General features: G+C 31.1%; 2 protein-coding genes and 1 pseudogene across 5 annotated transcripts in view; 1 reads left to right on the forward strand and 2 right to left on the reverse strand.

Moving 5' to 3' along the window:
• LOC145189858 (solute carrier family 12 member 2-like) overlaps positions 1–11,437 on the forward strand; it is a 15,010-nt gene extending 3,573 nt beyond the window's left edge. Inside the window, exons 1-8 of one of the 4 annotated variants that reach the window (XM_090090952.1) lie at positions 1–673; positions 2,333–2,600; positions 3,354–4,078; positions 4,238–4,542; positions 5,993–6,179; positions 6,401–6,695; positions 9,088–9,351; positions 9,451–11,437. The exon at positions 1–673 is cut by the window's left edge and continues 42 nt beyond it. In XM_090090952.1, the coding sequence (XP_089947078.1) occupies positions 2,438–2,600; positions 3,354–4,078; positions 4,238–4,542; positions 5,993–6,179; positions 6,401–6,695; positions 9,088–9,351; positions 9,451–10,016 (2,505 nt within the window). In that variant the 5' untranslated portion in view covers positions 1–673; positions 2,333–2,437 and the 3' untranslated portion in view covers positions 10,017–11,437. The remainder of the gene's footprint in view (positions 674–2,332; positions 2,601–3,353; positions 4,079–4,237; positions 4,543–5,992; positions 6,180–6,400; positions 6,696–9,087; positions 9,352–9,450) is intronic. The other 3 variants (XM_090090953.1, XM_090090950.1, XM_090090951.1) reach the window with 3 other exon arrangements.
• An 8,189-nt stretch (positions 11,438–19,626) lies between these two features.
• Positions 19,627–21,021, reverse strand: LOC149887119 (uncharacterized; annotated as a pseudogene).
• Positions 21,022–30,638: 9,617 nt separating this feature from the next.
• LOC145190582 (endoplasmic reticulum disulfide reductase DNAJC10-like) lies at positions 30,639–57,800 on the reverse strand. The gene is made up of 31 exons (XM_090091477.1): positions 57,712–57,800; positions 57,426–57,546; positions 55,725–55,812; positions 55,386–55,460; positions 54,885–54,930; positions 54,453–54,545; positions 54,138–54,198; positions 53,956–54,023; positions 53,143–53,234; positions 52,787–52,855; positions 52,556–52,692; positions 52,190–52,257; positions 50,869–51,151; positions 50,515–50,683; positions 48,299–48,522; positions 47,943–48,165; positions 37,673–37,809; positions 37,506–37,576; positions 35,960–36,041; positions 35,527–35,539; positions 35,364–35,432; positions 34,718–34,848; positions 34,266–34,336; positions 34,048–34,178; positions 33,913–33,963; positions 33,719–33,787; positions 33,343–33,629; positions 32,456–32,468; positions 31,721–31,938; positions 31,529–31,636; positions 30,639–31,302 (listed from the first exon to the last, which is right to left on the reverse strand). The coding sequence occupies exons 1-31, from the start codon at positions 57,742–57,744 to the stop codon at positions 31,160–31,162; spliced, it is 3,444 nt and encodes a 1,147-aa protein (XP_089947603.1). The 5' UTR covers positions 57,745–57,800; the 3' UTR covers positions 30,639–31,159.
• Between the last annotated feature and the right edge of the window lie 14,289 nt (positions 57,801–72,089).

The raw sequence follows: 72,089 nt of genomic DNA on the forward strand, positions 1-72,089 counted from the left end.
TTAGTGGGATTTTTTAAAACTTTGATTTCGAATTAGAGCACTTTCTGTTGATTTTCAAGACTATGTTTTTATATTTTTCTGAATCAGCATGAAATTTTCTGTCATGATCAATTATATAAAAAAAAGGGGGTGGGGGTGCGAAAGTGCAGTAGCGCCCCAAAGTATCAAAGGCAGGTGGTTTGAAATTTATTAAAACACACACCCACCCACTGCGTTTGTACATTTTGCCAACTTAACCATAACTTGACAAGTTTAGAAAAGTAGATAAAATTTATAATTATATAGCAAAAAAAAAAAAAAAAGATCTAATTCTCGTTTGGAATTCTTCTACAAATCTAGTTTTTGTTTTAGGTTACTTAAGAACCTGATTCGAACTTTGACTAATTTTATTTCCATCTAAACCCAAATAGATTCGACTGGATTTAAATCTTGTGATCGAGCTGGCCAGGGCAATAAACTTATTTTGTTTACATTCAAGCTTTGACTGTGCTAGGTGTGTGGGCAAGAACTATATCTTGTTAAAAGATCAAATGGCACTATTCGGTTCGATCAATCAGTGTGTCAAAGCTATCTTGCCAACACAAGTAGTTTAGAATACAAAGGAAAAAAAAAAAGATATATTTAGTCGCAAAGATGAAAAGATATAGAAATTTCAAAATTAAAGAAATAGAAGGTCAGTCGAAACTTTTTTTTCGTTAAGTTTTCTCAGGTTTAGATGAAAGCTATAATCCGGTAAGCAATATAACTCTAGCTGTAGAGGAATGTTAAGTGTAATTATAAGACACCAATGCAAGTGAAAAGATAAATTTGTATTTTGAAGAAGGCGCTAGCACTAGAAAATGTAAATTGATATTTTGCTCCAATTCAACAGTGGAGCATCTCAAAAAAAGTTAATTTGAGATGTGTGTTTATTCTGAAAAATGAGAGTGAAACACTGCAATAGATCAAAATTGTTTGTTTTCCATCTTTACTTAAATTGTTTCTGGTTTTGATTTAAATGTAAAGTAAGAAACAACTTCTCTCTAAATCCCTACTGCTGTTACCCTGAAGAGGATTTTCACTCACATAGAACAACTAGGGAGATTCTGATAAACAAAGTCTAAGAAAGAATACCAATAGCAGTATGACTACAATAAATTGTACTCTATAAAATGATGAGGATAAGATTTATTTGATCCAGAAAAAAAAGATGTTTACATAAAAATGATGGGTAGGTGCTAGAGTTTTTTCTTTTGGTGTGAACACCTTGAGGTATAAATACTTATAAAAATATAGAGGCGCTTGAAACCCTGGAGCAAATTTTTAACCACTTTAGTTTCAGCTTTAAAGCGCTAATATATACAGGTCATCAAGAGGCTGCATGTGCTCGATAAATAAATTTGTTTTTCTGTGGCTATTTTAACTAAGGGATGAATAGATGTACATTGTGAAGCAACTGCTAAAGTGCACAAGGTTATTTAGAATGTAATTTAACTTGGGAGCTTTATAAAAATTTTCCGGAAAATGGTAGACGCAGGTTGGAGTTTTGTAGTAAAGTTTTAACTTTTGATATTGTAAACATTTTTATTTATAAAATATTTTACAATTATCAATGTTAAAAAAAGTACATCTATTATAAATCTAGTACTCTTTTGCCACTATCATTTGCTATTTATTATAACAACTAAATGGCTACTTTTAGATTTAACAATAAGTTTTGTTTTTATCATAGCTTGCTTTTTTAGAGAACAGTATGTTGCTCATCCCATTTTTATTTGTCAAGAAACGAAAACATGAATTTAATCCATATTACATTTAGCTTTTTTAGAAAACTACAAACAGCAGCTTTAGTAGCTGGTTTTGCAACTCTTTTAAAAAATTTAGTGTGAAAAAGGCAACTATGAAATCCTTTGATGGGCTTGCAAATAGAGACAATAATTGAATTAGAGTTAGTTAATAATCACTTTTTTGAAAACTACTTTGATATTAAACCCGAACCATAAACTTAGGAACTTAAATATTGAGTGAGAAGTCATTTTTTAATTTCTCCAGTAAAGCAATCTTTACTGGTGTAAAACCATAAGATTGACTGTATAAAGTATTTATAAAAAACTTCAGTTTCAGTTAAATCTTTTTTAGGTCTTTTTAAATGCCAGAATAAAAATACTAAAAGCAATCAAAGTCAAGAATCAGTATTTCCCTGTAACTGCTAAAAGTGATTAAAAAAAGAGGTGGTCTTTTGACTGCTAAATTACATATATATAAATGTTATCTAATTGGACATGAAATGGTTTTAGTATTTTGTTGATCAAGTGATGTGTGGGTTTTTTTAAACATTAAAATTGTTTTGCAGGATCCATCAAAGGAAGAGGAAAGACAGGCTACAATTATTATTGCTGATAAAAGTACAAAGCAAGAATTCAAATTTGGATGGGTAAATGGAGTTCTTGTACCAACTATGCTTAATATATGGGGAGTTGTTCTTTTTTTACGAATTCCATGGATTGTTGGTCAATCAGGTGTCTTAGAAGCAAGTGCAATAGTTATACTATCAACATTAGTGACAGTGTTAACATCCATGTCTATGTCAGCAATATGTACAAATGGTGAAGTGAAAGGAGGTTTAACTTTATTTAGAAACAAAAAAAAAAAATCATAATTTCACATAAATTCAAAGTAAAAATCCACTTTAGTGCTTTTTTTTTTAAATTAAAAAAAAAACAAAAAACATTAAGATTTTTTGTATAATTTGAGCATCAAAACTATTTCATGAATTACAGTATCTAATTAAAATTCTTAAATAAAGTAAAAATAAGTAAAAACTTTTACTAACTTTTATGAATATAGTAAAGAAATTTAAATTTATGATAACTAAATAAGCTCAATAGAAGAAAAAAAGGCAATTTTAGCAAAGTATGTAAAATAATCCTTATGTTTCTTTGTAACTAAAGCATCTCTAATGGAAGATGTAGTTCTCCATGTAGGGATTTTACCTGATTTAACCTGTATTAATGGAAAAAAAAAAAATTTTATAGAAAAAGAAAAAACAAAACAATTACTACATGATAAAATAATTGGTTTAGGAAGAGTGTGGCACAGAAAACAACTTTTTGAAATACCTTTTCTAGCATATTTTAATCTAAGAAACTACATTATAAAACAATAATAAAGCTGTAAACTTCAAAGTCACATATGTATTAAAGAATTAATTTTTTTTATAAACAAAAAAATTCACACATAAGCTTCCATATTGTGCCTAGTTACTTTTTATGATTCTTAGAAAGAAAAAAATTAAAGAAGTCCTAATACATTTATTTTTTTTTTTTGAAATGCTGCATATTGCATTTTATTTTATAGGACTTATATTTTTTTAGGTGGAGCATATTATATGATCTCTCGAGTACTTGGTCCTAAATTTGGTGGTAGTATTGGTGTAATCTTTGCACTTGCTAATGCTATTGCTGTAGGCTTTTATTTTGTTGGACTAGGAGAAGCAGTGCAGTCTATTTTAAATAGATTTGATGTCAAAATGGTTGATGAAAGAAACGATGTTCGTATTATTGCATTTATTTGTCTGGTTTTAACATTTATTGTAACACAAGTAGGTTTAGACTGGGTAATACACACACAAAATGCTCTGCTACTGCTAATTGTTTTAGGTGTTACAAATGCCACCATAGGTGCATTCTACCCTTCACCTGGAACTGATAGAAAAAATTTAGAGTTGCATGGTGTGACTGGGATTCGGCTTGATACATTAAAACTAAATTTACACTCAGATTATAGGGATGGAAATAAGTTTTTTGATATATTTGCATTATTTTTTAATGGTGTTACTGGCATGACTGCAGGTGCTAATCTATCAGGAGATTTAAGAGATCCATCAGCAGCTATTCCAATTGGCACATTTACAGCTATTTTTTTGACATCATTTTCTTATCTTCTATTGTGTTGGGTTGTAGCAATTGCAGCAATACGAGATGCTACAGGACCAATTGACACAGTACCTTGCTCTAGTTTAAACAACACTTTTAGCAACATTAGTTGTACAAATAATACAGACATTTCTTTTAAATTTGGCACTATCCATGACTATAATGTAAGAAATGGTTATTACAAAGCATTTAAATTATGATTAGTTTTAAACCTATATCTATTTAAGGCTATTTATAGATTATTAACTTTTTTGATTTAAAGTAATAAATTAAAATTTCTTTTGTGTAATTAGCAATAAATAAAAAAATGGTTCTTTTTTTAGATAATGGAAAGAATATCTCTTTGGGGACCTTTAATCTTAACTGGAATTATAGCAGCCACACTTTCTTCTGCACTTTCATCTCTAGTTAGTGCTCCAAAGGTGTTTCAAGCAGTGTGCGTAGATAAAATTTTTCCTTACATTGATATCTTTGGAAAAGAATATGGTAGAAACAAAGAACCGAGAAATGGCTACATACTAGCTGCATTAATTGGAGCAGCTTTTATTGCTATTGGAGATATAAATTCTATAGCACCAATAAACTCCAACTTCTTTTTAATGTCATTTGCTTTGATAAATTATTCTGTGTAAGTTTTTAATTCACTTTAATTGTTTTTTATTAGTCAGATTCGTGTGAAATTTTTGTTGTTTTATATTTCTTCATATTATTTTATACTAATTTTTACTTTAATGTACAATTATTTGGTCTAGGGATTAATTCGTGCGGTTTGACAAGGGATTATGAAACTAGCTTATTGTCCCAGCGTTTCGTTTAGCCACGCATGCGTGCATCATTTTCATTATAAATCATTTGATTTAAGCGTAAACAACACTATTTTTAATTTAACTGATAATGTCGATTTTTGTTCCTGATAAAGTGTTTTTGCAGGGGATTCTTCTTCATTACTTTAGCATGAAGAAAAGTGCTACCAAAAGTCATCGTATTTTGGTTGACCATGCTCTAGCTGAGCGAATGTGTCAGAAGTGGTTTGCACGCTTTAAAAGTGGTGATTTTTGTTTGGAAGACCAAGAGCAACCAGGACAGCCAAAAAAATTTGAAGATGCAGAATTGGCGGCATTGCTTGATCAGGATTCTTATCAAATGCAAGAGGACCTTGCAAAATTGTTAGGAGTTGAACAATCAACAGTTTCCAGACGCCTCAAAGCCATGGGTATGATTCAAAAAATGTCTCATTGGGTTCCACATGAATTGAAAGACAGAGACGTGGAAAGAAGAAAGACCATTTGTGAATTGCTGCTTGAAAGACAGAAAAGAAAGGGATTTTTGCATCGAATCGTTACTGGTGATGAGAAATGGATTTATTACAAGAATCCTAAACGAAAAAAGGCCTGGGTAAAGCCAGGTGAACCAGGTCCATCACAACCCAAACGGAATATTCACTGTGCAAAGGTTATGCTGTGTATATGATGGGATATGAAAGGTGTGGTGTACCATGAGCTTCTGACACCTGGTGAAACTATTAATGGAGAACGTTATCGACGACAATTAATGCATTTGAAGCAAGCTCTGGTCATAAAACGACCAGATTGGGGTAACAGACATGATAAACTCATTTTTCAGCATGATAACGCTCGACCACATGCTGCAAAACCTGTCAAAAACTATTTGGAAAATGTTGGATGGGAAGTGTTACCCCACCCGCCGTATTTTCCGGACATTGCTCCTTCTGACTGCTACTTGTTTGATTGCATAAATAACGATTTGATTGGAGAGCACTTCACTTCTTCAGAAAATATCGAAAAATGGGTCTCTGATTGGATCACTTCTAAGGATGAAGCATTTTTTCAACATGGAATTCATAAATTGCCGGAAAGATGGGCAAAAGTAGTGACTAGCAATGGACACTATTTTCATTAATGTATTTATCCATTTAGTTTTTGAAATAAACCTTCAATTTTCAATTAAAAACCGCACAAATTAATTCCTAGACCAAATACAATCATATAACAATTGTTATGGCAGACTATATCTACGATAATTTTAACATGTATAAAAATGTTCATTTTTTAATGTAGGTTTATGGCAGAAATATCAAAATCTCCATCATGGAGACCTTCTTACAAGTATTACAACTCATGGTTATCATTTTTTTCATTTGTGTTGTGTGTTGTCCTTATGTTTTTAATCAATTGGTGGTCTGCAGTGGTAGCTATTGTATTTGTAGGAATTTTGTATGTTTTTGTCGAGTATAGAAAACCAAAGGTAAATGTTATAATTCAAATTTTTGTTATTCAACCTTTTTCATTTTTAAATATAGTTATCTATAAAAACAGAGGAACTTTTAATGAAATACATAATAGGTTTATAAAATGTAAATAATGATCTCAGAAAAAATTTAATTATTGGTTTTATTCTTAGTAATTGATTTGGTCAACTAATTTATGTTGGTTGATAAGTTGGTTGATTGGTTCTTTATTCTTTAGGTCAACTGGGGAGAGTCAGGAATATCATTCTCCTACATAAATGCTATTAGGGTAGTAAGACATTTGGAACCTATAGAAGATCATGTTAAAATTTTCCGTATAAATTTAATGTGTCTAAGTGGAAAACCTTCAGAACATCCTAGTTTGGTTCGTATTGCATCAAACATCACAAGACATTTTGGGCTTATGATATGTGGTGAAGTAAAACTGGTTTCAGATCTGTACATGCCTGAAGGTTATGAGGGACCTTGGTTAAAGTCACAAAAGTTTAAAGCATTTCATTCTATCGTTCATAGTAAGTAGTAACATTCTGCCTTTGATTGGTTAACTCTTTTCAAAGATTTGATTGACAAATTTACACATACACACAAAAAGCAGGGTGGCTCTTATTTACACAAGACAATTTTTCAAATGTTATTCAAGCTCATTATTTGTATTTCTGAAAAAAGCAATTTTTCTGATTTGTAATACTGAGAAAGTTGGAAAAATCACTAAGGGAATTGTATGTTTTATTGTAATTCATTCTTTTTAACAAAAATGAAAAGTAAGAATGTTTTGAATAAATTTCCTTTCAAATTTATCTAAAAGTTCTTAAGTTTTTATTTTTAAACAGGCCTAAAATTTTTTGAGATGCTTAATACCCCCTGCAAAAACATTTTACTAGAGATTGATGAACACATGAGAAATCTAAAACGTTCAAAAAAATCTAAAACGTTCAAAAAAATCTAAAAGGTTCAAAAAGGTGACATTGAATAAACATTTAGAGGATCAAAAAAATTTAAAACGTTCAAAAAGGTGACATTGAATAAACATTTAGAGGATCAAAACATTTAGAGGAAAAAATCATTAATGTAATAAGTTAATAATTGGCTCTAAAATAAGATGGAACACAAATTATTTCATGTAATTGATTCTTTCTTTTTCTACAACTTGCCTTTTTCTTGAAATACAAAACACTTTATTATTGTAATCAAATATTGCTAAAGATTTTGTTTTCAAAAGTTGATATAAAATTACATTTTTTTGTTTAATAGATATTTTTACACAAAAGAAGGTAAATAAATTATTACCTATCAGATACCACAGCTGCAGGTTAAAAAAAATGGAGAATATACTATTCTTCAAAAAAGAAAAATTTTTCCAACAACTTTATGAAGCAATTATTTCTTTCAAAATTAGTCAAGTTTCAGAAAAAACTCTGGCAATATATCATAATGATATTTTAGGCTTTTTTCTAATGATGAGTTAAATGCCAGATGAAGCACAAGCAATAAAAAAGCCTAGATGTTCCATAAGTTTTCAATATGAATTAAGTATAGTTAAGAAAAATGGCATTTAAACCACATGAATAACTGACTTAAATGAAATTGCACTGTGTTTCAAGCAACTCCATAGCAAACTGCTTCTGAACTTTATCAGAAAATGCATTAATTTACAAACTGCAACTGTTGTTGTTTATGACATTTTAGGATTTTCATAATTTTTACCCATCAAAATATTTTCTAAACTATTCCATATACATGATCCATGTGGATGCTCAAGAAATTTGATTTTTTAGGATTAAAATAGTTCAATAATTTTTATACTATATTATGTTTCTAAACTGGTAATGATAATCATCACATAGAAAAACATGGGCTTTCTTCCTGAAATTTACACATAAAAAATCTTGAGCATACCATCAAAAGTTGGCAAGGAAAGTGGAACTTTCCATAAACCTGGCTTTCATTTCTTAATTTGATTGATCAGTGTCCAATTCAAAGAAGAATTAAACATCAGTTCTTTAATGCAATCTAAAAAAAACAAATGGTGACCAATGTGATGATTTCTTTAACAGAAATATAAGAGTTATCTTCTGTGACTGACTAAGCTATGGTATTTACTCTGATGCAACAAAGGACTGTGGGATAACAGATTCTGTGAAGATATAGAATTAAATACAGTATTACATAGTTCTGATCAGATATAACACTAGTGTATCTCTCAAAGATTAATTATGAATCAGCTTTTTTTTTTTTTCATTAATGATGAGTCCTGAAATTCTTTTTTTTTTATAAGGCTATAAGCACATTGTTAAATGTTGATAAACCCAACTTTACACCAGGGTGGCAATAAAAATATCTTATATGTATGTTGTCAAATAATAAATCTATTTTTGCAATGGGTATCTTGAATTCCTGAAACCTTGTTTTTTTTCCTTGATGCCATTACACTATGAAGTTTAACTTATGCTCTAAGTATCCAACTTTTACAAGGAATAAAGTTTGTTTTCTTGTACAAAGAACTTATCTTTAAACAAAAATGTTTAGTATAGTTTTTTACCTTTTTCTTGCCAGACTACCAGCTGTTCTACTTTGAGTTTTTAAAATGCTCGTTCTATTCCAAGTGCATAGTTATGATGTTTAATGATGTAATGATGTTTAAGCAAAGATCTTGTTACACTGCTCACTTTTGTATGTTTATTTTTTCCAAATATGGAAAAGAAACTGAACTAAGAAAGTAGAAGCAAAAAGCTTGTATTAAAAATCAAATATTTTGAGCTTTAAAAATTGGCTACTTTTAAGTTGAATAATTTTTTACCGTATAAGATTCAAAAATAAGGTTTAGGAAAATTTAAAAAGAGCCATTAGTATGCACCTCGTATTTTTTTTTTTTTAAAAAAAATACTTTTTTTTTAATGAGGGTAGACGAGACCTTACGTGGAGGTGTGAGAAACTTGCTTCAAAATGTTGGTCTGGGGAAGCTGAGGCCGAATACAATGCTCGTAGGTTTTATGAATAAATGGCAGGAACGCAGCATTGATGACGTTGAAGAATACTTTGGTATTATCGATGATGCATTTACTTTAAACTATGGAGTAATTGTTTTTCGTAAACAAAACGACGATTCTACAATTAATGGAAACGAAATTGCAGTTGACTGTGCTCCAGAAGTCGAGGCAACTCAGGATAGTATGTGATTATTTTTTTAATTTTTAAAGTTAAAGCAAATAAATCTTGGCTTACATGTTCGTTTATGTTTTTATAAAATTTTGTTTGTTTGATAAAAAGCAGGTGACGTGAAGAAAGGTAAAAAACACAAGTTAAAGATTTTGACAAAATCACCAAAAGGTTTTATAGATATCTGGTGGTTAAACGATGATGGAGGTCTAACAATACTGGTACCGCATATATTGTCACTAACTCACCAGTGGAAAGATTATAAGATTCGTGTTTTTACACCCGCTTCAACTGAAAAAATTGAGGCCAATCAAATTAAAATGGCAAATTTGTTGAAGAGATTTCGAATTGAGTTCTCAAGTGTTATTGAATTTGTTGGGATTAACAAATTCCCAAAAGAGGAAAGCATTAAATGGTTTAAAAATTATCGAGGCGGGGAACACTTACCTTCGGACGGGATACTAGATAAGAAAACATTGCGTCAAATTCGACTTGGAGAATTACTGCGCAAGCACTCAAAAAATGCCAGCTTAGTTGTTATTTCCTTGCCAATCCCCAAACGCTCTATTGTGTCACCGTTGCTGTATATGAGTTGGATAGAAACGTTAACAGCTGGTCTCAAAACGGTGTTACTTATTCGAGGAAACCAAGAAAGTGTATTAACCGTTTATTCGTAAATTATACATATGAGCTGGTCACATTTTACACTTCTTGTTATCGAGAACTCAAAGTAAAAAATTTTAAAAATCTATTTTTTTTATTTTATAACTTTTTATTTTATTTAAACAAAACTGGTAATTTTATTTGCACACTTAACTTTTTGTGACTGTAAATTTTTTTTTTTTTTAAAGAGTAAGCTATGAAATGTTCTTTCGAACTTTTTTTAAATACTGTTTTTTTTTATTTCATCAAAATATTTGTGCATTAGGGGGTTTGCAGACATTTTAACTTTTTTTTTTTTATAAATGTTAAAATATTTTTTTTTATTTTTATTGAGCCTAGTTGTTGCCACCATGTAACACCATTCAAAAAAGATGATGATTAATAGGTAATTAACGCTCCATTTTTTAAAAGAACTACAGGCCTGTTTTCTTTAAGCGGATTTTCTAGTCCGATATTTGGTGCTATTTATTCAGCTGCTTCAATATGGTGCTATTTGTTCAGCTGCTTCAATATGGTACTATTTATTCAGCTGCTTCAATATTTTGTGTGGAAAGTAGTTTAAAATTTACTCTTAGGTCAGATTATTTTTTAAAATCTATTTGTGTTTTAACAAACTTTAAAATTCTCACCCTTGTAAAAAAAAATTTTTTTTTCAAAATTAATCGATTTCAAACTCGTGAAAATAAAATTTAATTTTACTGAACTAAAAAGTTTCATAGAAAATATCATGATGATTAATATCCTCTTTTCAAAATTGAATTTGCTTGTTCCGAAAAAAGTTATGAACGAAAAAACGAGAAACGTTTGTCGGGGGAAGAGTAAACATACTATTTGGTCACACATTAAGATGAGAGCTAAATGAATTAAAGCATAATATATATAACATTTACTATCTAACTAAAAAGTTTTAAGCAAAAATGAGTTGTACTTTCATTTGTAAAATCAATCAACTTACACTGAAGAACAATTACTACACTTCTTAGAAGACTCGAAGGCAATTTCGGCGCTACCATGTTGACACACACGCACGAATCAAGCTAACATTCCGATAGGTGAAGGCGAACCGTCACCCTAGAATTTGTTTGTTCAACAGACCAATTTACAAATTGTTGGTAAAACGCGGTTAAAGTTTAGGAGGTTATTACTTCTCTCGTATTTTATTTATAGCTAGTATAGATGTTTTAGTGTACTATCTTTACTTTAAAATTATTCATAAGTTGAAATATAAAGTTTGTTTACCTAAAATTAAGACGATATTAGCATATCCTTACTTGGACATTGAACAAAACTGCACTGAGTACAAAATCTTTGATAAATTTGTAGGATATTGAACAAAATTTCAGGATAATGAACAAAGCAACACTAATCACAAATAATATATAATCTTGTTTTCTTTAACAATTTTACAAAATGAAATACCATAGAAAAAAATAAACTCAAAAATAATTCTTTTAAGCAAACATAGGTTATCACCAGTTAGAAAAACTATATTATAGTTATAATGTTATGTAGTATTATAATTATAATACTATGGTTTCATAGAGTCTTATAAGCAGTCTTCTTTCTTTTTTGGTTTTGTTTTATGGGTTTTTTAGTTTTTAAAATAAATTCATAATATTGTTTGTCAATTTCATGGGGAATATACTTCAGCATTTTGGCTAAATCTCTCCTTATTTTCCGATAGTGAAAATTGCTCAGTTTTTAGGGCCATAACTTTTGGCAATTGCAGTAATTCAGTAGATTTTTGTTTTCTTTTACTTCGTTTATATCTAATCTAACACATTTAAAGTCTATATATAGGGAAAAGCCGGTTCTGGCTCATTTTCATTTTTTCTCATTTTTTTCATGAAAAATGAGCTAGAATAATTTTTTGGTAATAATATAAAATTTTCTGTATTTTCCGGTTCTGGCTCATTTTCATTTTTTCTCATTTTTTGGTAAGTAAATATAGAATTCCGGTTCAGGAGCATTTTTTATAATGTGTTGTTCACATTATGAAAAAAAAGGTGTTTCTATTATTCTTTGTGCATGTAGTTGTTCTTTAAGTATGGAAAAAGGTGTTTATATTTTTCTCTGCGCGCATCTCTTATTCTTTGATTATGTTCTTTTTGTCGTTCTTCTTCAAATGCATGATTTTAAGCAGCAGAAGCGCATGCTCTACGTCTATCCTTACGATAACCTTTAATCAACGCTTTAATCTTCAATTGTCGCTTTTGCTCTTCTTCTAATTCTTCTTCTGATTCTGATTCTGATTCTTCTGAACTATCATCTTCTGAACTAGACGACCAACTAAATATAATAGCTTCGTCTAAACCATAAATATCTTCTTCTTCTTCTGAACTATCATCTTCCTCTTCCTCATCGCTTTCATATCCATTCCACAAATACCTTATACTCTCATACGTTTCATCATCGCTTTCTTCTTCCTCTTCCTCTTCGCTTGGGCTTAGGTTAGGATAAGATCTTTCTTTAACTCTTAAGGTCGCAAAATATCTTGCTTCAACTCTTATATAAATTTTAACTATATCAGCAGTTATTTCATCTCTTTTTTGCAATTCAAACTCGTCATCTAAAAGAATACTCATTTCTTCCTGCGTTGGAGGCTCTGTCCTTTCATCTATTGCAGTCAGTCGTTCTATTATCATACGATGTCTGTAGTCATCTTCGCTTTCACACATTATTTCAGTCTGTTCCATATTCATTTTATAACAAGAAAAAAAATTTATTTAAGTCATTTTCAAAATTTTTTTTAATCTGTGCATTAGGCGTAATAATAGGCTTGTCCGAGAAGAAGGTAATAGCTTCCGGATTGTCCTGTTTGCGCATCGCCAGAGTTGTGCGTGACAACAAGCCTTCTGCCAGCGGAAACGTTAGGCATGGAATCTGCAACTCCAAAATTTCTGTAAAAAGAAATGGTGGTGGTCGAGCCGATGGAGGTGTTAGATTGATACATTAGCGCACTCGAGGGGTTGTTGAAAGAATTGACGCTTGATCCATTCCATGAGGACAAGTAAAAATCTTCTAATCCCGACGAAGAGAAAATGCATTTACTGTTCCCATCATATCCTGGAAAATGGGTGTAATTGTTGGTGTTGTAAGGTGTCCATGGAGAAATGACATATCCATCTCCAGGAGGAACTGTACTTCCATCATACATTCTCACTCTAGGCTCCCACCAGTTTCCAGAAGCGCCAATGATGTGCATCCTGATGTATTTTAAAAACACACCATTTCCTTTTCCTTGAGTGTGCAGCAAAGTATATTCGTTTCCGTAAGTGGTATTCATTTATCTGAACGTCTCCGAGTACAGTTTGTAAAACGGCAAGTACGCAGGAATAGATGGAAATGTGGTGATAAAAGGTTGAATCCAATACGTCACTGGCGAAGCTGTTTTGTTTCGTAACATAATGGTAATGCTTGTTTTAAAAGGCATGTCTAGAGTAAAATAGCCTCCTAACGAAGTACTGTTAGCAACATTACATCCTTGCAAAGAATTGGCAAAACCTGGTCCACCGAGAGGAGCAAAGAGCAAATCACAAGCGAGAGCAGCTTGGTCAAGTCCAATTCCATCTGTAGTGTCTGCATAATTTCCTACGTTAATTTCTCCATCTGTATGTATTCGAAAAAAAAAACCTTTCCAGGAACGCTTAATCCTCCTGTGACAGTTCCATTCAGAGCCAACCACAATCTTCTCAATACTCCAGGTCCGTCAGAGTAAGTAAAAACAGTAACAGCATCTGCTAATCCAGCAGCAATGGTTTGTTGTTTTAAACCTAAAGACGTAAAGTTTGAATTAGGAACCATTCCTAAAAAGTTGGGCTTTATCGATAAGGCGTCTACATAATTCTTTGTCGCTCCATCTTGCGCGTTGGTTGGATCAGTCACGTTGATTAATTTGTGCGAATTCAAATCCAAATCTGCAGTTCCCACAGTCGTTCCACCTGACGCATGTGTGTCTACGTAATTTTTAGTGGCTGAATCAGAAGCTGATGTGGGTTCAGCTAAATTAGTCAATTTGTGAGACGTCATGTTAATGTCTGTGTATGAAATATTGTTGTAAGTGACTTTGGTGTCTACATAGCTTTTTGTCGCTGCGTCTTTTAAATTGGTAGGATCTGAAACGTTGATCAACTTGTGAGAGTTCATGTCGATGATTCCCGTGATTGTGCTTGATCCGTCTATTTTAACACACTGGCTAGAGCTGACGTCCACGTAATTTTTAGTGGCAGCATCATGCAAATTGGTGGGTTCGTTCAAATTGATGGCTTTGTGAAAATTTAAATCCAAATCTGCGACTCCAATCACCGTTCCAGTTCCACCTGTTGAATGTGTGTCTACATAGTTTTTAGTAGCTGCATCGTGTGCGTTGGTGGGTTCACCCAAGTTGATGATTTTATGAGAGTTGTAATCCAAATCTGCAGTGATGGTGCTCGATCCGTCCGTTTTAATATAAACGTTGCTGGTTGAGTCTGATGCAAGATTATCAAAATAAACACTGAATTCGCTTCTGTTGAATTTGTCAATCATTTTTTAATGGGGTGAAATTTTTAAATCACCAAAGGGTGTTGACAACGTCTTGAAAGCTGTTTCCCTCTTCGCATTTTTTCAAGACGTAAAGACACAAGTGACCGCAATAAGACGTGTTTCCAAATTGAACCCTTTCGCTGTTGTAAAAAACAGGGCTTTTCAAATAGTCAACGAGCTCGACGAGAGGGGGTTGAGCGTAAGAGTCAAAGCTGAATTTTTTGTCACCGTCTTTGAACCAACACACCCAATGAAACCCATCCGTGCTCGAATCCCCCGTGTTGACAATTCCACATTCTTTTTTTCTAGGCTTTTTAGGCAATGCGTCTCTGACAAAAACTCCTCGAAAGTTTTTTATTTTCAGTTTTTTTGCTGCTTCCATCAACTGAAAAGTGGATAAAGCCTCGTTTGGTAAAACAATTCCCTCCACATTTATTTTTTTGTTTCTCATTTTTTTTATTTTGTTATTTTTTTAAATTTGTTTCTCCTTCATTTTTGTTACTTACCTTTAGCACTTACCTTTTAATTTGTAGTGACCATAAGCCAACGTGTGTATTCCATCTTCCAAAATGACTCTTTTGTCGTCGTTAGCGCTGAGTGCGACTTTGTTGATTTCTTCAGTGAAAATTTCATGCTTGTGAGATCGGATGACGTTCATGGTTGTAAGTTGTTCTTTCTTAGTCATTAAGCAGTTTTTATAATCTTGATGAGTGATGTGTTTTTCAACAACTATCTTTTTAACCCATTTGCATTTTTTGTGTTCTTTATCTTCTTCTTCTTTTTCTTCAGGTATGTAGTAAGAGTAGAGTTTAGGTCTTAGTCCAACAAATTCGACAATTTGTTTACCTCCAGCCTCGTCTTTGAACTTTCCGATAATCTTTTTATTCTCGCCAACTAAAAACCCAACGTTTTCAATAGCGGGATGGTCTTTAGGAAAGTCGCTCGTGTCAAATTTAGTCTTTACGTCTGCGGCAATGTCTTGATAAAAATCTTCCGTTTCGATTTCGTAAATCAGTGAGTCAGTGTCAGTCATGAGCAATTTCGCTTTATCATCGTATTTAGGTTTGATATAGTTATAATGGAAGTCAAACATGAGGGTTTTGCTGATATCGAGGATGCTCATTCCCAAGTAAACGGGTTTATTGTAAAGGACTTTTGTTTTTTGCAGGTGAACTGCAATTAAGTTTTCATCAAAAATGGTGTTTCGTTTATATCGAGGTAATTTAGACCATTTTAAAGCCTCTTTTTTGGTAGTGGCAAGTCTGATATCAACACGCTTTAGAATATTCTCCATGGTTTTTCCAAAGACGGAGTTGTTCATGAGTTTAAAAAAGTCCTTTTCAAACTCGTTTTTAGCATCTTTTCTTTTATTGGTATTGAGGTCAATGTAAACTTTCATAAAAGGTTCTTCTTCAAAGGTGATCCCTCTGTGAATTTTGGAGATGACTAATCCAAGTCGTTCATAGAGTTTTAGGTTATCATGATGAACGACGTATTTTTCTTTGTTGTCTAAATTAGGGACTAGTTTTTCCACTTTTCCAATGGTTAATCTTTCAGGAGCCAAAGGGTAGTCATTGTGTAAATCGTGAAGACTTTCAGGATAATCTAAATCGACTTCGAGAATGCAAGGTATGGATTTCCAATTTTAAAGTTCATCCTCAGTCATCCATCTAAATCCTCTAACTGGAAGAGGTTTGCACATAGCCCAACCATAAAGATTATTAGCGTCTAAATACTGAATGAATTTCGATGGTTTTGAAGGATCGTAATCATCACCCATGTATTTGTTGTTAGCAGTTCCATGCCGATTGGAGATCATGCTAATCCCACCGCGTATTCCTTTTTGTATCATGTTGAGCATATCAATATCGGTTAACAATTCCAATTTAATTTTAGTTTCCTTTAGCATAGCGTCCCAAGCCAAACCAGGAGAGGTGTAATACCAAAGAGGGTCTAGACCGTAATTTTCTATGCAAGTGTCTCTGAAATTTTCAAAGACATCTGTCAGTAGCAACACATCAGACTTGTTGTACAGCTCGTGGTAATCTTTAAACGTTTTGCACCCGAATTCTTTCCAAACTTTTTGAGCATGTGCATAGTCTTCGTCATCTAATTCAGTGATGTATAGTTTGGAATAAAAGTCTTTTATAGGAGGCAATTGAGTTTCGAAAAACTTATTAATGGAGTCTACCCATTCGTAAGGATAAACTCCTTTTCTTAATAGCAAATCTCGTTTTGTTCCGCTGTAAAATGAATTTAGATTATTACACACTACATCTGCTTTTTTAGATCTTCTACAAGCACAATCTTCACAATTAAAATTTAAAATCGACCATCACACTTGGATTGAATTATTTGATGGATTTGAACGTGGATAACAGCATCGCTTCACTTTTAGGATTTACAAAAAGACAATTGGACCCTAATTCCGAATATGAGTCTGACGATGTTGTTAGAATTTCAAGCATCAACACGATCAGAATCCTCAACAACGTCATCGGATCGGCTTACATCAACGGCTCACAATTAAATTGCATCTACTCTTTTTATCCAGCCGTCGGTCCTGGGTTTAAAATCATTGAAAGACCTACCCATTTGGTTTACCTCCCTGTCAAAGTTCCAGAAATTTCCACAATGATCACTCGCGTTGTTGACCAAAATGGAAATTTGGTTGATTTTCGTGGAGAGGACATCACGATCCGTTATCACATTCGAGAAGTGAAATAAATATTTTTTCCCACATTTAAAAATGAGCAAATATGTTAGTGTTAAATTAAATGTGTCTCAGGGACAGATTGAAAAAATAAAAAAATCAATAATAGAAGGTAAACCCGTGAGCATCCGTATTTCAAAAGATGATTTTAACGGAAACTACATTTTACTTGTAACACAAAATCAACATCGAAAAATTTTGGACGCTCTCCATCGAGGAGTTGGAGTCACCATTAAAATGAGCAAAACCCAATTGGAACATAATGCAAATGTGAAAGGAGGATTTATTGGAGCTCTTTTACCTTTATTAGGTATGTTAGGTAGTACACTTGCAACAAGAGTAGTTCCAGCTCTAGCCACCGGATTGTTAGCAGGTGTAGGATCTTCTGCAGGTTCTGCTATGGTTGATAAAATTGCGGGAAGAGGTGTCGTTTATTTGAAAAAGAATGGAAATGGAATGAAAATGGGAACACACAGAGGAAACGGATTATTTTTAACACCCTGGCCTAAAGGAGGTTCATTCAAAGATGGAGTTTATGTCAAAAGCGTTAGAGGATATGAATCTATCGGTGCTGGATTGCTTCTCGGACCAAACTCTCCATTCTCAAGCATCCCTTTTTTAAATTTAATTTTGTGAAATATACAGTGAAAAAAACTTTTTTAAAATGACTTAAATAAATTTTTTCTTGTTATAAAAAAATGTCAATGAGTATTACAGAACAAGATGAATATGAGGAATTCTGTTACAGTGAACTACAGAAACTATATAAACCAAATGATGAAGATGATACAAAATTAAACAGAATCGTCATAGACAACTATGATCGTTATCGCAAAAGTTGTATTGAAGAAAATTATCTTTCTAAAATTAAAAAATTGAATACCAAATCCATTGATCTCAAAACTAAACTCTTCCTAACACATGCATTTGAAGAAGAACGACAAAAAGAACATAATCAAAGAATAAGAGATGCGCGCAGAGAAAAATATAAACACCTTTTTCCATACTTAAAGAACAACTACATGCACAAAGAATAATAGAAACACCTTTTTTTTCATAATGTGAACAACACATTATAAAAAATGCTCCTGAACCGGAATTCTATATTTACTTACCAAAAAATGAGAAAAAATGAAAATGAGCCAGAACCGGCTTTTCCCTATATATAAGTCTTCATTGAAAGATGTTCTAAAATTGACTTTTAAAATTATATTTTTCTTGTACACAATTTGTTTTATTTTCGTGTAAGGAATTTTAGAAAATAGAGAGGTTGCTGCTTTTTGATAGTCCAGAAAATCTGTGGTAACCATCTGCAGGAATTTTAAATTGATTTTGTAGACATAATTTTTAATACTCTTATCAGGCCGATTAGACTGTATATTTCTAAATTTGTAGTGTAACGCCCTATAACACTGTGTTCTGCATCAATCTCTTGTAAGTTACTGTGTCCTGGCTCTGAAAATTTTTGCTCTATAATTTCAATCTTGCTGCTGCCTTCTGACTTTAAAAAATTAAGTAATGCTAAACTCATTATTGAATTTTTATTTTGTCCGACCACAAAATGATTTTACTTATATAAGGAATGTATCTTACTATACTTTTTAATATTTTCACAATTGCACTAGCAATATCATTGCTAGATCTCCCGATTAAGTATTTGGACGACATCACCGCACGCAGTGACTGGCTTAGCTGTAAGGGTCTGCGTATCGTTATCGGTATATCGGTATGAACCGATATTTTGAACCGATAACGATAAGAAATGATAACGATATCAAACGATATGAATTTGTCTATGAAACGATAACTTATCGGTTGAAACGATATTATCGGCTTTTTTTATCGGTTTATCGGAATACATAAAAATACCGAGAATACCGATATTTATCGGTATAATACCGATATTTTTTACAATATTCCAATTTATTTTTTTTTTTTAAATGCCAAATTTTAGTTCAAATATATCATAAATCTTCAAGTCGAGTCAAGATGTTGTTTTGCCTATCTTTACCGGTTTTAAAAGTTAATCCTTCCCAATTGCATATATTATCTAGATGTCTAACTTCACAAAAATTCTGTAAAGAAAAAGTGAAGCAACACTGTTCTCCAAATTGAACCCCAGGTTGAAACTCTCTCCACTCCTGATTTTTTTAAATTTAATCAATCATATGCATTAGTAAACACAATGTATGTTGTCAAAAAAATCTGAACTAAGTGTTAAATATGTATACTTCCAAAATTAAAACGCATAATTTTTGGCTTTTTTTCTTCCAAAGTTTTAATAAAGTCAGCCATTATTGTAATCAAAATAACCCATTAATATTTATTTATTTCATTTACAAAAAAACCATAATATAAATACATTTGTACCACAAATGATGTTTAAGTTAATGCTTGTTTAAATTAAAATTTACCGCAGCAGATTTAAGCTTTTCTCCATAACTTTTTTGTCCTATGTTTCTTTTATAGTTCATCCAAGTTTTTTTAAATTTGTGATGAACTAATTCACCACATTGTTCTGCATAGCTACCTAAGCTAATATTATTGCAATCTACAAAGGTGAGAATGTGACACACTAAAATATGCATTTTCCATGAAACTCTTAAGTCATTGCTAAATACATCTTTTGTATATAGTTGAAGACTAGAAAATGAACTTTTGAAATCTTCAATTTTAGCAGAAATATCTGTACCCATTTCCAAACCAAACACAGCTGATTTCACTAATGAAAACTTACGCAAGCAACTCATTATTGGTAAAATATTGAGTGCTGCAGTTAAGGTAACATCCCTCTCCAAAATATTTAACAGGGGCATAAATCAATTATCATTGTTTCCATCTAAACCTACACCATGGTACCCTCTCATTAATATGTAATGTGTTTTCAGCCAGCTTTGAAAAGCTGGCCAAACATATTAAAGCAAAGTATAAAGTTTATCCACAACTCCCATCATAATGTGAAGCTCAGGTGGAGGAACAATGTGTTCAAGAAAAGTTTCTTGATCTTCTTTTAAGTAAAGGAAATGAGGATTTATTACATTTTTGTAATCCTGCATTTTCAATCTTTTTTTTCCACCATATACATTTTGATCATGACATAAGTCTATGGAGCCCAACGTTCTTAGTTTCCCTGCTTTAAGGGAGCATTCTCCTTCACAATACAGACAGGCATATTTCCCAGAGTGACTTGAAAGTTCTAAAAACACTATTTACACACTTTAGGTCAAATGGCATACTGAAATTTACTTCTTCAAGTTGAAGAAGTGCCAATAATTTTTGGAGATTGCCATTATCCTCTAAGACCATCTCCACAATGGCAAGAATATAGGATTGCTTGACACCAGAATCTTCATATATTTCAAAGGAAGAATAATGATTTTTCGGATCGAAAACATTAATAATAACTTTTAAGAAGTTTTGACCACCATTTAAAGATATTCAGAGTTTCCTGCAATTCAGTCATTTTAACATTAATAATCAATTCTACAGCACTTGTTAAATTCCTGTGTAAAGTAGGACATGATTTTTTGGTTTTATTTTTAGAGAGTTCTAATGAATTTGATAGCTCCATAATTTTTTGGAACAAGATATGATTTACTTTCTTTCTTCTTGACTTAATTTCATTTACTCCAACTGTAACAGAGAGAAGATTTCCACCTGTAGACATCTTGAACTGCTCTACACTTACAATGCTTTCACTCTCCATTTTATGCTTTAACAATCCAGATGCTACTTGTTCTGCATGTTTATCTCCAAGTGATTCACTAATATCAACGATATCAGTTACAGCTTTACTTTTGCAAAAATCATAAGAAACTCTTCTAAAATTAATAGAAAGAATTTTATAACAGTTTTTGAAATAAGTAAAAATAATAAAAAACATATTGAATCAAACTATAAAATAAAATAAAGAGAAAAAATGTTTTAACTGATCTTATTTTAATCTTATTTTTAAATTATAAAATCATAAATATAAATAATCTATACTAAGATTTAAATAGCAGAGTCCATAGATTTTTTCAGCTACATTTAAAGTATTTGACCCTGGCTAATTATTCGTCTGGATACATATCAGAGGTTTGCCTAATAGTACTCCTATTTACCTGAAATACATTACTTTCTATCAAATACATTATTCTACCTGAAGTATATTATATAATATCGATATGTATGTGTGTTAATATATATATATATATATATATATATATATATATATATATATATATATATATATATATATATATATATATATATTAGGGTGGTGCTCAAAAAACTTTTTCAAAGTAAATTGATGGGACAACCTCTATTTTTGTTCCTTTTAGCATAACAAACTTATGTGCAAAATTTGAGAAGGATATTTCATCATTAAGGGGTGCCACACGGGGTTGAAAGTTTCACTAAGGTTGACGCTAATGGCTGTAAGCACTTTAAAAAATTTTTTCTACATAAACTATTTTAATTCAAAAGTTTTTAAATAACAAAGTATTGAACATTGAAAACCATGAAAAAATAACTATAATTTCAATATTATTTTAGTTTTTCATTTTGTTTTGAATGGAAAAATGACTATTTAGTCCTGTTTAACAACAGTGGATTTCTTGGCATCTGGAAACTGTTTTCGATGCTCAGACACAACATGGAGAAGTGCTTGCTTTTGTCCTTCATCTTTTGTTAGAATTTGGTTAAAGTCTTGGATAAGAGCAACTCCTCTCTCTGCTCTGTCATTCACAACGCTCAAACCGGCTACAAAATGCTTAGCTGCAATAAAAACTTGGTCCTCGTTCCACAAAGATGAATCCAATTCGAGCCAAGAAGTTGAGATGCCCAGTATAACAAAAAACCTCATGGTGTTCGAGTTAATGAAATCAGCAAGCTCTGATGATGAAATGTTGTTTTCACGTAGTTGAACACGTTTTGCAGGAATTCCATTTCCAGTTTTTGTTTTCATTGCATTTACCATCTCGTATTTTGTAGCTGCATCAACACGATCATCAAAAAAACTAAAGGCAATCAGTTCCTCACTGAGGTACCACATATGACGAGACAATGCCTTTATCGCTGGAAATGAACGGTTGAATCCAATACGTGATGGCTGTGGCATTTTTGTTCACCAGTTGAATGGAGACGTCGTTTCTAAAAGGCATGTCCAACGTGAAATATCCTCCCAAGGAAGTGGTGTTAAACATGTTACATCCTTGCAAAGAATTGGCGTAAAAAGCTCCTCCCAATGGTGAAAAAAGCAAATTGGTAGCAAGTCCTGTTTGATCCACACCGATTCCGTCTGTCACCTCAACGTAGTTTCCCACATTGATTTCACCGTCTGTAAAGATTCGAATAAAAACTTGACCTGGAATATTTGTGCCAAAGGTACTGTATAAAGCCAACCATAACCTTCTCAGCACTCCTGATTTTCCTGAAAACGCAAACACTGGCGAAGTGGTTAGCGCTGCTACGGTCTGAGACTTAAACCCCAAACTGGTGAAGCTCGAGCTTGGAACGACACTGGTCAAACTCGATTTTTGCAACAACAAGTCGACATACTTTTTTGTCGCTCCGTCTTGCGCGCTTGACGGGTCGAGCACATTGATCAATTTGTGAGAATTCAAATCCAAGTCCGCGGTTCCCACAGTAGTCCCAGCCGGAGCATGCGTGTTGACGTAATTTTTGGTGGCTGAATCCGAAGCAGAAACGGGTTCCGCCATATTGGTCAACTTGTGTTGCGTCATGTTGACGTCTGTGTATAAAATATTGGAATAGGCCACTTTGGTGTCGACGTACCCTTTTGTTGCCGCGTCGTGAGAAGTGGTTGGATCAAGAACATTGAGTAATTTGTGGTTGTTTAAATCCAAGGCTCCAGTGATGGTGCTCGATCCGTCCACTTTCACATTCATGCTCGAGCTGACGTCAACGTAATTTTTTGTCGCGGCGTCATGAAGAGCTGTCGGCTCGTTCAAATTGATCGCCTTGTGAAAATTTAAATCCAAGTCTGCGGTACCAATCACCGTGCCACCACCTGACGCATGTGTGTCCACGTAATTTTTAGTGGCAGCATCGTGCGAAGTGGTTGGTTCTGCCAGGTTGATGATTTTATGAGAGTTAAAATCCAAATCTGCAGTGATGGTGCTGTTTCCATCTGTCCTGATATACAGATCGCATGAAAGAGAGGTTGAATAAGGGTTGTATAAATAACGACCCAATTCTGATCTACCAAATTTGTCAATCATTTTTTATATGCCTCAGATTTTATTTTTTGCCATAGCGCGGGTCTTGATTCTTCTACCACAAGGTGTTGATAACGTCCTGAAAGTCAAAGCCTTCATTTAATTTTTTCAAGACGTAAAGACACAAGTGACCACAATAAGACGTATTACCAAACTGAACTTGCTCGCTGTTGTAGTAAACAGGGCTTTTCAGATATTGGATCAGTTCAACAAGAGGAGGTTGAGCGTAAGAGTCAAAGCTGAATTTCTTATCACCGTCTTTGAACCAGCACACCCAATGAAACCCTCCTGTGCCTGAATCACCTGTGTTGACGATTCCGAATTCTTTTCTTCTCGGTTTTTTCGGCAATTTATCTCTTTCAAAAACGCCTCGAAAGTTTCTTATTTTTAGCTTCTTTGCATCCTTTATCAATTGAAAGTTGGTCAAAGCCTCGTTAGGTATAACAATTCCTTCGACGTTGATCATTTTTAAATTCGTGCAAAATTTAAAAATCATTTTTTACATCTCTTCGTCAGATTCCGTTTCATCTAAATCCAAATCGCCCATAATGCTTTGAACCAAAACAGGAGCATTTTTAATGATGGCCACCTCTGGAAGCTTGACTTGAATGGACTCTACCTGCGATCCAATAAAAACACCTTCAATTTTTAAAGACGCAATCGCAAAACATCTTTGACGAATATGCTCTATTGGATTTGCAATGACAAGCTTTTTACACTCCTTTTTAGTAAACAAAGAAGTAATGTTCTTTTCTTTTCTATACAGCTTTCCGAAAAAAATGGAAGATGAACTTTCTGGCTTTTTCTTAAAAATGGACAAATCCTCTGCCATGATCTTTTTTGTTCTTCCTCCTTTCTTCAACAAGGGAGCTTTAAGAACGACTTGCTCACGAAGAAATTTTGTTATTTTTTCAATCACCTCCATGAACTTTTCTTCTTCTGATCCCTTTTTATCGTCATGAGCAACAAAAGACATGGAATATCCCGTCAGCTCTTTTGTCTTTGGATCTAAACTCTCAAACACACCCAAAGAATACAAAACAGGGGTTCTTAAAATAAAAGGACCTTTTCCATTGGCATACTCGTAATACAAAGGAATCTTTTGATACTGAATGGGTCTTGTGGCTGCGTAAATCTCCCCAGCCAATAATTTGCTCTCATCAAAATTCTCAATCGTCACGAAGTTCATCTTTTTTAATGGGAAAGAAATTTTTTTAGATCCTTTTTGGATCCGTGGAAATTCTTTGAATTTTTAGATCATTTCATGATCCGACGCTTTTACTTTACTCTGCTCCTTGATTTTATTTATTTTTCTTCGAACATACTCAAACAAATTCTCTTTAGATAATCCACTTTTTGAAAAACGAATACCGTCATACCTTATGATCAACTCAAATTCATCCGCTTGACATATCACAGTAAAATCTAAATCGTTTTCAAAGCTATAGATCTTGTAATGATACTTTTCTTCATAAGGCGAATAATAATAAGACTCCTCATAATCATCTGTCTTAAGGTACTCATTGATAAAGGGCTCAAACAAAACCATCATCTTGCTCATTTTTAATGGATCTGAAAATTTTTTTCGGTAAGGAAATGACCAATGTCGCTCGAAAGCAAACTGATCAATTCTTTATTGTCCACCCACGAATTAAACGAGTCTTGATATCCCAACCATTTCACCAATGATCTAGTCTTGGTTTTGCGAACGATTTTTTCTATTTTGAATATGCTCTGATGCGTCTTTTGCATCTCCTGCTCGTAAAAAGTGCCTTGAATTTCTTCACCGTTAGCATCAGCAATTTTATACGTAGGAGGATCCGTATACTGAACTTTTGACACGGTAAAAACCTCTTCAGTCCATCTCGGTGTATACCCCTTTTCAAAATGAGGCTTCTTTTTGGTAATCCGCACTTGATCACCCATTGAAAATTTCGGTTTTGCTGGTAATGTTTGATCCTTTCCATACAGATTCCACCAGACTCTACCTTTATTCTTTTCATCGCTGGCTTCCACTGGAGTCATTTTGATGGAAGAATGCTTTGTGTTGTTGTAATTTTTCACCATCTCATCTAGTACGTCAATGTATTTATTGGTGTTGTTGGCTGAAAAATATTTAAACATTCTCTCCTTCATCGTTCTGTTCCATCGCTCAACGACACAACTTTTTTCCTCGTTTTCGGTAGAGTACAATTGAACACCCAACGCTCTCACGTGCTTGTTGTAAAACTCTTTTCCTTTATCTACCCATAATTTGACGCATTTTCTTTCACCGAAAATCTTTTTCAACGATTCAGCCACTTCAAGACCCGTTTTGCTTTTTAACGGAACGATCCATCCATACTTTGAAAACACGTCAATCACCATGAGCAAATATTTGACGCCCTTGTTAAATTTTGAAAACGATTGCATGTCCACCAAATCTGCAGCCCATATCTCATCAATGTCGTTCACAATCACCCTTCTTCTTTTAAAATGATGAATGACTGGTTTATGAAGCTCCTCTGGAAGCTGATCCGTCCATTTCAGGGGCATTTTTTTTTTTTACCTTTAGATCCAACACCCAGTCCAAATTTAGCTTTGGCTTTGATGATGGGTGTGATAAGCTTTCTTTCGTTAATTTCCCTTTGAGTAGGGTTCGGAATGGAGTTCATTTCTTCAAGCATCATTTGATCTGCCACATTTCTGCTTTTAACATCGTTTAAATATTTATAAGCCAAATCATGGTGATACGCCGCATTGTACACTCTGTCTACCGGTTTGCTCCACTCCTGATACATGTCTGTGGATGTCAACCTTTTGTCCAAATTGGTTCCCGGTCCTGCAAAGTTCATCCCCGGAATATGCATTTCTCCAGGAAATTTTGCCCATGGGAGCTTGATTTTGCTCGAAAGCTTGTTGATTGATTCCACCAAGTCGCCTCCTTTTGTTTCTTTAGCAATAAACTTGCATTTGGTCGTTCCGCAAGAGTCGCAGGTTCCTTTGAGCATTGGTCTGTTGTTTTTTGTCATCTCCTTTTTCAAGTGAATGGTCTCTGTTTTCCTTTTGCATTTAACGCAGTACATTTTAAATACAAAAAATTTTTTTTTACTCAATACAAAATGGAAGTCATTGATTTGTCATGGAATATCGGAAAAACCAAAAGATACAACAAGCTTTTACCGAGAAGCATTCGAGGAATCATCGTCGGGAAATCCGGTTGCGGAACAACCTTGCTCCTCAATTTACTGCTTAGACCAGGATGGCTCAATTATAACCACTTGCAAGTCTTTGGCAAATCCCTTTTCCAACCCGAATACAAAATACTCAAAGAAGCCTTTGAAAAGAAACTGCCAAAAGAACTCATTCTTCAATTATTCAACATTCAAAGCAAAATTGAACAGCTAAAATCCAGTCCTGAAGACGTCATTGAAGAAATATCCAAAGAATGGAACGGAGAAACAGACATGGAATGCCAATTTTTCGAAAATGAAGAAGACGTGCCTGAACCTGCTGTCTTAGACTCGTCCAAAAACAACTTGATGATCTTTGATGACTTGCAACTCACCAAACAAAACAAATGCGAAAAATATTACATCCGAGGAAGACACTCTAACGTGGACTGCTTTTACCTCGCTCAAATTTATTTCCTGCTCCCCAGACAAACCATCCGAGAAAATGCCAACTTTATTTGCCTCTTTCCTCAAGACGATAAAAACATCAACCACATTTATCAAGATCACGTTTCAAGCGACATGAAAAAAGAAGAATTTAAAAAGTTTTGCAAATACTGCTGGTCTCAACCCCATGGATTTGCCGTCATTGATTTATCCTCTAAAAAAGACCATGGAAAATACAGAAGCGGGTTGGACGATTTTTATTTTCCAAACGTATAAAAAACATGTCTGGATTCTATTTGCTTACCAAATCAAAAAAAGATCTCCCCACCGTATCAAACAGCTCCATCAAAACATACTTTGAAAAACCCATCGAGCTGGATTTAAACAAACAGTATGAAATGGCGCTCGTAGGACTCGAAACCTATCGAAGCTATCCCAACGTCACCTCTAAAAATAACGTTTTTAGATCAAACAGTTACACCATTTACATTCAAGAAGGATCCTACGAAATTAACCAACTCAACGATTACCTTCAAAGTGAAATGCAAAAACAAACAGGAAGCTTGTACAGAGTTGACGGTGTCGTCATTACAGCAAACGAGTCTTCGCTCAAAGCCTTATTGACTTTTGGAAAGCCTACAGCAACGACAAGATACTGGGTTGATTTTAACGTCAATAACAGCATAGGTTCTCTCCTTGGATTCGACAAAAACGAATAAACCTACGTCGAAAAAAAAGAAGACCCTGTTGATCTCAATAAAGTCACTAGCGTCATCAGCACTTACGAGTCTGAAAACATCGTAAGAATTGAAGAAGCTGCAGTCATCCGAGTCACTAACGACATTATCGGCTCGTCTTATTTAGACGGAAAATCAACAAACGACATTTACTCCTTTTATCCACAAGTTGAACCCGGAACCAAAATTGTTGAAAAACCTTTTCGTTTAATCTACCTACCCATCGTTGTCAGCAAAATTTCAAGAATGGAAACACAAATCGTTGATCAAGATGATCACTTGGTCGATTTTAGAGGAGAAGACATCATTGTCAGATACCACATCAGAGAAAAAATCTCATCCACTCTACACGATCTTTTCTCCGGAAGCGCTTTCAGTCAGTGAAAAAAAATTTTCCTTTTCTATTAAAAATGTATCAAAAGATCAAACTCAACATTTGAAAAGGACAAGCTGACAAAATTAAAAAAGCCATTCAAAACAAAACCGAAGTCAGCATAAAACTCACTCATCAAGACTTGAACGGTGAACATGTTCTTGCTGTCACTCAAACCCAACTCAACAAAATTGCAAAAGCATATGAAGCTGGAAAAGGTGCAACCCTCAAACTCAGCAAAAAACAACTCATGCACAACGCAAAAGTAGAAGGCGGATTTATCGGTGCTCTTTTACCTTTACTAGGAATGATCGGAAGCACCATCGCCACAAAAGTCGTCCCTGCTCTTGCCACTGGATTATTAGGAGGAGTTGGAGCCTCTGCCGGTTCTGCCTTAGTAGACAAAATTGCTGGACGCGGAGTCGTTTACTTAAGAAAAGGCGGAAAAGGACTAAAAATTTCCAAACTTGGATCCGGTATATACCTCAACCATTGGGATGGAAACACACAAGGCGATGGGCTTTACATCAAGAACAAAAAAGCATACGATCGTATCGGCTCTGGAGAAGAAGAACAATTCTCCGGTCTTGGCTTACTGCTCGGTCCCAATTCACCCTTTAATAGCATACCCATTTTAGGATCCATTCTATAATGATCCAAAGAAACCAAAATTTTTTATCCAACAAGAATAAAAAATCGTAGATTTTCCATAGTTTAGATCCTTTGGATCCATACGAAGTCAAAGAAAATACACTTTTATCATCCCTATCTCTCCTATAGACGAAATCATTAACGTCTCTCCCACATACACATCCAACGCGCTAGAAAAAGAAACGATTTTTGAAACTCGATACAGCTGATCAGACTTACGCACCAAATCGAATTTCTTATCATCGCTCTCTTCTCCAAACTTAAAGCTCTCCCAAATAACACCGCTTGTCTCCATTGAAAACACCATCACCCCTTTCTCTAAACACACTCTAAATTCCGATGTTGGCTTTATCATCTTACACATTTCGCTAAACCTTGAAGCCGAAACTCTTCTCTTTGACCAAAAACAATAACGCTCATCAAACTCACGTTTTGAACGCTTTCCGTCGCCACCTTAATATTATACGCAAATTGGTCTAAAGTTCTCACGGCGATTTCCAAACTTCCCGCACTCAAAATCGACAAAGTCAACTCGCTACCATTTTTTACCGTTTTAAACACCTTGCTCACATAACTCTCAACACCCACATGCAACGGTTCCTCAAAATCAAACACGTACTCATCAAAACGATCCGATAAAAGATCCACTTCAAACATTAAATTTATCGTTTGTTTTTGTTCTCACACTTATACCTTCTTTACTTATTCGCAAACACACCATCCTCATGTTTTTGAACAAAAGATCAAACAGCGCTTTCACTTCACCTGCATGCTTTGTTCGCGCTAAAACATTTTTTTAAATAAGAAGAAAAATTTTTTAGATCATCTCATGATCCATGGAAATCACTGCGGTTTTTTTTTATTCAAAGGTAAGTCAACAGAAACACATCTTAACAAATATACAAATAACATCATTATTTTTATATTTATTAGAAAACTTATGTTTATCATAACAATTAAAGAAACACGTCATCTTGGAAAATAACATTCAACACGATTCATGATCATCATGACATCCTTAAGTATGGAAAGGGGTCAATGAGCCAGAACCCGCATTTATATACTACTTTTATCAAAGTAATTAAAAAAACGCAAGATTGACTTCAGCGAAACCTTAGATGAAATCAATGCGAAGATTCTAGTTGCAAGTTTTGGGTTTTTCAATTGTGTTTACCCAAAAAGAACAAACATGAAAAGATGCCGCGGACCTGCTTATCATGAAACTACTCAATTTTTTTTTTTATTTAGCAATTTCATGGTAATAGCGTTGATAGTTGATGTCGATAAAATTGCATTTATTATTAAATACTAACTTTTCTTTTTTTTCTTAAGGCTATAAAATGATCGGTTGGCATTTATGTAATTCACAAAATGAATTAACATGTTTTCACACACGTTTGCAATATTTTAAATATAACATAAATTTTTCAGATTTTTTTTGTACTCTCTAATTAGCTTTTCTTCAATAAATACTAAATTATTCTTTTGCGTAGTGTAACCCTAACCCTAACTCCAACATAACGTTTAAGATGTAGTTCCAAATTCTTATAGGTAATTTACTAAGATTACTTTATAGAAAGAATTAAAAAAAAAAAGTTTTTTGACACCTTTGCTTCTTCGCTAAGCAGTGTGTTAACCTGTTCAGCCATGAAAAGATGTCTTTCACTAATAACATAAAAACTTTAGATTTTAATAGCTTTTTAAGCATTAAAAAAAGATTCCCCATGAAAAATTCTAAATACATTTATTCCTTATCTTTTGATGATTAACTAAGGTTTGATGAAATAAAAGAAAATGGCTTTTTAAAATCTGAACATCTTAAGATTTTGACCGACAAATGTATTTCATAAAAAACAAACACTTTTACGATTAAATCATGGAATTTAGGGTACTTTTTCTTTTTAAATTTATTCTTTAAAAAATACGACTATTTATTCCATCCAAAATTATTAACGCAAATCTATGTTAAAGAATCTACCACAATAAGCACCACTGCATTCAAATTAAGAGATAAGTCCCGCATAAAAACTAAAAGTTCATAAAAAAATGTAAAAAGTTCATTAAATATACCTAGTACGAATAACTAACAAAAGAAGAAAAAGAATTTAAGGCGTATGTAACTCTCTTAGTTTTTGCTTTCCGCATTTATGAAAGCTTTCGCGATGGTTGCTACATATCTTGAAAAATATAAAATGATTTTTTTATAAAGAAAAAGACAAGAAACCATATTTGTGATTATAAAAATATGCTCAAAAAACTTTGTAAAGTTTACTGAATGAAAAAATTCTAAAGAATCATTATTTTTCCTACATTTAAAAATTGTACTATTTTCGACATGACTACAACTCGTCCTTAACTTTTGATTTCAAATAGTTCACCAAACTATCGGGTTTCGTGATACCTTGGTAGTTTTCCACAAACTGCCCTTTTAAGTAGTATTTTATTGAAGGAAAATCTGTCACTCCAACGTTGTTGCAAAAAACTAAAGCAAAACAAGTCAAAACTAACAGCCATATTGAAATTTAATAACATTGGTAAAACTGCCGCTTCAAAATATCAGGTAAAATAAGTAGTCAAGCGCCAATCTTGCATCAACACGTAAAGCTACCTTTAGTAGCTAAAAACATTTTCTATAGATGTGATGAATTACCAGCCATCCTTCAGATGAGGATGATAACAATCAAACAGCAACAACAAAACGAACTTACTAGAATTTTCATCGCAGTTAACAGCTGCAAAAGCAAAAAGCGGTTGTGCAGAAAGACGCGATGCTGCTTGCATTATGCTTCCACGCATCTCTAAACAGCCTTTGCACCCTAGGAAAGGTATTTAACTTTTCATATCTTCTTGTGATAAAGTAGTGAAAAAATTAAATAAGATAATAAAGCCTAGAAATTTACATTTTGCATAAAACATGACTACAACGTGGTCCTTTGTAGCCAAATACGATTCAAACTTATTGCCAGATAAATGTGTGACATTGCTTGGTATATCATGCCACTCGAAGTTATCAATCGATGCCTGACGACGATCAGCAGATTCTAATTGTTTTTTCATAAAACTAATGATACTTTTTGCAGAACGTGAACCGGTGAAACTCTCTACAAACTCTCCCTTGCTGTAAATAGACAATAATTAACAATAGTAATAAATAATGATAAATAATAATAATAATAATAATAATAATAATAATAATAATAATAATAATAATAATAATAATAATAATAATAATAATAATAATAATAACAATGATAATAATAATAATAATAATAATAATAACAACAATATTAATAGTAATAATAACAACAACAACAACAACAACAACAACAACAACAACAACAACAACAATAATAATAATAGCAATAATAATATAAATAATAATAATAATAATAATAATAATAATAATAATAATAATAATAATAATAATAATAATAATAATAATAATAATAATAATAACAAAATAACAATAATAACAACAACAACAACAATAGATAATTAATAAAAATAATTTATTTAACTACTAATAACAATAAGTAAAATAAGTAAAATTACAACATAGATTAAAAAATGATATTACAACATGCTGTTGTTGAAATAGCATTGAAAAACCTTAAAACAAAAAAAATCAATAATACCTGTAGAAGCGCACTAAAAAGAAAAAAAAAAAAAATTACAACTCATAAACACAAATAAAAACATGATGTTAACTAAACATTTAAAAAAATAAATGCTACATTATAGAAAACTATAGCAACATTATTCTTGTGTAAGGCTAACAACAGGGTGGCAGTTTGGCAAAATATCTTGCAGATGCCATATTTGATTAAACTGGAAATATTTGGCTAAAATTAAATTTTCCAGCTGGTGTCCCTTAGGGAAGATATTTTGCAAAACTCTTTTTTTTGTAGCCAGTGAAGTGAGAAAGCTGGTATTACTCAACATCATTGAGCTGAGAACAAAAAACTATAAGGACTCCAGATATAAACTTTTAGGCCAATTAAAACTATGATTTCTTGACTAATAGTTATGAGCCACTTTCGGCTTGCTCTTTTTCAAATAAGAAAATCATTGCCATTTTAGAAAAACCTAAGGATGTTCCCTACTTATCCTTTTATGGTCAGAACATTGAACAGTTGTAAAAAAGGTCACCAAAAACATAGTTAATGTTTAAATTTAGGAAAAAAGTCTCAGCTGCCCAGAGAGACTTTGCTTCAATAACTTAAAGCAGTAATTAACAAAAATGAGCATAAAATGTCATTCTATGTAAACCAATATACACAAAAACGTTTTTCAATGTTTGTTTACATTTTTTGAAGAACATTTCTGATAAATTTTAATGCCAAACAGTAAGTTTTTTCAGTGTCTATAGGAAGCAAAATATGAGTATTCTTATTTAAATTCTTAATTGTATCTTTTTATAACATTTCACCTGATTTTATAAAATTATGTTAGAGCTTCAAAAACCCTAACATAATTTCATAAAATACGCATCTATACATAAAAACACACAAAAAAAACTTACATGTTGGGTATCCTTTGACTCCTTCTTTATTAGACAACTCTGTTGCCTTAGTTGCATCTACTGCAGCTAACACACCAGGAAAGTTCTCCTCCTTTAAGGAATTAGCAGCCTGCATATATGCAGGTTTCATTCCATTACAGTGACCACACCAAGGGGCATAAAACATGACAAGAACATCTTTGTCATGAATAAACTCTTCAAAAGAGCTTTGAGTGATATGGTGTACAGCAGATGGCTCATCTTTCCATTCTTTAACAGTTAGTGGTCCTTCTTTTTGTTCTAGGGATCTAAAAAGAGTAAGAGTTAAATTTTCTAATTATCAAACTTTTGTATATATATATATTTAAATTTTTAGCAGAATAAAATTTGCACATACTTTTTCATGTATTCAATAATTGCTTCAGTTGAACGCTCACCTTCATATTTTTCAGACAAATGACCATTTCTAAAAGTGTATACATTTTAAAATACATGAATTCAAATAAATCAGTATACCAACTAACAGAGAATATCCATAAACCTATATAAGTATACAAGAATTCTTAGTTTTTAGGCCTAAACTCAACTTACATGAAATATATCACTGCACATTGCCAATATAAAAGAAAAAAAAAATCAAAAGAAATTCAGTATATGCTAAGTAACTTTTTAGAACAGTCATATCAATTTTATAACTTATGATAAAGGAATACCAATTAAATATACTGAGAAGGAAAAAAAAAAAAAGAATGAATATTTTGAATTTTCTTCCTACATGTAGGGTATCCTTTCACCCCAAATGCTTGTGGAATAACTTTGTTAACAGTACAATCTAGAGCAGCTACTTTACCAGGAGCCTATGGGAACAACAATAAAATAACTATTTGTTTAACAATTTGTTAATAAATTGATAGATGAGAATTTGAAGGAAATTTTATTTCTACTTCTTTTTTGAGATTGATTAACTCTGCTGCTTTTTCCATCACTGGCTTCATGTTTTTACAATGACCACACCCTAAATATGTTTTAAACTTTATTATTATCCTTATTTACTCAACTATTTCTTCTCAACTGAAAATCTTTCCTACAAATTGTCAAACTTTTAATATAAAAAATTATGTCAAAGTGTCACACACACACACACACACACACACACACACACACACACACACACACACACACACACACACACACACACACACACACACACACACACACAGATATATATATATATATATATATATAAATAAAAAGAACATTTATTTAAAAAAGAATTTTACTAAAAATATTTTTTACTTATTCTGAAAATAATATGCAGAAAGACTTTTATTCCATTGATTGAAAATCAAATTATTTCTGCAATTTCTCATTATTAACAATTTCAATTGTAACTTACATGGAGCATAAAACATAACCATGACTGCTTCATGCTCAGTAACAAAGGCATCAAATGTATCATCATTAAGGTGAATAATACCCGAATATTCACTGGACCAGCTTTGGAATGATGGTAAAGAGAGTCGAGAACTAAAAACAAAAATAAAAATTTATAAATTCAATGGTTTTTTTAAAAAAAAACCATAAATCATATTTCTTGTAGTTACTTTCTTCATAGTTAATGCATAGGGAAAGGAATTTAACATAAAAGGGCTCTGCTTATACTATTATTTATCCTTATGATATCATATATCTCCTTATGATATTATTTGAGGTATTAGAAACAGAAAATTGTGTTATCAGTTGAAAATTAAATATTACTGGCTTATGTCTTTTTAAAAAAAAACAATTCAATTTTCTTCTTCCTTTTTGTAATAAATTCAGTTTTCAAAAATCTTTTACAACTTGTAATGTGTTGCCAGTTGAAAATTAAGTATTGCTGAGTTACATCCTTTTAAAAAAAACAAATTCAATTTTCTTACTTTTTTTTTTAAAAGTTCAGTTTTGCAATGGTTCTTGTAGTGAGTTGGATAGAAACTCCTCAAGAATATACTTTAAAATTTCTTGAAAGCCAATTTTTACTGAATAAAGTTTATATAGCTTACTTTTTAATGAAAGCAACTATCTCTGAAGAGGTTCTTTCTCCTTCATAGTCAGCATATTTTTCACCATCTCTAAATGGCAAATACACAGCAATAAAAACTATTTTGCAACCATTAACATTAATAATGCAAAAACATTAAAAAAAAAAAAAAATTTATGACTTACTTGAAAAGTTTCACTAAAGAATAACCAACACATAAAAAGAAAAAAAAGAGAAGTTTAAAATAATAAATGTAAATAAAACATAAAAAAAAAAAAAACCAAAATAAAAATTACTTTCAAAAATTAAAATTTTTAAAAATCTTTTCAAATTTAAGTAGATAATAAACATAACAGCATTTATAAAAAAATAAAATAAAATAAAGTAACATAAATATTAAAAAAAATTAATACAAATATAAAAAAAGTAATATAAATATAAAAAAAGTAATATAAATATAAAATAAAATGATATAAATATAAAATAAAATGATATAAATATAAAATAGCAAACAAGTTAATAAGTAAAATACATAACTGAAACCATATTCAATTTAAATCTGATTTTAATATTCTTAAAAAAATCTAAATACTTTTATTTTGATATAAAGAAACTCACACACAGGGTAACCATGTACATCATATTTTATACAAGTGGCTCGGTTAACAACACAATCTATTGCAGCAACCTTTTCTTGAAGCTACAAGTTAGGAATTAAAGAAAAAAATTATAAAATGAAAAGATTTTATCAAGGAGTTGATAGAACAAGTTTTAGTTGCACTGAAATTACGCAAAAACTTATGCAAAAAAACAACCAAGTTGATTTTTATAAAAATAAACCAAGTTTTTGTAATAAAAAAAACAAAAACAACGATATGAACTATGATTGTAATACATAATAAGACATGTACCTTTTTACTAAAAACTTTTGAAGAAGAACATATATTTAATAATAATATTATGTCTTTAAAAGATGTTATATCATTATGATGCAGTTATTTTTTGTTAATATCTATGATTATTGTTAACCCTTATTATAATATATATATAACTTATATATGTTAAGATCCTTAATAATATATCAATCTGACAATAAAACTACATTTGCATCATAATAGTAATGCCATTCTTATTGTTTAGTGATTTTAAAATTACACCAAAGTCAAGGCAGCTCATAGCAAACATAACTTTTCTTGCATAAATTGACCTGAGTAAGTTTCTAAAAAGTTTGCTGAATACCATTTCAGTTAGGTGAATACTGATAGATTAGAAAAAACTGATGCAGACATTTTGAAGCTATCATTTAAGTTTAGCACTAATAATGTTAATGAACTATGCTCATTGAATGAGGAAGAAAACATTGAAGACATTTATGATATTAAAAACATTTAAAGGTAGTTAAAACTAAAAGTGTTTAAGAATAGCATATCCATTTTTAAGCAAAGACTTAAAAATGATTGCTATATAACAAACCTAAAAATCAGCTTCAAAAAATTCAACATTTCAACTCATTTTTTCTGATGCAAAAGTTTAATACAAAAAAACTGGACTTTTTGAAGGTTCTTGGAGTTTTTAAATGCATCAGGTCTGTAAACAACAGAACAAAAAGGGGGTATTCAATTATTGTGAAAAAAAAAAGAACCTGTTCTGTTACTCTATTTTCTATTTCTAAATACTTTGTTTGTAATAATCAAATTCAATGTTAATAAAAAATAATCCAAAGGTGAAAAAAAGTAAAATTTATATTTTGATTAAAATTAACCAAAAACTTGAGAAAATACTGCAAATAAATTCTCCAGAATGTTAACATTTTTGTCAGCAAGATCAGTTTTTTGGGGAAAAGTCTGGTTTTAGTGTTATAAAATTGAAATCAATCAAAGCTCTGTATAAAAATTTATCAGGTATTGTTTTTCTTACACTTGACGAAAATGTTGTTGTCTGGGATGTCAAAGCTAATTAAAATGTCTGGTATTATAGCAAGGATAATTAGCAGCTCTGTAGAACAATATTTTTCACCATAAGATGATATTTAAAATAATTTGCAACTTATACTTGGTTGTAAAAAGAATATACCTAAGGATTAACTATTTTTTTATCACACTAACATTGTTATTTAAAGACAAAGCAATCAAATCAAAACAAACTAAAAAAAGCATTAACTTACATTCTTTTGTGAATGAATTATATTTGCAACATTTTGATAACTGCTCTTCATTTTATTACAATGGCTGCACCCTGACAATAATTGATACAATTATTTTTATTTAGCTATACAAAAATCTGACTCCTTAAGATAAAATTGTTATAAAAATGGTTATAAAATCTACATACATGGTGCATAGAACATGACTAAAACAGTTTGTGTTTCTTTGATAAAGTCTGGAAAGGTAACATCATCAAGATGAATAACATCCTCAGAATTCCAGAATTCACTTTTTGTTGTTGGTTCCTTCTTCTTAGCTTCAATACTAAAAAATACAGAGCATTTGATTAAACAAAAAGTTTTCAATGTTTTTCATTAAATTTAATGCCAATTTTTTTAAAATCATCTTTTTTTTTTAACTTTTTTTTGGTGATAATAAGTAAAAAGTTACAAGAACTTTTTTTTTTTTTTTTTTTAATTCATGCTTAAGTTCAAGTTAAAAAGAAAGAAAAAAACTACTTGAAATCAAAAAGAATCAAATTTTTCTTTTAAAATTCTGAAATTATTTTCTTATTATTGTATATTTAGTTCATTTGAATGATTCAAATGAACTAAATATACAATATAAGAAAAACTTTCTTTCTTTACAATGATATCAAACTGAGTTCCCTATTAGTACTATTTTATTATCTAACGATGAAAATGATTGTATAAAACATTAACTATGTAAATAAAAAAAAAAAAAAATTGATAATAATAATAATAGTAATAAAAATAATACTATAAACAATAGTAATAATAATAATAATAAAAATAATACTATAAACAATAGTAATAATAATAATAATAAAAATAATACTATAAACAATAGTAATAATAATAATAATAATAATAATAATAATAATAATAATAATAATAATAATAATAATAATAATAATAATAATAATAATAATAATTAATAACAATAATAATAATAATAATAATAATAATAATTAATAATAATAATAATAATAATAATAATAATAATAATAATAATAATAATAATAATAATAATAATAATAATAATAATAATAATAATCATAATATAATTCCTACAGAAATGCTTAATGTTTAATGTTTAACGTCGTTTCGTCATTAGTTACTAGGCTTTGAAATAGCGCGTTATCTAAATGCACGCGGCCATTGGAGAAAGATCTCTTGAGCGAGTTAAAACTTTTTTCCTTTTGGAATTTAGTTATTAGTTTAGATATTATTACATAAAGAATCATATTAAGATAAATAATCGTTGTTAAGATCATATTATAGTTGAAGCATTTATATAAAAAATAGTTATATATACAATTTTTTTAGATAAAGTAGAAAGGATTTAAATTTTTATTAGAAAAAGTAGAAAGGATTTTAATTTTTTAAATCGTTTATATTTTGTTTGTTTTAGTTTTTCTTTTAGCAGTTTTATTTTTACTAGCAAAAAGCAACCCGTAATACGGTTTATGGTCGGTCTGTTACTTAATTTATAGTATTTTATTTTTTAGAAGGAAAATAGAGGGTAAAGCTACAGTTAAGCGGCCTAAAATAAATTTAAATTTTCGCTTTTAAAAATACGGTGGAGAGTTTGAATGCATTTAATTAGAACAATAGTATGCACGCATGAGTGATTTCAAAAAAAAATAAATTTTAGAAGTGGAATTAAAGTTTAGAAGAAGTGGAATAAAAATAGTACAGCGCGCTTGATTTTAAATTACTATATCTTAAATTTCTATAAAACTTAAAAAATTGTCAGGTAAACACTTGCTATTATAATACGGCTATTTTCATAGCCACATGTCTCTTACAAACACATCAGCTTGAACAATTATCATTTAAACTTATATTCTTTAACTATTACAAATAACTTTAGTAAATAAATAATCAAAAATAAATCTACGCATAACATATTAAAGTAACAAAGTAAAAACAATATCATAAAAATCACATAATAACAATAGAAAATGTTATATAAAAATTACACAGTTCCAAATTCAAAAAAAAAAAAAAACTAAAAAAACTACTTTGAAATTTATCTACTTTGGTTTTATCTACTATTCAATGATGCTTTTAGTCTCCGCGAACGAGAGCGCAAAAAGCGAAAATGTAAATTTATTTTAGGTAGTGATCGACCGAAACCGAAAGTTGAGCCGAAACCGAAAGTACCGAAATTTCGGTTCAGTAAAGCCGTAGCCGAAGCCGAAATTGAAATTTCGGCCGAAGCCGAAACCGAAACAGCCGAAATTTGAAAAAAAATGTTAAAAATTCCTGAACCTTTTATGATCACCGAGTTAAAGCAAAAAAAACTATTTTACGTATATCTAAGCAATCACCATGTAACATAATTTGATAAAAACTATAATATGTCAAAAAAAAAAGTAGAATATGTCAAGACATTTTAATAATTAAAGTTAACAATTGAAATATTTTCTCTACAGAATAAAATTTTTTCCATGTTTTCTGGCAAAAGTCTGTTTCTTTCATTTGAAAGAATGTCTCCAGCAGTTGAAAACAACCTTTCAACTTCGGTAGATGTTGGTGGAGGTGTAAGGAATCTCTTTGCCATTTTTGCCAAACCAAACTTTGCTTTTAATGTTGTTTTTTCTTCATACTCTTTCCAAAACTCTAAACAGCATGAAGATGTTGGGCTTTCTAAGTACTCGTTTAAAACTTCCTTTGCTAATTTGGAAGTTGGATTTTTGGACCTTGCATTTTGTGACTGTGCAATTATATTTTGCATCATTGAAGAAAACCCAGTGTTCTCAATAGACTTAGTTTTCATCACAGGAGTAGTTTCATTTTGGCTCAAAATGGAACTGTCTAATTCCAAAAGAACTTGTTTTTTTGCAGCTTGAAAGGCTTCTTGGGATCTAAAGAAGTGGTGCTTGTATCTGGGATCAAGAAGTGTTGCTATTGCAAAATGATCAATGGTCTCTAAATCAAAAAAACGTGCCTCCATTGCTTTCTTTAAAGCATATTTTATGCCAATCACTTCTTTGTCATCAGAGGGAACTTCGAATGATTTCAGGATAGTTGTCACAATTGGAATACATGCACTGATGCAAGCATCCTTTCCAGAGAGCAATTTGGTGGCTTCTTCGAAAATCGCTAAGATGTGTACCAGCTTTTCACACAGGTTCCAATCCTGTACAGTGAACTCAATGCCGCTGGAAGGACGGATTAGCAGCGTGGTAGCAATTGCTGATTTCAAGTACAGAATTCTTTCAAGCATGTAATATGTTGAATTCCAGCGTGTTGGGACATCATTTTTGAGTCCGAGCCTGTCAAAATTAATCATTTGAACCTCTTGTTGTTTGTAAAGCTCAGCAAAGAAGGAATTTGAAAAAGAAGCATGAGTACAAAGCTTTCGACATTTTTCTATCAAGTTTACAGCACTCTGAAGTGAAAAAAGTTCTTTTTTAATCCCTAGTTGAAGTGAATGATTTAGACACCCAGCAGACTTGTAAACACACTGTGGTTCTTTGAAAGCTGCTTTTATATTTGCAGCATTGTCTCTTAAGCAGAATGTGATCTTGTCCTTTAGCTCCCACTCTTTCACAACATTCTCAAGTCTTTGAAAAATGTTTGAAGCAGTATGTTTTTCATCAAACTTGGAACATGACAGGCAGAACTTGATCCGCTCCCATTTGTCTGAAATGAAGTGTGCCATCATGCCCAAGTACTTATGATGAAAGGATGACCAAGCGTCCAGAGAGATGGAGATAGTTTCAGCATTTTTTTCGTTAAGGATAACTTTCGTTGCAAGCTTAATCTTTTCATAGGCTGGATTGAGCATGCTTCGGTAGTATTTCTCACTTCCAATGTCAAAGTGTGGTGTAAAAACTGCATGATGGCGTAAAAATCCCGGATTATTCACAATTGATCAAGGCTGTAAGTCGAGGATAATCATTTCAAATATAGATCTATGAAACTTAAGACCTTCTTCGGAATTTGAATCAATTTTTGAGATATTGTCAACCCAGCCAGGCATTGTAAATTGCAGCATCTCAGTTCTCTGGCGTTTTGATCTGATGTCAAATAAAGGTATTGTTCTTTTTTTAATTGTAAGAGGCTCAAGCTGATCTGAAGTTGGTATATTTTCAGGATTGTCGGTAGTTGTGAGTATTGCTTTTTCAGTTAAGAGATTTTTCAGAGTAAGCTGTGGATGCCGACTTCTTAAATGTGATGAAAGTCCGCTAAGTGATTGAAGTTTTGGATTGTGGGATCCACGAGATATTTTCAAATTGCAGATGTTGCAAGTTGTGTATTTGGAATCACTGGCTGTTACGGTAAAATGATTCCACAAATAGCTTTTCTTTCGATTATTTTCCATTGTAAAATTTAGCACTGAGAAACTTTGATTAAATTATTGATTTTGGTTACTTAACTTAAATGTTAACTTATTTAAAGAATGATTTGAGAATAGTAACTTGAATCAATTATGTAACGTGACTTCAATTAAAATTTCTACAATTGTTATAATTAAAAATTGATTTACTAACAAACGATTAAAATTAGGAAATCGTCATGATCCCACTCTAAATTAAAAAAAAGTTATTTAGACTTTTAAAAAAAATCTTATAAAAGTTTCGGTTCATTTCGGTTGTGGTTTGAACCGAAATTTCGGCCGAAACAGGAAAAGTAAAAAATTGCTTACGCAGAAATTTCGGCTTCGGCTTCGGCCGAAACTTCGGCCGAAGCCGAAAGTTTCCGTTCACTAATTTTAGGCCGCTTAACTGTAGCTTTACCAAATAGAGGTATGGATGTTATTTAAAGTTATACTAATGCTGTTTTCATAAAATGGTTATTACTACTTTGAAATTTCTGTGATGCTATTAACTATTTTTGTTCTTTTTTAGAAAATTTAGAAAAATAAATTAAAATTTTGTGCCAACACTGACAGCGCATGTCACATGTTAATGTATGTAAAGGCTAAATTTTGTTATGAGGATTACAGTTCTTATGAAAAAAAAAAAAAGAAGGTAAAGAGTATTGTTAGTAAATATATATTTTGTTTACTTTGAATCCTTTTAAATTTTCTTGCATCATTTTTAAAATTTTTGTTTGCACACGTTTATTGTTTGCATATTTCCTTTTTGATATGTATGTGTATGTGGTAATAAGTGCTTTATAGTTGTTTTATCAATGTGTTTTTATAATAATGTTTTTATAATAATGTAAAGTGTCTTTTTACTGTTTGTGTATGTGTCAATATGTGTTATATAATTGTTTTAAAAATGTGTTTAAATATGTATATAAGGAATATATTTAACCTTATATACATATTTAAACACATTTATTGTGTTTATAGTTGATACATATCTTTATATTATGTTGTTTCTGTGTTTTCAAAGTGCAGTGACTTGGTAAACATCTACCTGAAAATCAATTATTGTATTTTAGAGAAGGAGCAAATGGCTTTAGATTGTGCAGCTCAACGTGATACGTACCTAACGGCATGGTTTAAGTTAAATACTGAAAATGAAAGAGCACATTGCTATTCTTATGTAGACATTCCTTATCACTTTATATTTGATGATAAACATTATAAATGGAAGGTTAGACAAAGGGGTGGTAATAAGGTGATAGTAAGAATGGATAAAGTTAATCCAGCTGGAGAATTGTTTTTTCTTAAACTGTTACTTTTGCAAGCAAAAGGAGCAACATCTTGGGAGGATGTGCGTACTGTTAATGTTATTGTCCTTGAAACGTTTCGTGAAGCATGTGTTTTGAAAGAATTGTTGACACTGAATGGCAGAATACTCTTTCTGAGGCGGTTTTAACACGAACCCCAAAGCAAATTAGACAGTTGTTTTCAATTATTTTGACCTTTTGTAAATCTGACAATCCTTTACATCTCTGGAATACATGCAAAGCTTTTATGATGGAAGATTTCATTCACAGCTCAATCCCACTTCTAATAACTGAACAAGCTACTCTTCATCAAATTGAAAAGATTATTAATCAAAGTGGTAAAATGCTGACTGATTACAATCTGCCTGTTATTGATGAGTTTATTGGCTTAAATCTAGAAAATTTTGATGAAAATGTTCAATAACTGAAATAGTAGAATTGTGTATAAACACAACCAGCTGAAATAGTAGAATTGTGTGTAAAATGTTCTTTGCATTGGCAATGGGTGCAGAAGTTTGCATTAACTGAAAATATGAGAGTACAAGATGGGGAAGGTGAATTTTCCCAATGGCTACTAAAACTTGGGAATGGAACAATACCTGTCAAAGAGGAGGATCCTTTTAAAGGATGCATTAAAATACCAAATCAGTGCATTATTAGAGAAAATGAATCAGTTGTTGAAAAGATTTTTGGAGATGCTGATCAAAATGATTATTCTAAACGCGTGATTTTAACACCAACTAATGTTGATTCATTATCAATGAAGAAGTGCTTGAATGTCTGCCGGGTGAGGTCAAAATTTATTTAAGTGCTGATCAAATTGATACTGATGACCGTGTTTCTCTCATGGTCAACTATTTGTTGCATGTTCAAGAACTAGGGCATTTAATAGTTTGTTTTTCAAAATTGATAAACATCTCATTCAAGATATGGTAGGTGAAAAGTGTTACACGAATAATGTTATATTTTTTTTATTACTTTAATATTTTTTTCATAGATTTTGATAAATATACCTGTCATTTAATATGTTTATATGTGTTATATGAAACCATATTTGTTTATAGCTAGCTGTATATATGTTTAAATTATGTTGTTTCCATGTTTTCAAAGTGGTTTGAGTTGGCATTATATTGAGCAAGATTGATAACCTTGCCAGCCAAGCGGTGTACTTATAGCAGAGGTGTGACTTGGCAGCATTTAGTGTCAGGCGGTTTTACTGCTTTAGAGCTAGGTTGTGTTGTCTAGCCTTTTTTAATTATTCTGGAAACACAATAATGTCTGTTAATGTTTAGCGTAATGTGTATGGGAGAATTTGCAACCTTGATCTTTAAATCTAGGGTGTTTTCATGTCCTAAATTTGAAGTAGTTGAATAACTAATATTGAATATAAAAACAAATATATTTTTATGTAGTTATATGTTTAGAAAAAAGATAAATACATAGTTAAGTTTAAATTGGTTTTCTACTTTTTCCTTTCATGTTTTAATCTGGTTTGTTATTTTCGCTGGATTTTAGGATCAAGGGTGTAAATATTCTATTGTTATGTGTTATTGTTGTGATGTTTTGTGTTGATAGACTGCTTGGCTTACCTTCACGTTGGTGTCTATTGTTAAAAATGAATAATAGGTAGTTTCATTATTGGAACTTACTGCTTTTATTTATTTACTAAAAGCCAAGACAACATTATGCTAAAAATGCAGTTTATATCTTGATTTTTTTTTTTTTTTTTTTAAATTTATTTTAGTATTGTTAATCCTTTGCACTTCGAAACAGATTTTATAGTTACATTTTTGATAAATGTTTTTATTAACTGCCAGGTCAAAATAGGTTACTGTAAATAGATAAATCGATTTTCAGTTTTTATGTGGTTTTTTTTTTTTCTTTAAGATTTACGATTGACGCATTTATACGATTTATAAAAAGAAAACCTGATTACCTTTTATTGTAAATTTTTGTCAGTTAAAATGATATAAATAGATGCAATTAGTTCAATTTTTTTTTATTTTTCTCTATTTTATGCCTCTATTATATTATATATATTCTCTATTTTATGCCTCTATTATAATTGTTGTACGTAACTTAGGGGATCTTTTTATGGTAGTTTTACGCATTTGTCAAATATCGAGTTACTTAAATCTTATAAGGTGTTTAACTAATTAATTAGCTTAATTTTGAGGAAAGAAAAATTCTTATATATGTTAAATTCTTAAATCATTGTTTCACATTTTATTATTCTGGTAAAAGGTCTTCATCAAAAACTTGATTACTCTTAATAAAAATAGCTCTATTCTCCTGACCACCATTAAGGCAAAAACGGGGAAGGGAGGTCCTTTTTTATTGTCAAAATATTTAAGAGAATTAAATTTCGAGTAACAAAAGGAATTTTTAGTAAATGGTAGCAAATTACCGTTTATTAAAAACAAAGAGGCCATATATAAAAATGGTCAAATTAGTGCCTTAAATATTAATGGTCAAATGTTCAGTTATTTTTAATAAATTTATTTAGTTGTGTGCATTTAACGTTTTAAAGACAATTTCCTCTTTTAAAGAAAAATGTATGAAGGGGATACCAAAAAATTAATAATTCATGTATAATTAACGTTCGCTTTATATTACTCTTATTAATTAAAGTTCATGTTATGAAAAATATAACAAAAATTTAGCTTTTTTCGTCAATTTAAAGCATGATAGAGTGTTATTATTTTCTGTCAGTAACTAAATACGTATTGTTTTGAACTTAGTTATATCGAGGTAAATGGTTCTGCCTTACACTGATATGACATATGTCAGTTTTAAATTTCTCAAATAATGTTAAATAATTGGTAAATTATTTTACCTCCGCATACTTTTTTTTTAATTTTACAGATGGTTTAATTTTTTCAATTTGAAGGCGTTTTTCTAATTGGGTATTAGTTAAGGTTTCGCAACTTTAAATTGTGGAAAACAGCCACTATAAATTAAGTAACAGACCGACGATAACCCGTATTACGGGTTGCTTTTTGCTAGTAATAATAATAATAATAATAATGGTTAATGCTGTTAAGATAAATCGCCAGGCAATATCTATGACAGCCGGTATATATTAATTACTGTTCAGTTTTAAGTAACAAAGCGTTAATAATAAGCTTTCTTGATTTTCGTCTTGTTTGCTATTGTTTTTAAATCGACCGATTGCAAGTTTGATTTGAAGCTGTTAAGTTTAATTGATTGAACTGCTTCTGCTAGTAGACTATTCTATCCATAATGGACTCTATTACTGAAAAAATATTGGCTTTTCATAAAATTTCTAACCAATTCAGGTTTCAATCTATGTTTTGCTCCTCCAAGGTTAGATGCTGGACCTGATGAGCAAATAGAGTTCATTGCTTGACTTTGTTTAACATCAATCTTTTCAATACCTTTAAATATCTTGAATTGCTGGATCAAGTTACCTCTTAGCCGCTGAGTCTCTAATGTTGTCATATCCAAAATTTCTAATCTTTTTTCATACTCAAGATGTCTTAGTTCTGGTATCATTTTGGTTGCTCATCGTTGAACTTTTTCTAGTTCATTAACATCTTTTGTATAATATGGTTTTCATACTTGAATCAAAAACTCTAAATTTGGTCTAACATACGTACAATACAGTGTTTTTATTAGGTCTTTATCCTTGTACTTGAATGTATTATTTATTAGTAATAGCATACTATTTGCTTTACTGGCTACATATTTAACTTGTTTGGCCCATTTCTAATCACTTGATATATAAACACCAATGTCTTTTTCTAGTTTTGACTTTTCAATTTCCATTAATGTATTGTTATTAGTCACCACTAAGGACATCAACCCAATCTGTCACACTTTCACCTAAAACCACTTGTTATTTTCTGTTAGCTAAGAAGCAGGCTATCCACTTAAGAAGTTTACCAGAAATACCATAAGTCAATAACTTGGATAACAACTTTTTATGCGAATCACTATCGAAAGCTTTTTTTATTAACTAACAGAAAATCACTAAACAAACAAAGAGCTTTTTTTAGATTCTCTAAATAAAAACTCTAACGCTTATATAAACACCAGTTCATATCAACAGTTCATAATCAGCAAAAAGATTGCTTACAAATGTTCTCAATTCCGCTTAATTTTCAAACACAATATGATAAAAGCATTTACAGTTTATAAAACTATTTCCAATGCCACATAAAATAACTATTTGAAATTAAGTTCAAGAGGTATTTTTGCATTTACTGTAATGGTGGCTCATGATGAAACTAAAATTTAGAGACATCTTATATCACAAAAAAACTAATATATTTACAATTATTAAAAAGTTGAATGCATTACCATTGATTTTTTTCACTTTTATAGATTCAGTAGAACTTAAGATAAAAGACAATAAAAGAAGTCTTTATAATCAGTGGGTAAAACTTTTTATATAAATATAGTTTAAGTTAACCCACATCTTGCTCACTATAACTTCTTCAGTTTTTTTTTTTTTTTTTCCTGTACACCATTTTACACCATACACTATTCCTTATTAACCAGGTTCAAACTAGTATTTCCTTTCTAACAAAATGCAATGTTATAATCACCAAGACATCAGAACGAATTATTTACCATAACTGTGTCATTTTTTAAAGTGTTATTATTTATATATTAGTTAAAAAGAAATACGATGTACAATATAAGTTGAGCTAGCAAATAAACTATAACTGATCTCTTTTAGTTTTAAAGTAAAAACTTTAGTTAAACAAAAAACATTACTTTTCTGACTCCTAAACAGATTAAACTCTTGTTTTATACAATATGTAAAATTATTACCTGCTCAAAAATGTGACTATGTCTTCTTTTGACCTGCCGCCTTCATAGGAGGATACTTTCCCATTAAAAAAATATTTAATTGTTGGATAGCCTGTTACATTGTGCTGTTGACAAAAGTCCTGATTCTTAGTGCAATCTATTGCACACAATTTATGATTTTTATACAACAGCTCTTCAGCAGCTTCTGTGTAAGCAGGCTTTAATGCTTTACAATGACCACACCCTAAAAAGCAGTTTTCAGATGTAAGATCAAATCTTAAAATTAAATACAAACCATCTGTTTGTTTGTATGTATGTTTAAAAAATCTTTATGTCATAGTTTAATTTCAAAACAATGAAGTAAACAAAGTACTCACATGGAGCGTAAAACATAACTAAAACTGAAGGATTCTTGCTGATAAAGTTATCAAAAGTATTGAAATTTAAATGCACAACATTGGTAGTTGTCTCACTCCATTCTGGCTCAACAGGTCGACTTTTTTCAGCCACTGGCTCTCCAGGATTCTTCATAAATGCAATAAAATTTTCTTTATTGTTACCCCCTTGATAAATAAAATCTTTCTTTCCATACAAAAAGTACCTAATGCAATCCAAACAATAGAAAAACTATAATAAACAAGCAAAAAAGGTTTTAATTTATTGCAATATAATATAAGATTCCTAACCAAAAACCAAACAAAAATCAGTGATATTTATTACAAAAGTTGGTAGCCTTAATAATGACACTGTTTGAAAAAAAAATCCTTAAGAAGCCAATTGTCTTTTATTAACTGTTGAAAGAAAAAAACTGGCAAGTAATATATGCTCTGTTGACATTTTCATGTACTTTTTAGATTTTTTTATGGGCATACTAATCTTTTTGATGATTCTCAAAATTTGTTAATAAAGAGAGAGCATTTTTTGTTTTTTTTCTACTCTTTTGTATTTTTTTTTTTTTGTATTATTTTGTAAAAGATCACTGCTAAGGAATTTGACCTTTGTATCAATTAAAAAATTTGATCACTATAATTTCTTCTACCATATATTAATGAGAAAAAGTTGCTTGAAATTAGTTTTTTTTTGTTAAAATGATGATAAATCCTTGGGAATTACATAGTTTTAAACAATATACAATATACAGTTAAAAACAAAGTTAACAAAAAATGGCAACAAGGTTCAGTGTTTGCCTGGAGTATAAAGGACCAATATCAAACAATTTAATAACAATTTCTGAGCATGTCATTCAAAAAATAAATTCTTTTGTTAATTATAAATGTGGTTCTGACATAGAAACATAGTCTAAAATAATTTGCTTTATTTGTAAAAAAACCTCCACTTTTGAAATTCTTGGTTATCAAAAGAATCCTTAATATTAAAACAACAAATTTTCATTTTAAGCCATTTTAATTTTTAATCATAAAAACATATATAGGTGTTATATATGTTAGGCTAATGTTAAAGTAACTATTAATACACTGCTGGTCAAAGGTTTGAGATTGCTTGATATATAGGTGTAGATATATAACTATTTTCAAATAGTGATAGTATTCTATTTAAAGGAAAACTGTTTTAGCACACCAGAAAATTGTCTGAGTAAAAAATTCCAATATAGCATTTTTGTTGTTTTAGAAATAGAACAATAAAATATGAAAAAATATCTTAAAGCATCAATGTGACTACTGGGTATTATCTCCACCAATAACTAGCCAATAACTAGCAAATAAACAATAACAGACTGCTATTTATTGACTAATTAAACTAATTTTAAGTGTAAATTTAAGCTTTTTTTTTTTTTATTAGTTAATGATTAAATATACAAATCTACTGTTTAATTATTGACACTAATGAATGCACAAGTTAAAACAAATCTACAACAACGAGAGAAAAGCAGTTTTATTGTTGAAACTAGTAACTGAAAATGATAGTGAAGTGAACAAAACCTGGACTAGAAAGTGAAGTGAACAAAACTTGGAATAAACCTGTAACTCTTATCAAAAATAAAAGACATCAACAAGAATCTAATCTTATTGGTTTGTTTCTGTAAGAAAAACATTGCTTTAATCTCAAAATAAGAAAAAAAAAAAGCTAGAATTGGCCCTTGTTTATCATGAATGGACAATAGAAGATTTTTTTAAAATGCTTTGGAGTGGCAAGTCAAAGTTTTAAATAATTGCTTTAAAAAAAAGATTTTACATTCACCAAAAAGAAATTGAGAAAATGTTACCAGAGTGCCTTGTGCCCATTTTGAAACATGGTGGGGGCTCTAATTATATGGTGGAGAATTAATTTTATCAAAACTCAAGGTGAAAGTAAACTGTTATGTTGCTTTAGACTTAAAATGTGTGAACACTGTACTGCATTTAATTACTGAGACTATATTAATCTAGATTTTTTATTGAAACAAAGTTCAACTTGGCAGTCAAATTTTTTAGCAGTTGAGAGATGACATAATATTAGCTAAAATTTGATCTGTAAGCAATGTTTTTAGCAAGATTTGTTAAAATTGACACAAAAAATTTTTAAATCAATTTAAACAATTTAAACTTAAAATTTCTAACAATAAAAAGTCAACCTTTATGTTTCATATACTAACCTGAAAGTTGGGTAACCAGTAACCTCATAACTTTTACAAAGAGCATTATAAATTGTGCAATCAACACCAGCAAATGTAACTTTTTTATCATCTTTGAAGTATTCAGCAGCAGCCTCAATTTCAGGTTTAGCTTTCTTGCAATGGCCACACCAAGGTGCATAAAACATTACTTTAAATTAAAATATAAATGTTTTATAATTAAATGTTATTTAAATAAAAAAACATTTAAATTATTTTATTATTGCCTAAATACTATGAACATTTTTAAGAAAAATGAGTAATGAATGAATAGGAAAAAATATATAAATAGAAAACCGAATGAAAAATTAGAAACTAAAAAAAATTTACAGATACCTAAAGTGTGCTTTCGTGTTTTCATTTCATCTTTAAAGTTTCCCTCTGATAAATGAAGAATTGCAGATCCAGAGGTTTCAGACCATGGCAAGTCAACTGGTGGTGGTGGAGGCTCTTTTGGATCTTTCATAAATTCAACAATTTCATCAGCTTTATATGTATTCAATCCATACATCAAAGTGGCATTGGTAAAATATTTTATTGTTGGGTAGCTTTTGATTTCAAATTTCTTGCATGTGACTACTGATTGAGTACAATCAACTGCAGCAAGTGTTGCAGTGACCTTTATAATGAAATTTTAACATTAAAGCCTAGTAAGTTTTGTGAACCAATTACCAATTTTTTTATAAATGAACAATTTACTTCAACTTAAATTCTAGATATTCTAAAGATATAACTAACTTAAAAATTCTTTTGATGTTTCTTTTGATGTTGAACTACAACCCTTTTTTATATTTGTTACTTATGAAACCGAAATAATTTTACGCCAAAAAGAAAATTTCAGCATATTTATTTTACCCTGAGATTTCTGTTAACATACTCTGTTAAATCTCCAATAATATATCTTAGCATATCTCAAGGTAAATAAAAGAAATTTTTGAAGACTACCTAAAACCCCACAAAGATTACTTTTTGGTACTTTTTTAAATACGTTTATTTACACAACTACCATATCTACCAGTCATTTAGAAATAACATATCAAGACAGTGCTTAAAAGCTTTTTAAGCATCATGGTAATGTCTTTGGACACTGTGTCATTCAATCATGGTAACATCAATAGTTGACTGATTTTTAATGCTAAATCTCACTTTTTAACTGTTTTTTTGTGTTTGCTTTTGTATTTTAAACAATAACAAATTACTCACTTAAAAGTTTTTACAAATCATTGGTTTTGAAAGTGCCAAACTATTTACAAAAATTGCACTCACAGAGAGTATGTAATTTCATATGTAATAAAACTTTTTGGTCAAAAATATTGTTAAGAAATATTTCAATTTTGAAATGATCATAGAATGAGATCTAAAAAAGATGTTTAAATATAACAAAATGTAACAAAACGTAACAAAACATAACAAAATATAACAAAATATAACAAAATGTAACAAAACGTAACAAAATATAACAAAATATAACAAAATGTAACAAAATGTAACAAAATGTAACAAAAAAACTTTGTTACATTCAACATCTTTCTCAGATCTCATTCTATGATTTTTAAATGATTACTTATAAATAAATGTTAGTCTGACAATTACTTTCGCACTTGATTAAAAAATTTATAATAGGTAAATTTATTAAAACCTTTTGACTTTAACTTACTGTTTCAGCTTGTAAAATTGTAGCTGCATTGACATACTCTGGCTTCATTTTTTTACAATAGCCGCACCCTACAGTGTGTAAATGAACATTAATGAAATAGAAAGGTCAAAAAAATATTTGCATAAACAATTCTTTTAGCATAAACTTGTTAGCAACTGGAAATTATTTTTAAAAAATGTATTTAAAAAATAAGTTAATATTCAAAAGTTATCAATAACTAATTGAAATTGGATTTATAATTGTTATTAGTTAATAAACTTTAAATACAAACTGGACAAATGCAATACTAAATTATTGCTTCATATAGAACTTCAATAGGTTAGTAAAACTGTTCAAGAAAAATTAAAAAAAAAAAGGAAAACATACATGGTGCATAAAACATAACCATTGCTGATGGACTTGTTTTTAAAGTAGCTTCAAAGTTTTCATCATTCAAGTGTGTTATTTCAGGAGCTTCCCATTTTTCACCTTGTTCAGTTTTCATCTCAGTTTCTGGCTTTGGGCTGCAAGAAAGGTTTTTCTTAGAAAAAAAGATGAAAAATATGAAAGTTCCCACTCAGCCAAATTTTAAAAAAATGAATATATAAAAGTCCTCACTCTGCCAACCATGCAACAATCCCATCTTTGTCCATCTTACCAGCATATCGAAATTTTTCATTTCCATTCCTTAAAAAGATAAATTTAAAGTTTGTAATTGGCTCATAAGAAAGTGTTTTCCATAAGAATCTTCTCAAAAAAATTCTAACCAAATTTTTTACAATTCACAATTTTTTTAGAATGGTTTTAAATACAAAAAAACCATTGTATTTGCAACATGGAACTTCAAACTGCAAAAAAAAAAAAAAAAAAAAAATGTTGCCTTACTCAAGGTAATTTTAAAATGATAAAAACTTTAAAATTATCTACTAAAGACTTTAAAAACAGTAAAAAAAATGAAAGAATATATTTATTACTCAAAATAAATAATTGTTGGAAATCCTGTGATATTAAATTGATAACGCACATTGAATGCATCAGGTTTATCCACATCCATTGCAGCTAAAACCTAAATACAAATACTTTTTAAAACAATGAAATTAGTGGAATTCTATTGTATGCAGCTTTTTTTTTCAATACTTATGCAAATATTATGTTAAACTTGTAGAACATAAATAGGGACATTAACATTTTTTGGTTCATAAGTAAATTCAAAATACCATAAATTGAGAACCAATTAAAGTATTTACTTTTTTTTAGATAAACCCTACATCAAAATACCATACTAAAACTAGAGTTAAATATCTAAGTCATTATATGAATGCAAGACGAATTGCAAGTTAAACTTTGTAAGGTTCTCTGCAAATAATAATACATGACAGCAAAGTAGCACTTTGTACCAATCATAGCTAGTGATTAGCATAATAAAAAGAGGGCTGTAGCTATACAGCAGAACTGTATTTTTCCTACATTCCCATTCTTAGTATCATAGGTGAAATAAAATATTGAACCAAAGTAAAATTAGAATAATAATAAAATTTTTAAAAATAAGAACATAAAAGTCAAGCTTCTGTAGTAACTTGAAGCATTTATTACTTAAAAAACATGATAATTTTTTTTTTCCTTTGCCAAAAAAGAAAACAGTGGATTAGCAACCTGTGCATATACAAAAAGAAAATTTTAAATGAGTCATTTAAATTAACTTGATGTAATGAGATTGTACATTAAAAAAAACAACTCTTTATAAAGAAAAAGACTGGAGTAAAATTAAGAACTAAAAAAAAACTAACAGCTTTTCCTTTTGTAGCATCTGCAGCACCTGCATAATCTGGCTTAAGCTTTTTGCAATAGCCACACCCTAAATTACCAAAAGTATGAGGTTACCATCTTTAATCAACTCATATACTTGTGCTTTTAAATTAAATTCAAATTTTATTTTAAGCAAAAATAAAAAAAAACAAAAAACATTTACATGGTGCATAAAACATGATTAGTAGCTGGCCTTTCTCTTTTCTTCGCAATTTGTTTAAGTCCTAAAAAAACAGAATTATAGTAGCATGTAAATAACATAGCATATAGTAATATATAACTAACTTTTTATAAACTTTTTATGATAAACTTTTTTAGGCAGTAGAACAAGTGATAAATTTTAATTCCATTCAAATTTTAAAATTAAATGGTTGCAGTTAATTAACCCCCATTTTGTTATGCAAAAAGCAATTTAAACTATCAAAAACTTTATATATTACGTGTCATTTTGGGCAAAACTTAATATAAGTACAAATACCTTCTCACTGTTAATATGGAAAACATTTTTGGCACTTTGATCTTCTTCCCATGGTGCATCTCCAGTAGGGTCCAGCATAAATGATATCATTGACTGAAACATATATATATTTTTTTATATAAAATATGCATACTTTATATATATAATAAATCAATTGTATAACAGCATTTTTTGAAAAGTCTATAAAAAGAAAAATGCAAGTCTTTAATTCAATAAACTTGTATATTATGTTCTAAATTTATATATTATTATATCATATTATATACACACACACATACACACACACACAAACACACACACACACACACACACACACACACACACACACACACACACACACACATATATATATATTATAATCTAAAAATCAAAAAAATTGATATAAAGAATGTTAAAAGAAAAAAAAAGTTGATAAAAAAAAAGACAAACCACCTTTTCATTTTCTTGTCTATCATAGTCTTTGTTAAAATTACCATCTCTAAAACATAAAACCTTTAAAAAACAAAAATTAAACAAAGAAACTTAAGAATTACACAAATTAAGCATAAAATTTGTATTAATGCCATGGTACTATAACTAATTTTAAATATTTAGGGGAGAAAGTTTTATTCTTTTGTAAAAAATAAAAGTAAAAATAAAAGAATTAAAAATTACACACAGTATATAATGATTACCTAGAGATATTTAATTAAAAATGAAAATCTTTTATGAATGTCAAGTTTTTAAAATGTTTAAATCATGAATTATTTTCACAACGTAAAGATAACATAAAGTTCATACATTTTAAAAGCCAATTTTTGTGCGCATAAAAATCACAGAAAACAAACTACATACTTCACAAAACACAAATTAACTTTATCAAACCATTTGACCTTCGGTAAAACTTATGTTCTTAAATTTAAAAAAATATGTATATTTAAACAAAAAACTAACTTGTAATGCTTCAGTTTTATTGGCTGCGGGTTGACTTCATACTTCTTACAGAGCTTTTTAGACTCTTTACTCTCACTATCAAACATTTAAAAAAATTAAACAACTAAGTAACACATCTATTTTAAATCAAAGCATAAACCTTTTTCTGCTAATTTTATTGTAGATTTGTAGAAGCTTGTCAATCAAATGTAAAATAAAACTACTAAATTCAAATTGTCAAAAAATAACCGCAATTGAAACTTATATTTTAATATATACATGGTCAAATACTAGTCATCAAATTAAATATTTAAACTGCTTTTCAGTCATAATCACCTTAAATAAAAAAAAAACTTTTACCCGCAGTTAATATGAAGAATTGTTCCTTTTCCTTTAATTTCCTTTGCAACATTTTCAAGCCATTTAAGTGTCTTCACAACAGATTTATCTAAAATTAGTTTGTTTATTTACCATTTGTGTATTTTGAATTAGAAATTACTATTTCAAACCTATCATAGGGGAAAAAAAGAATATTAAACATATTTGCTTCAGTAAACTGGCATTAAATTAGATATAAAGTTATCTAAATTAAGCTTTGAGCTTTCTGTAAATGAAAAAAATAAAAAAGCACTTACAAAAAGAAAGATAACAAGTTAGTCATATTGCAGAAGTATGTAGAATACTTACTTAAAATAAAGCAGATAAAATATAAACCTTTAAAAATATACCAGGCTTTTTTAAAAGGCTTATATTTCAGCTGCTTTATTTAATGTCAGAAATGCTCTTTATTAACCCTCTTACTCCCTGTGACCCGCTGTGCGGGTCATAACAAACCTTGTGACTTTCCATTTTTTAGTGATTTTGTTCAATCAATGTATTAGTAAAAAAGAGGCCAAGTTTCAGAGAGATTGGTTTATTATTTTAGTCACTACAAGGTCTCAAAGTGTTTGAGTCAGAATCAGAAATTTTGACTCTGGGAATATAGCGGGAAATATCCCAGGAGAGAAAGGGTTAAACTAAACAATCAAATTGACCTTATTTAGGGGGGAAGGTGGAGGCTTATTTAGAACAAACCAAAATCAGCCTTATCACCCTGGCCCTCACATGCAGCAAATTACTACATACTTATATAAGGCACATAAACAATTATTTCTTTAAAATACAAAATAATCTCAAGAATATATATATATATATATATATATATATATATATATATATATATAATTATGTGTGGGTTCATGATTAAAAATTGAAAGAAACGCTGATAACAACAAAATTTTCATGAATAATAACTTGAAACTAACACTTTTTATAAAAAGTTAATGATCTCTTATTATAAATTTTTAAACAAATCCTAAAAACAATTCTAAAAATGAAGGAAAGTAATACTTAAAAATATATACAAAAATAAGCCAATAGCTTTAGTTTAGATTAGGGATCGCCAGTATACGGTATACTAAAGATTTAGTGTACAGTCTACCGTAAAGTATACCGTACAGTATACCGTAAAGTATACCGTACAGTATACCGTAAAGTATACTGTAAAGTTTAACGTAAACAAAACTTTTTACTTTTTTTTTTTTCGATTACTATTATTACTATTTATTTCAGATTAGAGAAATCTGTAGAATAAACAATCTTAAATCTTAAAAGGGTGAAGAGCAGCACAAACAGCCTGGTATAAAAATATAACAACTAAACAAATTAAAGTTTTTATTAAATAAATCTAAGAAACAAAAATTGAATAAAAAAAAACACTTTAATCATGTTTAGTCAAATAATAGACATGATGCAGTAATTTAATTCATTAAGAAAATATAATTTTAAAGCCAGTCCAAAAATATTTCACAAATAAAAGTAAACAGGTATACTAATCTGTATACTAAATTTTAGTATACCAAGTATACCGTAAAGTATACCGTAAAGTTACTATACCGTATACTGTAACCGGCGATCCCTAGTTTAGATACCAACTTTAACTTTAGATTGATAAATTGTACATATACCTTTTTTTCCTAGGCATTCGTGAATAGGCCAAATTATGATAATTATCCAACTTACCGTCATTTGAATAAACTGTAAGCAAATTTGTGTGTGTCTTGAGTATTTTCTTGTAGTCTTTTAAGCTGTCAACTGACAGAATATATTTTGTGTTAATTTTGCTTTCTACAACAACTCCCACCTTTAAAGTAACCAAGTTATTTTATCTAAGATTCCTTTATTTTGTTATAACTTACAAAGAAAGCAAAGGAACAATCGAAATGAAAAAAAAAACAAAAAACAACAACAACAACAAAGACAACAACTATTTGGCATAAATTAAGAAAAAAACTTTTGTTTTCCTTACATATAGAGTAAGTAGGATAAGTTTCAACCACATTGTTTTAATTGCTAAAGAAAATGAATAGTCCTATATAATATTTACAAAGGTCACCAAAGTGTTATACTTGCAGCCTCTCATGTATATATGTGTGTGAGTGTGTGTGTGTGTGTGTGTGTGTGTGTGTGTGTGTGTGTGTGTGTGTGTGTGTGTGTGTGTGTGTGTGTGTACATATATCCCTTTCCATAATTCTCGCAGCCTTATTTGGAATAATGGTAAAAATGTAAGCGTTTCAACAAAAATTACCACATCATTCTAGAAATCACAGATTTTAGAGTGGAAGTAAGATTATTTAAAGATGTTTACGTGTAACGTTATTTTTAATTGTCTCGTGTAGTTCGGAGTAAATTACGCACGATTTATAAAACTAAGGAGCCAAAAAGTGAAAGTCGAAATAATCCTCTTTATTCAGGTTTTACCTTAAGCAGATATAGTTCTTTTTTTGTGTGCAAAAATTAATGAAAATAGTAATAATTTGTTATATCAAACTGGCAAGTTGCCTTTAGAAAATAATAGTTTGATTTAAAATGAACCGCTTTTTAACACCCAGCTTATTAAAAAATATATCTCGCGTTACTTTTTTAAAAATTGAGTTGAAAAAATTTAGTCTTGAAAGAATAAACGTAGTTTATTAAGTTGCTACTCAAGTTGCTAAGCAGTAAGTTCCATTGACTCTCTTTCCGTAAAAAGCGAGCATTAAAAATTACTTTAAATTTAGTAAAATATTGGCGTAATATTGGCGATATATGTTCGTTACATGGTTATATAGAATTTTTATGGTTTTTTTTTTTTTTTTTGCTAAGTTTTCCTAAATTTTCTTTTAATTTCCAAAAACTTTAAGAAACTCCTCTAAAAGGAATCTACTTTTATTAATGAGAAGATTTTTGAATTAGAAAAGAAGCAGTTGGAAAAATTTGGAAAACTTTCTCTTTGAATTTAAAGAATTTATTAAGAAATAAACAACTATTTCTTCACAAAAAATGTAATCTAAAAAGATCAAAAAATAGTGATTTGCTTTTTGGGGCTCACAATCTTTCAGTTTTTTCAGGATTTCAACTTTCTTGTTCTTGTTTTCCAGCTTGGGTTATTTAACTGTAACCCGAGCCGCAATTTGTGTAAAATATGAACTTAAAATGTAAATTCATAAGATGAACTGAAATACTATACTAGTAAATTCATCTATGCCACCGAAGATATGAGTTGTGCGTTAAAGATGCCAGATACTTAGATTGGTTTAGACTCAGTTCCGCTTGATAAAAGTTTTTAAATATCTCATTTAGAATTGCACGTTCTCTTACGGTAAAACAGTGCTGTTTGAATCAACAAAGAGCAATTAGATCTTTTAGTTCTTTAAATGAAATGAAAGATCTAATTGTTGCAATTATCATTTCATTCGTAAATGTAAAGAGCCCTCGACATTTTTGTTCAGCGCCTAATTTTAATTGTCGTTTGTTCATTCAAATACAAAATCTATAATTAGGCATCATTATAGATATTAACCATTAGTAATTATTCTTTGATAAAATCAAACAAATAGATTAACAAATTGATTAAGAAAATTTTATTAATCTTTTTGCACAATTACTAAAAGATTCAATTTCCTGGAAAACATTAAGTTATGAATGATAGTTTAGTAAATCATGATTTAAAAGATGCTTAACTATACGAATTTGTGTATTCTTTGGAGAACACTTTTTACACTTCACACATGTTTCGTAATGTTTACAACGAAAGTTTATTAATAAAATCCCTGCGACAAGTGAAATTGTAATTTTGTTACTTTTTTTGTTTGGCGGGTAAAAGTTGTACAAAATTTTCAACAGGAAAACTTATCAAAATATAAAAAAGAAAATTCCAAAAGATATTTTTTGCTCAGTATAAAGATTGATTTGATTAATGCATTGGTTCTTTTCTATCACTGATAAAAATTAAAGATATTGCTTTCTTTGTTTCATATTTCTTTATTGCTCTTTTTCACCCCCAGCATTGCAAGATATTATTTAAACGTGACAAAGTTTCAAACAGGCTTTTTTATTGTTGCCCTTCTAAGTGATTAACGCTTTTATTACGCACCATAACGCTTCTGTTACTTAATATGATTGTTGAGAATTGGAAAGTTTGCAAATGTTTGATCTCTTCAACTAACAAAGCTTCTAAAAGAATGTAAAAAATCAATAATGGTTAGTATATTAATAGATATCAAAAATAGTGACAAAGAACTTACACACAAAACAAAATCACATCAACATTAGCAATTTAATGAATCAGTACTATATTTCTATATCACTCTTTATGATTTTATATATGATTTCTATATGATTTTTTATGATAGAAAATCTAACCAATAACAACGAGAAACTTTTATTTTTTTAATGTCGGATCTTAATGAACACAAGTTGTACAAATCATTTTAAAATTCAATTGCTAAATAAGGAAGTCCATCAACTGATGTAACAGCTTGATGATAATGTTACAGTCAAGAATATTTCGGCCGATAAAATGACTACCAGCAAAATAGACAGTCAGGAAATTTTATGGCAGTCAATTGTCGTAGACCAAATATATAATACAAATCGCCTCACAAAGAATTTCCCAACATACTTCATTTTATCATGTTTGGTAAGAAATGTGAGGGGCGGTATTTTTTTATGATTAGGCATTTTGTATAGGTTTGATTTATTTAAGATTTTTAAGATTTTTGAGTTTTTATGTTGGTTTGTTTTGAGTTGCCCTCAGTATATGAATGGCTGTATGGTTCGTGTAATGATCGCAGAGGTCCAACACTTAAGATCTACGTAAAGATTTAGCAATAAAATCTTAATGCAAATCTCAATGTAAACAATAATGATATGCTAACTCCTGACTCAAAACATATGTATAAATAGTACGTACTACTGGTCTGTCCCATCTATTTTTTATGCACTTATGTTTAACTCAAATAAATTCTTTTGATGCGAATACAAATACTAATACGCAATCAAATCTTATTCCAAAGCTTCCTCTCTTGACATCTTTAAAAGTCATACCCAAAATGTTTGCTTATATGGATTCTAAACATTTTAAAAATCTTCTCTTTTTCTCCTTCTCTTTCAAAATCTCTCTTTTCTTCCTTTTCTTCTTTTACAACTTTACACTGTTAAAAAAATATCGCGTTTTCTACGGAAAATTTCCGGCAGCTACGATGACAAAACTTCCCGTTATTTTACGGAAAAACCCATCACATGTAAACGGAAATTCTGTAAATAAACGGATATTTCCGTTTAAATACAATGGGTTTTTTCCGTTTATTTCCGTTAAATAACGGGAGGTTTTGTCATCGTAGCTGCCGGAAATTTTCCGCATATAAACTGAAATTTCCGTTGAAAATCAATGCGTTTTCCCCGTTAAACAACAGAAAGGTTGTGGCAACTCAACTGCCGTATAGTTTTCGTAAATGAAAGGAATGTTGTTCATATGAAAATTTAAAAAGTGAACATTTTAAATGTAAAATAGATTGAATGTTATCGAAAATATTATCTAAAACAAATCATTTTTGATTTACAATAAAATATTAAATTTTCCGTGATTAAATAATCAATTTGTAAATAAACAACTTCAAATAAAAAAAATAGTTAATAAAGTATTAGTACATAATAATATAATTATATTACATAATCCTATATACATTTACAGTGGGGTGCAAAAAAAAAGCCACACTCAATTTTTTAATAAAAAAAAAGCAATAAAAAATGTCTCAAACTCATATAATAAAAGTGATATAAGACAATTGATAGAAATGCTTTTGACATTATTCTATATTGCATATAATAAAAAGAAATTAGGATTTGTGAAGTATTTTTCAAGTTTTAGTTGTATAAGTACTTAATTGGCCACACTTTGTTTTTTATGACTTCTGCGCATCTAGAAGGCATACTATCTACATGCCTTTTTAATAAGTCATTTGGCAAAGCATTCCAACCAACAAGAAGAGTTTGGAACAGTTTATCTTCATTTGTTGCCCTACGATCTTTCAACTTTTTATCCAATATAGACTATAGGTTTTCAATTGGATTTAAATCAGGAGACTGTGCTGGCCAAGACATAACTGGTATCAATTTAGATTCTAGATATCTCTTATTCAACCGTGCTGTATGTTTGGGATCGTTATCCTGTTGAAAGATGTAGTCACCATTAGGAAAAAATTCTTTTATACTTGGTCCAAGTTGATTAACTAAGATTTTGTGATACAAATGCTGGTCCATGGTGTCTTTCACCCGGTAAAGTTGTCCAACTTTGTGTGCACTAAAACAACCCCACACATTGACCTTTTTGTCATGTTTAATGGTTGCGTTTCATGTTTGGGGGTTGAATTTTCCCCAATTAATTTCCAACAGTGAGGTCGACCATTATAAAACAAGATGAAAGGAGACCCGTCGCTCCAAATAACTTTAGCCTATTGTTCACATGTCCAATCTTTGTGCTCAATGCACCACTTTAATCTTTTTTTGCGATTGATTTCACTAACAAATGTTTTTTTTATTTGCTTTCCAGAAAAAAATTCACCTGATACTTTTATTCGATGAGATATTATCCACTTTGAGATATTAGTAAGGTTCAAATCTAGTTTTATCTCACTACATGTGATTTTACAATCTTTTTTGACAACATTAAGAATGTAGCGATCTTCCTTTTTTGAAGTTTTAGGTTTTCTCCCTGATCCAATAGAGCTTTCAGTTGTACCATTTTGTTTATATTTCTTCACCAATCTGCTAATAGTGGAGTTTAAAACGCTCTACATAGCTTCTATGAGACTCTCCTCGGTCAGCAGCTTCAATAATTCGTCCAATTTCTATATCCGTTTGCTGTTTTCTAAAATATTAAATGTGCCCATATTATTCTGTATCTCTAATGATTTTTGTTATATAAATATTAGTTTATATATATGCATACCTCTTCTTTCCTGAATTTTTCACTGCCACATCCAATTTTTTTTGTTTTGCTTGATTATACAATTTATACTTGAAATCAAGAAAAAATATCAGTGTGGCTTTTTTTTGCACCCCACAGTACATAAAAATTTATTTTTATCTAATATATATATATTAGTTTCGTAAAATATAAATAAATCAACTCAAATGCAAAAAAATATAGTATTTCCTTTCTTATCCATTTTGAATCAACTAAAAATAAAAATGCATAAGTTTTTGAGTAAGGAAACATTTTAATATTTAATAAAGTAATAAATTTAAAAAAAAACTCATTGTGTGCAATGATTGATTACTTTAAAGTTGTTACTCTATATGACTGATTTAGCGAAGGTCAATTTTTTACCATTGTTGGTGCCAGTACTAAATTAGATTTAAATTAAAATTAGAAAATTAGATTTTTTTATATTATTAAGTAAATAAAAATCTTTAGAACTTCTTTGAAATCAAATTCTAATAATCAATTACTAAATTTACCTACCAAATAATACGATGATTTTTTGAGCAGCAGATAAATTAAGAAAAAGTTTAAAACTCTATTTTAACTCTAATAACAATTATTCATTCTAATAAACATTTTAACAATCTAAATGTTCTTTTCTAATCTTTAATAAAAATTTATTTTGATTTATTATAAAACCATTTAAAAAATAAAATTTTAAATTTTTTATACTAAGTTATTTTACTTATTTTATATACCATTGTTATATATTATAATATAATGAAAAATGAATATTTTATAACAGAAAATTAATAACTTTAACCCATCTGGTCCTAAATCATCGCTAAAAAAAAAACTAAATTTATGAAATAACATTTCATTATTCTAAGAATGTTTGAAAATTAACTTTTTCTTGCTTAAGCTAAAAATTGTTACAAAACCACTATATCTCTCTTTATTACTAATATTTTTGCTAAACACAAAATAATTAAAAATAATTAATTTAATATCCCTAATAATTTAATATATATATATATATATATATATATATATATATATATATATATATATATATATATATATATATATAATATTTATATAAATTAATATATAATATTAATATATTTTATAAAAAGTTATGTTATAAATAATATATCTAGAATGAAATCCAACTTTTGATAAAAGCATTACAAATTTTTCAGTAAATAATCGAAGAAGAAGAAGATGCAATTGTCAACTTTTATAAATATTTCTATTTCTTTTTGAAGCTAAATGTGTACCCAAATATAAGTTTGAAAAATCATCACTTATGGCGGTTTAACATGTTGATTATAACTGCAGTTATTAATACAACGGAAACTTCCGTATTTGAAAATTTGGCCGCAGATACGGAAAATTTCCGTACATAAAGTATCTGTACATCCCATACATGGATATACGGATACTTTCCGTGCAAGTAACAGAATATTTTTCCGTTTTTTAACGGAAATTTTTAACAGTGTACCCTCTTCTCCTAATTACTTCCATAACCCTTTTTTTTTTATATCAGGTGCAATCCAGTATATCCAGTATAGACAATTAACTTTATCTTCAAGTTCGTATAATATTTTTAATTCGACCTTTGAGTCTTTGTTTTGCCAGTTATCTGTTGATAAACTTTTGTCTCAGGTTTCGACTTGTTTGAAAAAATTATAAACAAATGCAGAATTGCCGCGAAACTTACAAATTGAACTTTTATCATTTTTCCGGTGAAGAGTCATTTAAGATTCTAGCCGTTGCAGCAAAAAAAATCTATAGTTTTCTAATTGCAAACGCTTAATTGAACATGTGTTTTGGTTGTCTCGCACTTTTCATCGTTTGATAAGTAATGTTCGATAAGTAACGTTTGCATCCAGTAAAAATTAAAACTCAAGTTTTTAATTACTTTTGATTTCCTTTTTTTTTCGTAAAGAACAAGGGAAAGAAAGAATTTACTCGAACAAAATCCCAGCAAAATTAACACAATACAGGAACATATTGTGACATCCGTAAAGGCGCGTTTATTTAAAAATATGCGCTTGCCTAGCAATTATATAAAGATTTATGCATCCGTAATTTGATACATTCAAGGATTATGTGTAAATTATAAATCGATCAAGGATAAGATAAACATTTTTATACATTTTAAACCAAATAATTACTGTGCTTTTTTTTTTTTTTTAAATAACCCATAAAATTTAAGTTGTTTTAAAGAAAAATAAGTATTTAAACACTGTTAAGGTAATACATCTCATTAAAAAAATTTTTCTTTAAAATGATCATTACAAATTAAAAAAAAACACCTCAGTTAAGTTGAAACTGTTATGCTTATTAAACTATTTTTCACAAGAAACCTTTATCATCAAACTTTTACTTCGCTAATTAAATGTTCTTTACTCAATATATCTACCCAATATATCTACCCAATATATCTACCCAAGATATCTCCAGAGTTTGATACAACCTTTTACAGCTGCTTCATTTTATATTTACTCGAAGATTCAATAGTATACTTAAAAGTATACTTAGAAGTACATTAGATAATATAGTTAATAGTAAACTTTGAACTTCAAAGTTTACTATTAACTATATTATCTAATGTACTTCTAAGTATACTTTTAAGTATTTATATTTAAGTATTTAAGTATCTAAGTATACTTTAAGTATTTATACTTTCTAAGTTAGAAGTACATTAGAGGAAATATTTGTCAAAAAATATATTTCTATGTTAAATAATTACAGTTTTCTTAACTATTAGACTTTAATGCTTCTGCTTATTGTCCAGTTGTTGCCTAAAGCAGACTTTAGAAGAAGCCTATGCAATATATCTATTCTTCTGGTAAATATATATATTTTTTATTTTTATTATAATAGACATAAATTTGTTGTATATAAGCAACCAAACGCAAATGGATTCTCGTATGTCCCCGCTTTGTAAGATTGCCAAAAGTGGGTGCCATATCAAACACAGCTCAGGATCATTGCGCAGAGATATACAGCAGTGCCCAGGCTAGTAAGTGACCAGCTGAGTACCATTCCTCTATTTTGAGGAATCTATTCCTCAAAAGATTGGATCTCCTTCATCCAGATAATCGATGAGAATGAGGGTGGTATAGACTCATCTAAATATGATGAAATCTGATCCCACTTTTATTCGAGACGGTACGCCGCTACACTTAGTATTCACCTATGGTGATAAGGGTGTAGAGCTGCTATGATCTCGTAAGTCATCGTTAATGCCTTGCTGGGGATCTGCATGTCTTCAGTCCCATGTGTTATAAAGATTACACAGGCATAACGTGAAGGAGATAATAGCTGAGTTTCTTGACGGGCTGAAACAAATGACCCATGGCAAAGACAGCTCCATCGAACTCTATTGGGGCCAACTGGCTGCTGCTGTGAGCAATGGACATAGTAAAAAATTGCTCAGAAAGGCTCCAATATTTGATGACGTCATCAGGATGGATCAGGACAGGTGACCGCTATGTACACGGATTACACGGCTAGCATGGGTAGGAGAATGGACTTCGGGCTCAGTCAAATGGCAACGTCAGCATAGACATGACTAGTCAAGAGATTCTTCCCCGTGGGTGATTACCCAGCCCTTAAAAATGATCTCGGTAATAATCCAGTACTACAGCACGCTTTATGTGTGCTTTCGGGAGAAGTATATCACCGTTTTGGTTTAGGAACTGCTTCGTTGATTTTGATGGATAGAGAAATGGTTGTAGTTCTAGGCGCTGTAACATTCTCAAGTTGTTGGAATGTTACGGTGCCTAGAACTACAACCATTGTTGTAGTTCTAGACACCGTAACATTCAAGTTGGAAAAACAGAAGTTAGAGATCGCTGCCGGGACTGCAAAAATGGAGGATCCAGGGAATTTGCCGCAGTAAAAAAGACGAGACAGCGGTGGTGAAAGGGTGGAGGGAGGAGGGGTGAAGAAGCAGTACATCACGAGCGGGGGATTTAACGCAGACCCTGGCTATATTGCGCTCGCCATTGGAGTTTCAGCTTTCATCTTCTTCATCGTGTAATCGCGAAATCAGCAGAAAAAGGACAATAAGCAAATCGAAGTTCATTCCCCAGCAGTGGTGTCAGCCCCATTCCAGACCTCATCACCTACAGTGACAAGCGTTGTGGAGCAAGCGCCTTCACACTACCCAAAAAAGACGATATCGACGAGATCATTGGCTTCTGTTAAGGATTCCTAATATCGAGGTATCACTTGATATTTTCGAGAGTTTCGGGTTGTCCGTCCATCTCACTGCCAGGTATTTTTTGCACGTCCGTATTGACATTGTAGAGGTTAGCGCAATATTTTTCTTCGAGAGCCTTAAACTCTTCGACAGTAAATTCTCCATTATTGATGGAGGCGCTTATGCCTTCCTGGAGGGAGGCTGCTGTCGCTCATCGAAGAGGATTTGTACCGTTTTTCGATAGCACTGAGGAGGCTCGATAAGATGCCACATGTCGCGTCGACACCCGCAAACACTGTTCCCGGCATGGTGCCGATTCCGGACGCAGCAATAACACCTGTCAGGAGACCTGTTATATCAGAGATAGTGATTTTTAGCGGTATTTTTTCTCTTTTTCGATAATAATCGATAATCTTCTGAGACCTTTTCTATGCTACCTATTAACCGAATGACCATCTTGAATCTCAGGGCAGACCTATCCGGAACCGTCAGTGCCAATTCTGTAATCCCAGACGATGGTGGTGCTGAAGATGCCGATGGTGTTATAGAAGGCTCGCTAAGTTGGATAACGCTGGGTAAAACCTTAAGTCAGACATCATTTCTTGATCATATTCAATATTTCTCCAATTATATTGGTGATATCCAATATTATAATCATTAGAAACCATTAGATCCACACTATTTATTGGTCTGGTGCTGCGCCATATAGCGCCACTTGTACCCTAGCCTCTTCATTCATGACTTCACTATCCTTGCAGATACGGCTGTTCCAAATCAAATGGAAAAGCAGAGCGCTGCTGCCAGGATCGATGATGTTACTCGTCACAGCTGATGCTGTTGATTCGAATGATTCGAGCTACCAGGGCAACCCTAGTTCAGTTCTCAATGCTATCATTTTCGAGATCAATTCCAACCATTCATTATGGAATCCAAACGCTCACTCGTGACATGAAAATGAATCCAGACTGTTCCATAGACCAAATAAACTTTAACTTTCTCCAACCAGATTTGAAGATTCCGGCTATCCTAACGAAATGTATATTCGTCTTTGAGACATATGAGTCTTAGGGCTTCGCTCGCATATAGTCAAAAATACATATTTTTTCTAATTCAGTCCATGACGTTCCAAAATAGCGAGATCCGTCAAGGCCGCTACCGCACCACCAATGACTATAGCGTTGATTTCCGCCTCATGTTCGTCTAATGATTTACCTGTAGGTTGCTTAATATCTGGTTTTCCATCAATGGTGTCAGGCTTGATCGGATTTTTATTGTCTGTGTAAGGCGTTACTGGATTTACTACCTTTTTATTTACCCCGTTGATGTCTGCCATTAGACAAAATCAAGCGGTGGCGCTTGAAGGAGCTCGTTGTTTTACTCTTGCTTTTGGGCCGATCTTTAATCCGAGGTTGCTCGGAATCAAATGTAATCCTAGGGCAAGGGCGAAATTAAGAGTACTGTTGACGTTCGATAATATGATCTGATTGCACCTGTGCATCCAAGGCGCTGGCTGTAGAGCGGATAATTGTTCTAAGAGCCCCCAATAGAGCTAATACGACACATATACGACACGTAAACCAGCTTTAAAAAGAGCGTTCGTTATTTCAGGGATGTATTCAGCAGCCATGTTAATGATGAAATAATCACCAGTTTTTCCATCGAAACATCTGTCATGGAAGCGCCATTCTCACAACTGTAACCCCCTCCCGGCTGGAAACCCAAATTCATTTTTTATCTCCTCGAGCGCCGAACTGTCAATTTCAGTTTTCCAAGAACTGGAATTTTTGTAATTAGGCAGCACAACACCCAAACGCCAGAGAATTCTCCTAATGGTATAGTAAAGACAGAACCTATGTAGGGCGATGCCGTTGAAACTCCACAAGCACCCATGTCCATGCTTACCGCGAAATTGATCGCGATATGTAAATAACAGATTCAGAGGGGTCTTCCCCCTCCATGGTGGAAATAAGTTATTAAAGTAATAGGTTAGTATGACATTCCTAAACGCCGGCCTAAACGAGAAACCAGTGTTAATGTACACTGATGGTGTTTCAATATCAGAAATTGTTATCGAAAATACCGTTTTTGGATACGGGTGCACTATCCGTTTGTTTGACATCTATTATTTCGAAGATGATATTCGGAAGCGCTGAAATCGGCTCATATACAAATTTTTCAATAAAATTGGGTGTAGAATAGTAATGTTTACCTCCCCCAAGATAACTACCATCGCTACCGTTAGGCGGTCAGTTCGTTAATCCTGTGATCGTGACATCTACACCTAAAATACCAGGTTTGAAGTTGTTATTGAAGTTTTCCAGTGGGTCTATATTAAATCGTTCCCTAATGACAACAACTTTTTCGATATACCTCATTTTTTCTTTTCTCTAATACCCCTTTCGCGATTCTGGTTATATTTGTTTGCTGCTGCGATCATGAGTCTTGCTCCAGCAACGAGAGCAAGCCAGAGATTCTTGGCGAGGAAACCTACAACGTTAGCTGCGACCCCTAAGATACAAGCAATAGAAGAGCCTAGTATGCAAGGTAAGGCGTCCGCTGCCTTACCAGTGCGCCAACGTATTGCGCCTTTAAGACTGTCTAAAACACCCTTTCTTTCGGCTTAGGCTCCGGAAGTTTTGGGCCTGGCCCAGGGGATGCCACAGCAGAGGCGGTTGCCGGTACGCTGCCAAGACTCTCAATTATAGTACCAGTCTATCACTGCGGCGACAGAGGGGAATTTGTGATAAAGCCCAGGGAGGATGGGAAAAAAGGACTACTGTTTGGGCTCCGGCTGGAACGTATCTTGTGGGGAATGCCAAAATTCATAATTATCGCCTACGGAGAAGATGGTGAGTTCACATTCAAGGTCTGGAATAACATTAACTTTATTATATCAAAAATAGGTTTCTTGAGATTAAAGTGCCAAGACGTGGAGTATCCTGAATTACCTACAGATATCCTAAATATGTAGAATAAAACAATGGTTTAACAGAAAAATCAGACGATTAATGGTAATGATATCGTTTGAGATCTTGAAGTAGCCCGAAAAGAATACGCTAATGTAGAATCTTGAATAAAGGAATTACAGGGGAGCTTGAAAAGCCAGTTTGTACAGATAGGTGACCTCATCAGTAGGATGATTGGAGATAGGGGTTTGACATTAACTGAAAAAGTAAGAACGATATTTTGAGAGCAGGGGATTACAATAGCCGCGGTATTGACAACTTACACCCTTAGTATTGGTAGTGACGTTGGGGCCGTTCCTATATGCATGTCTTAAAAGATTGTCTTTATACCCGATAGTTTCCAAACTCATTTTTCAATTTTGTCCGTCTGGGATTACAAATCGAAGTTCAGAAGAAATAGAGGGTAGATCAGTATTAGTTTCATCAATAACTGATCTATCAAAATATATGTCATCTGACCCCTCGTTCCAATTATCTTCTTTTATCTATGAGGGGGATCGCCTCACCATCCACCCGCTTCTCGTATTTGTACAATCTTAAATTATTTATTGTCACCTCTATTAGAAAGTCGGTTATTCTTCAAATACTGTATCTCGCATTAGCCTAGGATTGTTTGTCTATCCAGCATGTATGGTACGCAGCTCAACCCCACAAGGGATGTGTTAAAGCGGCACGCTATCCGGGGTGAAAGGCTGATAAACTCAGTAATTCTAGCTACTAGCTCTATAGCTAGTTCTTCTGGTTAAACATTTTTGGTACAGTTCCCAAGCCTAAGTAGAGAAATTGGTTAAACCAGTAAAAATTAGTTAAAGTATGAATAAGTCTGACATATCTGAAAAATCTGCCAGAAAGTCAATATTTTCGCCCATAAAAGTCAGAATTTTTTAATTCTTTTTTTTTTTTTTTTTTTTTCAGGCCAATACGCTAAGTTCTTGAAAGTCAAGTTCAAAGAAACTATATTAAGTCTCCAGAATTCGGCCAAGCATCCTGAAGAAGCTATCAAAGAGTTCTTTTCAAGTTTGTTCAGAGTAGGGAAGAAGACTCCGAGATTGAACCATTCCCTGACGATGACAGTCTTCGACGCTGACAATTTGGAAGTTTCTCTTTAAGCTTTATTCAGCCAAAGAAACAGAAGAAGAGCGCGATTGGATTGAAAGGAGAACTTTTTACCTATGAAAATGATGTTTAGACAATTTCTGCATGGATCGGAAGGCCAATGCATTTCTGGGTGACAAATGGGAACGTCAATCTAATTCCAAGGCTGCCTTTGCTATACTGAGCATTCCTGTAAGTTCAGCATCCTTAGAGCGCTTGTTTAGCACTGACAATCACAGAGGGAAAAATCTCATCCTCTGACGACTGAAAAACTGCTCTTCATGTTACGCAACTATTCTCAGTTTGAGAGAAAAATGGTGCTCAAATTCTGCTTAAAAACTAAAAGCTCTTATATATAGGCAAATGCGGGTTCTGAGCCATTGATAGCCTTCCCATACTTAAGGATGCAAACGTTTTTCATGTTTTTCAAGAAGAAGTATAAAAATAACATGATTATTTGTATACCCTTCAAGATGTCTAAAGATGCCTTCAAGATGTTTTAAAATGTTAATTCAATTTTCTTGTTTTGTAGTGACCGATGGCTAAGGTAGTGTGAGTGCCATCATTCAATAGGATCCTTTTATCATCGTTAGCGCTGAGAGCGACTTTGTTGATTTCTTCAGTGTAAACGTCATGAAGATGGGATCTGAAAACGTTCATGGCGGCAAGCTTTTCTTGTTTACCCTGCAAGCAGTCACCACAAGGTATTGATAACTTCTTGAAAGTCATCCCCTTCCTGTAATTTTTTCAAGACGTAAAGGCACAAGTGACCACAATAAGACGTATCACCAAACTGAACTCTCTCGCTGTTATAATAAACCGGACTTTTTAAATAATCAATGAGCTCTACAAGAGGAGGCTGAGCATAAGAGTCGAAGCTGTATTTTTTGTCAACGTCTTTATACCAGCACACCCAATGAAACCCACCAGTGCTTGAATCACCTGTATTCACAATTCCACATTCTTTTTTTCTTGTCTTTTCAGGCAATTCATCCCTCACAAAAACACCTCTAAAGTTTTTTAATTTTAACTGTTTAGCAGACTTTACCAATTGAAAGTTAGTTAAAGCTTCATTAGGTAAAACAATTCCTTCTACGTCAATCCATTGAAAGTCGATCATTTTTTTTTAATTTCTTAAAAAGTTTATCCGAATTTTTTTTAAC

Source organism: Hydra viridissima, unplaced genomic scaffold, assembly GCF_058129835.1.
Source record: "Hydra viridissima isolate aposymbiotic clone 2 unplaced genomic scaffold, HvirCarnegie_v1 scaffold_6, whole genome shotgun sequence".
In the NCBI taxonomy this organism is placed as follows: Eukaryota; Metazoa; Cnidaria; class Hydrozoa; order Anthoathecata; family Hydridae; genus Hydra; species Hydra viridissima.

Excerpts from the sequence above, each read along its gene's own strand:
- LOC145190582 (XM_090091477.1), bottom strand. The coding sequence starts at position 57,744 with ATGTGGTTGAAACTTATCCTACTTACTCTATAT. Across the intron at positions 51,152-52,189 it reads CAATTTTACAAGCTGAAACA|GTCACTGCAACACTTGCTGC; the intron begins GTAAGTTAAAGT and ends TTCATTATAAAG. Across the intron at positions 50,684-50,868 it reads AACACGAAAGCACACTTTAG|TAATGTTTTATGCACCTTGG; the intron begins GTATCTGTAAAT and ends TTTAATTTAAAG.